Source organism: Thermochaetoides thermophila (genome assembly GCF_000221225.1).
Source record: "Thermochaetoides thermophila DSM 1495 unplaced genomic scaffold scf7180000011815, whole genome shotgun sequence".
Lineage (NCBI taxonomy): Eukaryota > Fungi > Ascomycota > Sordariomycetes > Sordariales > Chaetomiaceae > Thermochaetoides > Thermochaetoides thermophila.
In genome coordinates, this window is record NW_006383031.1 from 172,812 (window position 1) to 239,611 (window position 66,800).

Sequence of the window (66,800 nt, forward strand, 5' to 3'; positions counted from 1 at the left end):
ACACCGAAGAGGACTGACTTAATCCCCACCCTTTTACCAGCCGGCCGCATCCCCCGCGTTCTGGGCTTCGCCGCCCTGACTGGTGTCGTACTGGCCACTGCCGAATATGCGGGCAGCGGCCTGAGGGGAGTCTTCAAGCGCGATGTGGACGAGTACGAGCGGAAGGAGTTCCTGCGCAAGAATAGGAGGAGGCCAATCGAGGAGACGCTGGCCGAGATTGGCGAGGGCAGAGGTGAGTGATTTTGTGATGACTAGGACTTAGGTTGGTACGGATGACTGACCATATTACAGGTATCAAGCCGCCGGGCTACTACGAGCGGAGGGCACAGAGGCTGAAGGAGAAGTATGGCGTCGATATCAACCCCGTCTGCGCTGACCCGGACCAGGCTTAAAGAGACGAGGCCCGAGGAAGGGGTTGGTTGGCTTGCTGCACACGCTGTAGACATACAAGAAGCAGATTGGCTAGCCAGCTTAGAATGGGAGCACTGTACCATAGGGGACCAACTTTGATCTGGCCTGTCGGGTGCTCCTTTGCGTTTTCTTTGCCCAAACGGTATGTCCTTGTAGTTTCGGCAATGTTCTCGCACCTTCCTGGTCATGACGATTCTTTCAAGAGGCTGTTTATGAATAGTTGTCATAATTTATACCCATATTACCTACATTGTTCTATTTCTGATGAGCATCAAACAGCCCTATCTCAACCCCATTCAATACGTTATAAAAACTAATTGTTTAACAGCTTGCCTTGACTTTCTGACGATCAGAATTAAAAAAAAAAGGAAAAAAAAAAAGAGAGAGAGAGAGAGAGAGAGAGCAGTATGTCATCCGCATGGCGTAGCCATCCATCGTCTAACTGGTGAAGTTGTGCATTCAAAATGCCTCACCAACCCTCATCGACAGCCCTCTCTGCAAATACCTGTTTCTGATAGCTGTGCCCGGGCAAATGCTATAGTCTTCATAATGCCCCGAAGACACAAGTTGTGTTTAAGTGGCTCCAATAAAACCTTTCCATACTCCTGCATATCTTCTTTCATGAAATATTGATATACGTCGTATGGTTCATGATCCAACAAACGCCTTTCTTAGTTCCCAGTTAATAAGGCCAGACCATACGACATAGTAGTACACAAGAGTCATGCCGAGCACAACATCTAAATCTCATTTTCACTCATCAATCTGTCTATTACACTAGACAAGTAGGGATGCTAGTACCTATCCCTCCCCAACTACCTTCGATACGCCTAATGGAATCCAAGTCCCGCCATAAACCACGCAAGAACAAAAAAAAAAGAACATTAATCAAAACCAAAACTTATACACAGAAGTAGAAACCTTTCGCCACCCATTTTTTTTGGTTGCTACCCTCAGTCCACTAAAGTTTCATGCCAATCATCTTATGCACGCGCATGCTCTGCCTTATGCTGAGATCCAGCATGATCTCCTCGCTACCACCAGGGATAGCATAGGCGCGCACGTCACGGTACAGGCGCTCAATCTTGCCGCCCTGGCCGCCGCGCGAGTACGACAGACCACCAAAGATCTGCGAGGCCTCGCGGGCGCAGAACTCAAAGGTGACAGTGGCCTGGGCCTTGAGGCCGGCAATGGCACCGCCCAGGCGGAGCATGGCCTCGGTCTCGCCCATCTTCTGGCACTGGTAGATGATGTTCTCCAACCAGTTGTAGCTAGCCTCGATCTGGCGAGCCATGTGAGCGAGCTTGAGGCGGATGACAGGATGGTCGATGAGCTTCTTGCCAAAGGTGCGGCGCTTGTTGGCATACTTGACGGCTTCCTCGAAGCAGACGCGCGAGAAGCGCAGGCACTGGATGATGATGCCGATGCGCTCGTGGTTGAAGTTGGTCATGATGACGCGGAAGCCCTTGTTTTCCTTGCCGATCAGGTTCTCGACAGGGACCTTGACGTCCTCGAAGGTGATGTAGGTGGTACCGGAAGACCAGACACCCTGGCAGTCCATACGCCTGGTGGACACACCACCGAAGTCGCGCTCAATGAGAAGCAACGAGACACCATCCATGCCAGGGCCGCCAGTGCGCACAGCGGTGGTGAAGTAGTCGCACCAGATACCGTTGGTGATCCACTTCTTCTCGCCGTTGACGATGTAGTACTTGCCATCCTCGCTCAGCTTGGCCTCGCAGGTAATGTTGGCGACATCACTGCCGGCGTCAGGCTCGGTGATGGCAAGGCAGATGCGCTTCTCGCCGCTCAGAATGCCGGGGAGGATGCGGTCAACCAGCGACTTCTTGCCGAACTTGACCAACGGCGGGCAGCCAATGCCGAAACCACCAATGACGTTCCAGACGAAACCACCAGAGCCGGTACGGCTGAGCTCATCCGTGAGCACCAGCTCGTGGAAGAGGTCCCACTGCTCCGGCGGGACGGACTTCACGTGGTTCTTCACATAGTCCTTCTGGTACTTGGTGCCCAACAAGCCGGCCAGGTAGCCGCGGCGACCCATCTCCTTGTAGATCTCGGGAGGGACCTGCTTCTTCTCGTCCCATTCGGTGACGAAGGGCTCGATCTCCTTCTCGATCCACTCGCGAACCTCAGCACGAAGAGCGGCATGAGTCTCGTTGTAGTACGGGGAGTGATACTGCGACAGAGGTCAGTGTGCTGCGCATACAAAAGAGTACGTAAATACGACTTACACCCTGGTACCAGCTGGGATCGGAGAAGGGGATGAGGCTACCGAAGGGGTCGAGGGCTTCAGCCTCCTCGCCATGCGCAGGGGCAGCAGCGGCCTTGGGCTTGGGGGCCTCCTTCTTGGGCGCAGGGGCAGGCGCCGGAGGCTCCTCAGCCTTGGGCTTGGTATCTAGGGAGCCGATCTGCAGCTGCTTTTGATACTTCTTGAGGATGGCCTCATTGTGGTACTTCCAGAACTGTTTAGAGGCATCCTTGCCGGCAACCTTCTGGAGGATCTTTTTGCCACCTGTGTGATTGCATCCAGGTCAGTTTATGCTTAAGCAGTTGAAAACGGAATGAAACTCCGGCAGCTGTGAAGCTGCCTGCGCAGCCCGACGCACCTGGATGCTCATCCTGGAACTTGGTGAGGTCATAGACATCGCCGTCAATCACGATCCACAGGGAATCGGGCTTGCTGTGCGCAGCCACATCGCTCTGGGTGAAGATCTTCGACATGGTTGCTATGAAAGATGCCGCCTGATCTCTAATCGGAACTGATTACCAAATGATGTCCGCTCGGTCACTGCAGATCAAGACGAAGCAGGGGACTGGAGGGAGAAGAAGAGGCTGGAGAAACGGGAAATGGGAGCAGCAGACGAGGGGATGGACGCCCCCAATAAAGGGCTGGAATGCTCCAGGGGGTAGCCATGGAGCACGCTGTTGCCGGAATTCCACTTCAATCACATGCGAGAACGGTGCAACCTTAGAGCGCGCCTGCGGAGGCTGCCGCCCACAGCCCGTTTCCCGCTTTTACGGATTCGGCCATTGGCCGCACCTGGAACCTTAAAACCTAGGGTTCGGGGAACATTGGGGCACATGCACGTGGGGAGGATGTGGGAGCTGTGAGAGATTGCTGGTGTTTCTGGTAGTGGTGTAAGACTCCGTCTCACATCCATTGGTTCACTGGTTCACTGGCCGCACATGGAAATCATCGCCGCGGTGAGGTGCTGCGTGCGCCTCGGAGGGTTTGCGACGTCGGAGAGGGAGTTGTAGTCCGAGCACCTTCTCCCCGGACAGCCGGATATCAATTTGAATGGCAACCTGTCAACACCAAAAAATTTTTGAGATCAAGATGAGCTGATGAGAGACGCTCCAAACTGTATACGGATATTCTCGCAATTGTCAACCAGCTCTCAAGGCGAGCAAAGCTTCCAAATCGCGGGGCCAGGCTAGCGCAGAGCATGTGATTGTAACGGCGTTGGTGTCGTCCATTCGCGCTTCACAGTGGTCCTCGGCTGATGTCATGTTGGCACCAGCGCGTCTGGGCATGCTTGGCTCCAGCTTGGGGGGCATGATTGCAGGGGTGTGTGATGAGCCGAGGCAAAAATGGAACCCCCTGGTAGGACGGGACCCGGGGACGTTCCCCCGCGACATTCTTCTGATCCATGTGCGACAAGAATTGCAATGGGAGCAGCCCACGGTATTGATGATCTGCTTGGGATGCTGCCCTATCTCCGGTTGTTGTGCCTGTTAACCAGATCGGTAGTTGGCTGCATCAAAAGATTTTACCAGCTCGGCATTCGATATCCCGACTTTAAACCGTAGCTTCTGCACCTTCCATGAAGGAGAGGAATAATGATAGCAAATCCGGTCCCAACCATAGATGATCATCATCGTATCCTTCCAAAACACCTTCAACGCCGAATCCCACCCCCCGGAATCCGAGATAAGAGATGAAAATCCCCTAGAGAGACAACCAGAGGAACCGGCCCCTTGAGACAGAGACAACGGCCCTTAAGCAGCACCACGAGGCTTCGCCTTCTGCTTCGCCTTTTCCTTCTTCTCCTCCTTGGCCTTCTTCTTCCTCGCCTCAATTTGCTCCTCGATCTTGCGCTTCTGGGCCTGCTTCTCCGCTTCGGTCTTCGGGATGACCTTGAAGAAACCCTCGATGCGCGCCTGCTGCGCTCCTTTCAGATTTTTCTCTAGACGTTGCGCTCCGTTGCGAACACGGTCCTCCGAAAACCCCTTTTCCTTGACCAAGAACTGAACCAGCCCCTCGACATCTGGCTTCTCCCACTTGAAATCACACTCCGGGTCGTCTGCCTGCCGAACGTCGGGATTGAAGAACAGCTCGCGCGCATCCTGGTATGGCCAGTCTTCGGGGATGGTATAGCGCTTCTTGGGGTCGTTCTGGATAAACTCGACCACTTTCTCAAGGGAGCCGTGCTCACGGATCAGCTTGAGAGCGGTCGAAGGGCCGATCTTGGGGATTGGATCGAGGTAGTCGCAACCAAGGAGGATGCAGAGATCAACAAACTGTAAATACAGAAGGGTCAGTGTATCATGCAGAACATCGGCGCAAGGGGCATGTATCACTGTACCTGCTTCCTGTCCATGTTCAACCCTTCCAGCACCTTGTCCGTATGGATTTCCTGGATGGGCTCCTTGCGCTGCTCGGCAAAGGTAAGGTGCCGAAGAAGAATAGGGGTATTGAAGCACAGCGTATCCATATCCTCGCTAGCAGCAGCATAGACCTTGCCAGCACGCGCAAGCACGGCACACTGGGCTTCAGCCTCAGTCGGGGCAATGATGTACGGAATGCCCATCAGCTTCAGGAGTCGCTGGCATTCAGCGTTATGCTCTCTGGTGACACGCACTGTCCGGCGCGAGAACTTCTCAACATCCTCGGCCGTTCCTGTCTCCTTGGCCTCCTCGAGGTCCTCCTGTGCTTCTTGCTTCCGCTGGAAACGCTTGGCCAATTCTCCGGACTTGAGCTTGGGGGGCTTGCCGTCGAAGACGTAGAGTGGCTTGATACCAGCATCGACCATGCGGAGAGTGCGGTAGAACATGCCCATCAGATGTGATGTCGTTTCTCCGGCATCGTTCATGAGCTGTTGGCCGTCTGAGCGAACGGCAATCAGGAAGCTGTAGATGCTCATGGACCTGGTAACTAGTTAGGATGCAGCTCCAAAGAAAAGAGAAAGGGGATCGTACGCATCCTAGTAGCCCCATTGTCAGCTGGATTGTACGGAAAAGGTTGAAGCAACTGACCTACGATTGCGACTTTGCGGCCGAAATGTTGCTTGATCTCACCCTCCCTGATAGAGAGGGGAGCTTCCTCCTTGATAAGCTGGAAGAGATGTTTAATTCCCATTTTGGAAGACTAATTATTGCCCCGGTTTTTGTGTGCCTTGATAGTATGGATCTGACTCCGTTGAGGAACAACAGGAAGAAAAGGAGTCTGCAATGTGACGGCGCAGGTTGGCTTTTTTAGTATGATGTCACAAAAAGGAGGGAGAAGAGGGTTGGGAAACCTTGACGCGTATTAAGACGCGCTCGACCACCATGAAGTGGAGCCTTCAATTAAAGAACCGTGCAATCCGCGCAGGGAAGAAGGAACTTGCCCGGTCAGGCAGCAGCGTCTAGCCACAACGCACAGCCACAGGACCTGAGGTGAACTGTGGCAGGTGCCTATAATCAATCGCAGGCCATTGGATTGGTTTCTCCTCAGCCACGATTACGTCTCCAAAGGTTGGATGATTCATGTGGTCTTGACGGAAGCTGCCTGTTATGTGATTCTATCAGAGGAAAACCAGAGTATCATGCTAGGGAAAGCTATTGATGACTTGTGGCTAGTCGTCTGAGTCTTCACCACTTCCAGTCTTAAATTCAACTCCCGAGATCCCTATGTAATACATGGACGCCATCAATAACTAGATACAATGCAGTATTCAAATCAGATATGTACCGGATCCTCAAGGTGGCTTCTTCAATATTTCGTATGATTCATCCAATCACCCAAAGGTTTCGATATTAACTGGTATCCTCAAGGTGTATCCCCAGACGCCGCAGAAAACAAAATGAGCCAGTTGGGCAAAGATGCAACTTCGACCTGGGAAAAAAAAAAGTGATGTCTAAAAGCTGCCGGTTCGTGGAAGTGTCGCCAGACAAGCCTGCCCACGTGTTGTAATAGGCTCAAGGTGTAATTTTTCAAATGCTCCTGTGAACTCAGCAAAGGCGTCCCGCGCCCTGGACGTTGAAGGGCGAGGGATGCCCGCCCAGACATCGAATGAGATAGGTAAGCCTTGAGAACATTGACTTAGAAGTTTTCCTTGCCCCAAACAAAGGTGAAACTAATACATTCCATTAGTCTGTGATTCAGTCAGATGGGAAAGGATTCAACTTACTCAGGCTCGCTGTATTTGTTACAAAAGACATGCAGTGCGCTACCCAAGCCCTTAGGACCGCAGAAAAACACACCGCACTCGGCCGGGGAATGCAGCTTGCGGATACCCCTGAAGATCATATCCCAGTTGGGACGACCGAAGTTTGTCGGCGACCGCAAGCCAGTGATGGTGTCCTTGTCGGCGTTGGCATCGTTGACCATGATGTTCATAGCATCATCAGCCTTGATCTTCGCTGTCAGGTAGGTGTGGATCTCGATGCGATTGTCCACATCCTGGGCCTCAATAGCCAGCAGCAGCGAGCGGAACCACTCGAAGGAGCCGAAGTCACGGCAAACCCAGAAGAAGTAGACCTTGCTCAGCCGGGTCTTCTTCTGTGGGTAGTTCATCCGGTACCAGATAGATTTGAGAATCGAGGCAAACGGAGTGACACCGATACCGGCACCGACCAGCATGGCGATCTCGTACTTGAACACATCCTCGGACGCCGAGCCGAAGGGCCCGTCGATGTAGACACGCGGAAGGACACGCCGGAGAGCAGGATCCACCTCATCGTTGTCCTTGCTGACACCAACAACCTTGGACTGCTCGTTCTTCTTCTTGTCGAACTCGCAGCCCAGAGTCTCGGCGAGCGCCCTGGTGAAATCACCGACCACACGAATGTGAACAGAGATATAATCCTCCTCCGGGGCGCTCGTCAGGGTAAAAGGGTGGTACTGCCACAGCGAGACGGCAGGGCAACACAAGAAGATGTACTGCCCAGCACGGGTCTTGGTGTTCTCCTTCTTGATCTGGATTTCGACGACATTGCTGGGGTGTTGGATGACCTTAGTGATGTACGTCTTGTGGCGGCCACGGACCTCGCGAGCGACACGCTCGGCCAGATAGACGAAACCACCATACATCCAGTACTGCCAAAAGACACCGACGGCCTGAGTTCCGAAAGAGGTGCAGAAAGGCGCGAAGTCAGGCTGGATCATGCAGAATGCGCCGTGGATCGACCAGAAGAAGAAGAAAATGATGAACATGTGATGGGTATACCAGAATCGCTCGTAGTTCGCACGGCGAGGCTTCTCAATCGAGGTGAACACCATGCCCATCAAAGCAATCAGCATGATGTATCCAGTCCAGCCTGGACCGGACACCAGGTTAGCCACCAAAAACCCATAGAAACCGAGTTTTTGCTTCGCAGCGACCTGCGCCAAATTGTTCCAGTGGGCAATCGTATGAACCCAGGAGAAGAAGACGATCGACCATGCGGTGGTGATATGGAAGGTGATGTTTTTATCGAACTGGATGATACCGTTCAGAGGCGTTTGGCGAGCCAAAGAGATGAATGTGCGGCAAACGGGGAAGAGGATGAGCGCGACATCAACGTGAAGGACAAGGGCTGCAGAACGGGCAATCATGAATGTCGGGCCGAAGGTATCTCGCGCAATCTGTAGGTTATCCTTGAGCGAGTAATTGACGAAACCGAAGGCGAAGACTATAGCATGGAGCAGCATAAAGACGAAGACGAAGCTGTAGTAATGTTAGCATGATCCGTATCCTCTCACCGTTCGAATGCAATACCACAGGCATCACGTACATTCGACGATAACCCTCGTTGACCATCCAAACTTCAAACTTCTCCTTGGGACTCAGCTCTCTCTGCTTTTCCTGAGTCATCTCACCCGATAACAGCATACGAGTGAGAGGAGTCCATCTTGCCCTCTCCGAGTACTTCGTCGACCCGTTGCTCCCAGTGCTGTCCCGGTAGTTGTAGCTACCGTTGTAGCCTCCGTAACTCGCCATTTTCAATAAGCTAATTCCGTCTCTAACTAGAGAGCTTTGTCGGTAGGAACACCCCTCAATGAGTGTCGTCACTCAATCGACGGTGCTTGTCTAAATCCCTCCAATTCAGGGGCACTCAATGCCCGATGACGTCTTCAATCAAGCGATTATTAAACGACCGTAAGAGAAGCGAAGTGAATTAAATCGGAATCAGAACCTGCTGAACCGGCGAAAGAAGCTCATGCAAAAATCAGTCGAAAGTCGTTTCAATCGGGGGAAGTGAAAGTAAGGAACGAATATGGAGCCTGTGTCCGCCACGGGTGGCGAAGCGGGTGATGGTCAGCAACCAAGCTCCTCCAGATGCGAGTACTCGATCCGACGCGACGAAAATGGGAGAAAGGAGAGAAAGGGAAAAGAAGGGGAGGTCAAAGCAATGGACGCGGGGGGTGGTGCTTGGATTATGAGAGGCGCCAAGCACCTGGGACATCCAGAAACGTGGGCTGATTGTGTAGATCATACCTGTCCACGTATGTCACGTTTGTCTCGTCAGTCAACGGCAATTGTTCCGTCTTAGAGGGGTGTTCAAGGAAGAGCACAGATGAAAAAAAGGAGAAAGAAGAGAGCTTGACCACCTTCAGCAAGAGAAACAAGGTATCTGCTACCTTAAGGAAACGAAAAGTGACACTAGAAACGGACCTCGGAGAAAGGAATGATTGGTGAATGACTCGCCCTCGCCAAGGGGTACAAGCGACTGGCGCTACCTTTTGCTGGGGAAAACTGCGAGAACCCGCCCAGGGGTGCGTGCTCTGTGACATAATAACGAAAAAGGGGGGCAAAAGGTTAACAAAAGAGAGATCCAAGAGGCGACAATGGAACAATAAGAGATGCCAAGAACACCAGGATTGTTACAACGGTCGGTCTTCTCCAGAACAAAGGGAGCCGCACTAACGACATCAGGTTAGAGTCTTCCCTTTTACGGTACTTTAAGTGTCTCGACAAGCAGGCTGTCGGGGCCCCTGCGCTACTGTCGAGCTGCGATCCAGATCCTAGGCTATCTTGCCAATGCGCCATCAGTTCCAATGGTGTTAAGGGATGTTCATTTTGAGGCTGGCTCATCATCCTTTGATAACAGCTCTATTACGAATAAAATTTTGAACTCAACCTTTCTAGTTCAAAAAGGCGTTTGAATTGGTTCATATTATGTCTGCAATGCCTCAATATACCAAAACCAAATAGGGATCCCAAGACATCGATAAAAAAACAATATCTCACCACTCTGAAGTCACTCAAGTCCCAGCCCGCATCACTTCTTCCTGACGGCCAATTGAATGCTCATTCGCGAGGTAACCCCCGTTATCCTGGCCTTTCCTGAAGCAGGCGGCAAAGACTGGCTCAATGGCTTGGCCATCTGCCAAGACATCACCCCACTCACCCCACGGCAGATTTCCGGCGTCTTCTAATTGGCTGAACCTCAACAGGGGCCCTGTTGATGCGTTGCGCCTCTTGTTTCGGCCAGGGTTCTGACACACACGCCGCGATTCAAGTTCAGACCCAACCTCCATGGCCGCCGGAACGAGCCTGCACAATGCTGTAATGGCTTCCCGTCTCCATGTCCTGACGGGAGTGCAATGCATCAGTGGGATCAGATCGTATCCATAGGTGCGCTTCCCAATATTCATCCTCAAGGAGACGCAGGCCGTCACGTAGGCCGTCACACGTTCGAGTGAATGGGCTTATGGAGTTTCCGGCAGTTTTCGACCTGACCTGCCCTGCCCTGCCCAGAGTAGCGCAACTACCATTCGACCCGGACTTGGTCTCAACGGGTGCGAGGCAGTCTATGGGTGAACGTTTGCCCGTGTTCGCTTGGCTGGCCGGCCAGTAACGGGAGCGCCCGAGTGCAACATAAGGCGCTTCCCGATGCAGAAGGGGGGATCTTTCTGCAGCCCAAACCAGACCATAGGTCTCTATGCCGTGGTCTTGGGACATGTTCCTGGCAGGACTTCTGTCAAAATTGGCACCAAGTAGGAAGTAGCCAGTATCTGAAGAGACTAATGGCCTGTACTTGATCTACCGTGACAGTTCATGAAATTGGCGTCTGAAGTATGACTTATCACTTTTCCGAGGAATATACTCTATTTTCCTATTCAACTTAAGATGCGATCCGTATCGTCAAAATTTACTTCCTTACTAAACCTCGCCATATCCCTCCGAGCCAACGAGACCAACATCTTAAAAAAATCTAGTTCTTTCTGGCATTCCTACTCTTCAGTGGAATAGCAGCTACGAGCCGCTGCCTACGGAGCCCTATCCTTGAGTGAGCACTTCCAGCTCATACCTTACAGACAGCGTCAAGTACCCCGGCCTTTCCTCGATCTTCAGCCGGGACAAGAAGGGGCCCCATCCCATCCTGCAGATCGATCGCTAATCGTTCGGCTCCGTCGCCCCGGAAGATTACCTAAGGCCCAGATCCAGGTCAGACAATCTAATTCACAAGATCGGGGCGGAGTACGGTCCGGCTCGTGTTAAGAGGGCCCGCTTCGTTGCTGCTATGCCTCGAATTGTGGCCGCGAAGGTGTCCTCGTGGACAGCTTGAGCGACTCTGTCGCTTTAATATTGATCACAGGCGTTTCGAGGACATGACGAGTTCATTGTCACATCTCAGATTGGGTTGAGTGAAACTTTTTGTGCGTACTGCTTCAGGGACTTGTTTTTATCTAGTGTTTACAAGATAACCTCATGCGAGAGGGTCTGCATTTTGAAGGAGCCTCTCGACCTTGCCTGGCCTTCTCCCACTTAGCGCTTAACCTTTCGACCAAGCCAGGCCAGTCACTCTACGAGTTTAGTTCATCGAGCCCCTGTCCATGGCCTTAACGGGTGCCACACGATGCTGGGGCACGACGAGACAGCGTTCTGTCCTACGCCAAACCGAACAGTCACTGGACATTGTGCGGATAACGTATCCAACTTGAGAGTAATGCTCCATGTTCATGATAAGGAAAGGCTAGGTGCAATTTGGTGGGAATACGAAACGCAACACGTAACCGCTGTACTCCAAATGATAGGGATAGTCAGAGATGCATGCAATTCCGCAACCTTTCCGAAGACTTGACTAGGTGATGCAGTGTGATTAGATGCCGGTCGCTCATGATACCTTTACTATCCCCATAACTGCTGCCAATTGACCAACGAACGACAATACGTTCAGGTGTACCTCATGTTCCTCCAAATCAAAGGCTCCCTCCCCAACTGCAGGCCAACAACAGACTGCCCCTAAAATCCCAGTACGGCAGTTGCCCCTACGCAAGGGTCGGTCACGGGCTGGCGCAGGGGATAACAGAACTCAAGTATCGTCGACCATGCAGCCAAATCAACGCACGCACACCTCGTCACCGCTTGGTTAGACCGCGTACTTGCGGGTCCACTCACGAGCCGTCTGCTCGTACTTCGCACGATCCGTCTTGTACACGTGGGCGATCTCAGGGACGAGCGGATCGTCAGGATTCGGGTCCGTAAGCATCGAGCAGATCGACAGCAGGACTGCGAGATGCGTTAAGATACCATTTCGGGAACCTGTCCATGAGGAACACATACCCTTAGATATGGTGAGCGCAGGGCTCCACTGATCACGGAGAATGTCTAGGCAAATGCTGCCATTGGCATTAATGTTGGGATGGTAGATCCTCGTCGTGAAGTGCACTTTTGGCGGCTTGAATGGGTAGTCCGTAGGGAATGTAATCTGAAGGAAGAAGACACCGCCAGCATACGGCGAGTCAGCCTGCGGAAGAGTGTTAGCGTAAGGCCCATTATCAGAATATGCCGTCTCTTGAGGACACTTACAGGACCCATAATTGTGGCCTGCCATTGGAACTACACAAAAATTAGTGTTAGCATGCCGCATCAACTACTGAATCCAACGCGTTTTGCTGCGGAGGACTGCGAAACGAAATATCACAACGGCGGGGTTGCAGGCAGACATACAAGATCATCGCCAGCAGGGCCGGCGGAGCAGGACGACGGCGGGTCACTGGAAAAACTATGTTAGCCCCCAAAATCCATTATTCTGACATCAAAAAAATCATTTCGAGGCGCTCGTAGACGATAATCAGCCTTGGCATTGCTGCTGGGAATCCCTCTCAGTGTGGCCCCACTGCATATGTGTGCAATTGAATGACGGCACCCAAGGCTCCCACCACGTTGATCGGCGTCGACGAGCAAAATGGAATCCAGAATGGCGACATACCGGCCGAGGTCAGCGAGTTCCTTGTTGATGCGCTTCAGAGCCATGTCTGTGTATGTGTGATGGGGATGATGTGGAAAGAAAAGAGGAGTGTCGTCAAGCGGCTGGGTGCTGCTGGATTTGAGGCGTTGTCAGCGTTCCGCTGTAGAAGGGTACAGAATCCGAGTGAACCGGGCACAGAAGTGCGAGCGCAGATAACTGCGAGGAGGCAGAAAATTTCTTTGCAGCGCGCGACGGGATGATTGGAACCGGGGAACTCACCTACAAACAGTGAGTTTTCAGGCACAGTCGAGTTGGATATGGTTGGCAAAAGGGATGATCGAGGAAAGTCAGGAGTGTGTTGGGATCCGAGTTGTCGAAGGTTGCAGGAGGGAAGAGAGCGGGGGAAGAGTGGGCGGGTCGACAAAGGCGGTTTAGGCCCACTCTACGCCCACTCTGCCAAAGGCTGGACAGACCAAGGAATTTTCAGGCAAGCGCGAGCCGCCGGGTCAGGCTTCGATGCCCAATCGCCAATCAGGAAGTGGGATCCTGTTTGCCTGTCCGAGACGCCACCGCAATTCCACCTGATTCACTGCTAACGTGACCGCACTGAGCGCCGGGCTTACAGCTGCTAACGGAGAGGGGCGCAGCAACAGGGCACGGCTGGGCAGCAATGCTGGCTTTGGAATATTATGTACAGCGCTGCGGTTCAGTTAGGATACGAATGTACCATAGTACATGCTGCATGCCTGGATCTTTTTTTTCCAGCCACTCGTTGTGAAGTCTAGGTATTTGTCCCAATCTGCCCGGTTGGTGGTCGGTGAGACCGGAAGCGTGAGGCGCGCGGGTCCGGCGACCTTGGTGATATCAAAGCGGCGGCAGCAAGACTGAAACGGAAGTATAGTCACATGATGACCAGCCAGCCCCCAAAGAAATCAACAGGAACGAGATGGAAAACAATCCGAGAGGATATCTGCACTATCAATAAGAAGCAGCGACATCAATGGACCAGACGGTACGGACTGAGGCACGGAGATGTGCATGCCTGTCTGTCCTCGATCCTACATATGTGTACATGAACCATTACTCCATGTATTTTTTTCTTGACTCTGGTTTGATGCGACCTTGCCGCCATCCGTTGCCGGTGTGTAGATGTCAACGGCCGCCGTTCCATTCATTAAACAATCAACAACGATTGCCCTGAGCCGGCCGAGTCCGACATGCTTTGTCCGAGAGTACAGAGTGTATTTACCTGCATGATCATTGAAACCAAGTTGTTGAGCCATATATACAATGCTGAAGGCATTTGATATCTTAGACAAAAGCCTGAATACCAGTAATGGCTCTGCCCAGGATAAGAGCTTCAAAAAGGGGTATCAAGTCAGCATTCATACCAAAAGTTGTGGCGTTGTGGTACGGGGTACATACTATGGATATCACTCTGCCCCTCATAAGTCTGCGTAACATAAAGGTTGGCCACATGGCGTCCAATATGATACTCATCGCTAACGGCATTGCCGCCAAAGATCTCCTGAAGCACGCGCGCATTCCACAAAGCTCGGTCGCAGTTCTGCCGCTTGATCATGCTAATCATCTCAGGCGTGGCCTTGCCTTCGTCCTTGAGCCGGCCGACCTGGATGGCCGCAAGAACACCGTAAGCAGCATCCGTCGTGGCATCAGCCAATTTCTTCTGCACGAGCTGGTACTTGGCCAGAGGGTTGCCCTTGAACTGCCTGCGCTCGAGGGCGTACGTGCGGGCCCGAGCAATACAGTCCTCGAGAGCGCCCATGACACCGAGGGCGATGCCATATCTGGCACTGTTTAGGCAGGTGAAGGGTCCCTTGAGGCCCTCGACGTCAGGGAACATGTGCTCCTTGGGGACGGGGCAGTCCTCCAGATGAATCATGCCCGTGATTGAGGCGCGCAGGCCAGTCTTGTTCTTGATGGCAGGGGTCTCGAGGGCGCCTGGAGGGCACATGCTCCTGTCAACGAGGAAGCCCCGGATCTTGCCGGTCTCCTGCAGTCTGGCCCAGACGACGAGAACATCCGCGATGGGTGAGTTCGTGATCCAAGTCTTGGATCCCTTGAGGAGGTAGTAGCCCTGCTTGGTGGGATGCTCGCGGGCAGTCGTCTCCATAGAGCCCGGATCACTACCGTGGTTGGGCTCGGTAAGGCCAAAGGCGCCAATGATCTTTCCCTTGGCTAGCTGAGGGAGATACTTCTCCTTCAGCTCCTCAGTGCCAAAGTCATGGATGGCACCCATCACCAGGGAGGACTGAACAGACATGCCGCTGCGGTAGCCGCTGTCCACGCGCTCGACGGCGCGGGTAATCAGGGCACTGGCAACGGTCGATACACCGGCACAACCATATCCCTTGATAGTAGCACCGAGAAGGCCCAGTTCGCCCATCTCTTGCAAAATCTTGGGATCATAGTGCTCATCCCGATAGGCCTCTGTGCCACCAGTGTCAGCTGACTAAGGGTTCGAGAATTCATGACCATGAGTGAATGGACAATATCCTACGCAGGACTCGCGGTGCCAGATGCTCCTGACAGTAGCGCTCAGCCATCTCAGAGATGGCCAGTTCCTCCTCCGTGAGCAAATTCTTTGCATTCAATGGGTCTTCCCAGTTGAACTGGGGAGCCGCCGAAGCAGAGGAAGCATAGCTCCGAGCGCTGTAAGCCGGGCGGGCAAGAAGGGCCCGGCGAGGGAAGTGTCTGCAGAGAAGCCTCGACATGATGATTGCTTGTGAATTGAATCACTTCGAGGAGAGCAGTGGCATTGAGGAGAGACAGGAGGGAGATCCCGGCCTTTCGCCGGAACCACCGATGGACTGAAGTCTATCGGCGTTGGTCCGCGGCAACCCGTGGAGTAACACCCCGCCGCTGCTAGCCGGTTCGGCTGTTCGGGACCGATTAACGCGAGGTCGTGGGTTAGGGTTGATCAAGAGGCTGGTCTCTCTCAACGTCAACACTCACCGTCTTTTTCTTGGGCAGGAACTGCGATACCCGATATTAAAACTCCTGTCAGGTTTTGTGGCCGTTAGAGAGAGATCATTCTTCAAACCGCAGCGTATTACTCGGAAGACAGGCTGCTAAATGAGAACAAGCCATATGCTTTCCACGCAAGCCCCAGGAAACCGTATGGATCTCAATCCAACATGATGAATGCCGTGAAGCCAAACTCTATCCAAATAACAATATTTCTCGTACATTAAAAACACAAAACGGCAAACCGAACCCTTCCCAAATCACCTCCCCGTATCATTCATAGCCACCATCTCATATTCACCGGCGCCATCTCTCCCTCTCCCTCTCCCCCTTCCCCTCGAAAACCCCTGTTCCTCATCACCTCCCATACCCCCATCCCCAACACCATCTCCTCCATCTCCATTCCCTCCAGCCGCTGTTGACGATGCTGCAATGCCGCCACCGCCAAAAGAGAAAGTAGGTTTCAATTCGCGATGGCGGCATCCCCAGGTAGCTATAGCAACGGACACTGCGCTTGCCGCAGCCATGGCCACCCACCACGCTGTATTGCGTGGCAGTTGACCAGAATATATTGTCACGACAACCAGATGGATGGCATGCATGGATAGCGCGAAGTCAAGCACGAGCTTGGAGCGCCCGATTAGGACTACGATGGCGGCGGCCCTGTTGATATGTCAGCCTTAGTTCCGCGACATGTTGGAAAGAGAAACTCGATAAAGTAGGTAGAGTTTACATCAACAAACCCCCATCTAATACCCAAATAAACCCCATCAGCCAGCCCTGCGTTGTATCTCCGCGGACAGCATCCCATCCAAAGATGAGATCTAGACTGAACTTGGTGCCCGCGACCAGCGCGGTGAAGAGGAAGAGGATTAGGGCGGCGAAGTAATAGAGTGATTGGAGGGCGACAATTTGGCTGAAGATGCGCAGCGGCGGGAGCTCGCTAAGGGCGCCGGCGCGCGGGGGCCGCCGGCGACGGGCCATTATGTTGACTTTTCTTGGGTCAGGTGGTTTTGGTTGATAGGGAGTAAGTTGTGTGCGGCTAGTCGCAATGAAGACGGGATGCGCAGAGCCGTGCGAAGGTAAGTAGGTATTGTAGCGTGGTCAAAGATAGCTCGCCCGGAAAGAAGCAGAAGAGGCGGCGTTGTTAATATCCCTGATGTAGAGTTCGTCTTGTTCTGTTCGGGATTTGCGTCAACGGTTAAGGGGCTTCGTCTTCGGTAGTGAGTCGTGAAGTCAAGGTAGGTAACTTGGCGCTTTGTGGTTTGTGTCCAGGTCCGCTGTCGCCTGTGCGGTCGCAAGCGATTTTGCCGTTGTGCGATAAGGACGCCACGTCTAATTGTCGATCTTGAGATACGTTACTGTTGTTGATGTCTCCTGGTTTCACAAGCTCTGTCCAGTCCCGTAAGACAACACCCATCCCCATCTCGAAGCCTCTGACCGTTGCAAGCCTCTAATTACGTAATCTCAGAGAACCCAGGGTCAGCCTATTCGGTGCCCCACTTAGTTGGCTTGGCATTCGCAGATTACGGTGGGGCCGGCTGAAGGTTGCTGCGGAAGATCCCGCATGAGCTTCAACACCAAGCTTCGAAGTTCAAGACAGGCGTCAACGCTCTCAACAGCAGTTTTAAGAAGGGACTCCATATCAATCTCCTACTCAATCACCATTCCATCTAGATCAATTTCAACCCAATCACCATCTCGATTCCAAGAGTCCAGTCCAAACTGCTCAACATGGGCTTATTCGGCCTGTTCCAATCCGAAGAAGACAAGCGGGCGGAAGAGATCCGCAAGGGCACCGTTGCGCCAACGCGTGCTGAGAGACAAAAATGCTGGGCCTCGAGGGACCTCTTCTACGCCTGTCTCGACAAGCATAACATTATTGATCCTATAAAGGATGAGAAGGCTGCTACGAAGAAGTGCTCTTCAGAAAATGCTGCGTTCGAGAGGGATTGCGCGGCTCAATGGGTATGTTACCTGCCAACATCTTGAAGTTTATATTTTCTTTTTTTTTGTTGTGTGTGTGTGTGTGCGCGCGTGTGTTAGAAGATGGAAATGCTGACTTTCATTTTGCGGCCAGGTCACATACTTCAAGAAGTGGAGGGTGCAAGATATCCAGAAGAAGGCCAGGTTGAAGGAACTCGAGGCTCAGGGAGCGTACAAGATGGATGTCCAGACAGAGTTTGCGCCCAAGAAGGATTGAGAGACCATATCATTAGGGGTTGATCTTGAGGCTTGAAATGCGTGATCCTCATGTACAATATAGGACAGCCTGTGTAATGATTCTGTAAAATTAAGGGAATAGGCTTGGGAGTTGTCGGCATGTATGTGGGCATGTATGTGTATTCATCAAATACTACTTGTGTAAACGTCTTGTTTGAGTTACGCACATGCTTGATGCCTTGGGGTCTCGAGACTCACGGTTAAGAGCAATGATATCAGAGGAAATATGCAACTTTTTTCAGTCAACGTCTACAAGGTATCACCATAGCTACATACCCCGCAGGCATAACGACCTATCCGTTTTGCCCAGAGCTGCCCGTCTTGTCTTCCCATCATTCCATTCTTCAACAACCTTCACCAACTTTACCAACTTAACTTCACTCATCCCTGCACCGCGACTCCAACTTAACATGATAGACAATGAAAACACGAAGCGAAATGAAGTCTTCAAAAACGAACGACTCTGCCAACGAATGAATGAATCAAGAAAACGGAGGAGGCACAGTAATGGACATAGAAGTCCAGGTTTTCACAGCATATACCAATTGGCATGTCTGTCTGTCTGTCCATGAGGAAAATCTGATCTAATTTCTAGCTCGCAATCCTGCCACTTCAGTAATCCCTTGCCGGCCTATGTAATGATTATGACAAGGAAACAGGGGGAAAGGTTTCAATCCAAACAACCAAAAAGCGGGAGAGGGAAAAAACGAAAAAAAAAGAATACTGCAGTGTGTGACCACAAAAAATAATAAACAATCGAAAAAAGGAAAAAAAAAAGCGAACAAACCCAACAATAATAACAAAAGAACTTTGCGAGGTGTGGTATGCCATTGAATGTCGCATGGTATCTTCATGTTTCAGGAGACAATGCAGGGTGGAAAAACGCCAGATTTCGTCTTGTACAATCCTCGCCCATAACTCCTTCTTTTCTCTTCTCTCAGTTCTTCTCTATCCTTCTCTCCTTCCTCCCGTCTAGGCCCTGACGCCGGTTCGTGTCGGAGTCTTCTCGTTAGAAATGCCCTGCTTACTCCGGCGACGGCTGTGCAAGGCTCGTCGGCTCGGCACGACCATCTCCAAGAACTTTTCTCTCGTGGACTCCCACGCCTCTCGAGCAAACTTTTCCCGGAGCGCGGCAAGTTTCACGGTTCGTGTTGGTGTTGTAGGAGAGGTATCCCGCGACGAGACCTCATCGTCACCATCACCATCACCACCGACCGGCGTGTCATCTCCTCCCTACGAAACATTCTGCATCCGAGCCGGGGTATCTTGGTGCGGGAGAGGGGGAAGAGCCTTGCCCAAACCATCATTGCCAGAGTAATCGTGCATCTTCAGGGACTTCTCCGATCTCGCGGGCCCTTCACTACCGCTGCCGTTGTTGCCCTCCGCATATCCACTATCGGCGCTTTCAGGCTTTGCCAGCAGCCCGTTGCTGGCATCATTTTTCGGGGGAGTTGGAGGAGGGCGTGACTTGCTGCGCAGGCGAGAAAGCGAAAAGCCAAAGCCGCGTGGTCGGTCATCCCCATCTTTAGCGGAGGTCGACGGTCGACTGTCGCCCTGCTGGCTCGGGTTTCCGGTTGAGGGACCCTCGGCAGCTTCTTCGACTACTGGAAGTATGGTCGGCTCCCGGCCAGAAACGGTAATCGTAGGTGTTGAGGAAACTGTCCTTGCCGTCCGATCCGGCGTGGCGTCGGTCTGTCCTGAGGCCGGAGGAGGAGGAGGAGGAGGAGGAGGAGGATGATAGCTAGGAGCGGGAGGGATGTTCGAAGAAGACTTGCGGCCTAGGCTGCCCCAGCTGGCAGTGCGCTGACGCTCTTTGGCTGCGGCCTCAGCAGCTTGTTGCTCTTCTTGTTGTTGAGCAAGCCTGGCTGCTTCCTCGCGCGACATGGTCACTTTTTCAATAAAGTTGATGAACCGCTCGCCATATTCATATGGCGGAAGAGCGGAAATCTGACTGCGATCACTCGAAAGGCCTTTCCAGAAGTGCTCGAGCTTCTTGACAATGCCGTACTGCAACATATGTAAGTCCGCAATCCAGGCAGGAGCTTCCGGTAGTTCAACTTACATGAGTGAGGCAGTCGATAACACCCAGGTAGTAGATCTCATCTGCGGGGCTGTTGTCCTCGTGCGTCGCGCGGAAACCTCCGTCATCTTGGTTGAAAATGAAACCAGGCCGGCTGTGTCCTTCGTCAAGCTCATCGGGCATCCTGCTGTCCGTTTCGTTCATCGGAACTGGCTTCTCGGACTGAATCATTTGCCGCAACTCTCTCGCCTTGCGCTGATTCTCCAGCTTGGAAGGGGTCCGCATAAGGACGGCATTCGGATCATTATCCTCGGCACTGTTTCCTCCTGGGTTGAAGACACGCAGAGTCTTGTCCCTCAGGTTTTCCTCGTTGCCCCGTTGGAGATCATGAATGCCTATCAGCAAAGAGTAATCCATAATTTGCAATCTTTGCAATAGGCGCACGTCCTTATGGAGCTGTTCAAGAAACAGCTTCTTCTTCTGTATGCCGAGTTCGAGAGTCCTCTTCCGACGCATCCAGTTGATATCCTTCAGCGTCGCCCTCGGATTATTCTCCAAGTCCTCTTCCTTGTACTCCCGACCAACTGTTGACCCTTTCAGATCGAAAGTCTGGTGGATATCCCGATGTGGAGGGAACAGGTTGTTCATGACGACGAAGTGAATCTTCTTGCCGTAGGGCATCTTGACCCGATGAAGGCCGTAGAATTGTGAGAGTAAGGTGTTGGGGTTTTCCTTGACGTGCTGGTAGTAGTCTCTGAGTATCTTGCGGAGGAACTTATGTTCCGCATGATGGATGGTCTTGATGATGTATTTGTAGTCACGGGAAAAATAGAAAAAGCTCCCACTCTTGCCGGGGGATCCCAACTCGGATAAGATGTACTTGCCCGTCAGAGACATGAGGTAGTCCGCGGGATCCAAACGGAAAAGGGCGCGCAGGTGGCGGAAAACCCAGGGAGCGTAGTCCTTAAACTTGAAGTCGTATTTGGCTGACGGGACCAGCTCGTTTCCGGCGATGTCGAATGTCGACTTCTGCTTGACTTCGAAATCTTCGTCGGTAAGGGGGCGATCGACTTTGGCATTGGTTCTTGACACGGCGACGCGGATGCCAGTGAGCATGTTGTACGCTGTCACCCAGTTGGCGTGCGACTCGTCGACCTTGGTGCCGACCAGCACCCTGTCGTCATCCTCGAGCTCTCTTCGCCTCCTCTTGCTGGCCCGCTTCTGCCTCAACGCCTCCGCCCACCGCATGGCATCCTCGTCCGGAATTATCTCATCGCGCGGCCCTTCCGAGTGTAGCGACCGTGTGTTCCTCCTTCCCAGGCTCAATGATGCACGACGAGGGGCAGGGGGAATAGTCGGGGAGAATCGCCCACTGGCATAAGCAGCATCGGCACTGTCCCGTGATGAACGGGATTGAGACACCTTTGGAACCTCCAACGTATGGCGCTGTCTGATCCCTGGTGTCGGAGCAGATTGTAGAGTGCTTGTTGAGCTCGGACCCGGCTCGTAAATAGGGGGTGACGAATAACGATGAGGGGATGTCTTCTGCAGATTTTGGACTTGAGCCGAGCTCGGAGCTTCTAGTCGCGACGTCGAAGGAGTCTCGGCGGGTGCGGTTTCATTTTCGACTGGGCGGCTATCGGCCTTGGTCTCGGGCTGTTGGGGTTGATCTGGCTTGGAATCTGATGAGAGATCGTGGCGTTCATGTTCCATTGACAAGCCGTTCTCCTTTCCTTTGGTCGCCAATCTGGGGATGGTTCGGTCAACCAATGTGTGCATGCTCTTGCCGAGCAGCTGTGACGAAGCCCCGTTGACTCTCGCCCCGTTCACAACCTCATCTTCTCCTCCCTGGACGCAACCATTCGGCTGCGGAATCATGCTCGGCAGATGCAAGCAGTCGTCGGTCGGCCGGCGCTCAAGTTCGACAGACGTGCGCGACGTGTTGGTAGATTTTGTGGAATTAGTAGAGCTCTCACCGAAACTTTCGTGCGATGTGTGCGAGTGCGGCTGGCGAGCATTGGGCCCGTTGAGGCTGAGCTTCCCCTCGTCCAGGCCAAACCGAGCTGGGCTGTCGAGATGGACGACACCAGAAGACTGCGAATCGATTGTCGAGAGGGTGTCCTGCACGAAGGCGGGCATCTCGTGCAGACAAAGATCAACGATAGTTCACTAGGGGCTCTCCGTAGCGACGGTTCGTTTTGGCGGCTATCGGTGTCGGACGCGGTCAGATTTGGAGTGAAGCCGCATGCTCTGGTCGCCCGACAGCACAGTTGCGAATGGTTTGGCCTTGCGACGACAGCAGTGCAGCGGATTGGGAAGAACGGGGTCTGTCAAGGACGTGTTTTGGGTGGTGCCGGTGTCGGTGTCGAGGCCGTTGAGAGGAAGGTTGCCTTTGTTTTGCTATGATCCGTAGGTGGGCGGACGTTCAGCTGATTCTGGAGACGACGGGGATCTTTAGGGGATCCGGACTGCAGCGGACTGGCAAGCAAAAGTGCGTACAGAGAGCAGCCCAGCAGCCAGCAGCCAGCAGCCTGCCCGGGGCGGACTTGGCGATTGGCGCTAGCGTGGCTTGGGTAAGGTGCGTCCCAAGCGCTTCCAATGGCGTCAGTACCTGGGAAAGCTGGGTTGGCGCGCAGTCATCCGCTTGCGCCGATCAAGAAAGGTCGGCATCGCTCTGCAGTTTGCTCGTCCGCAGATGTTTTTCGAGCCTACAAAAAGGCTTCACAACGACACAACGACCCAACGGCGGCAGGACGTGGTAAATGGGGATTGGGCTGGAAACGGGAAAGCTGGAGGCCTGCCTGGTGGATTCGTCGTCGGCTCGTGGTTGGCGAGCAACGAGTTGGAAGGGAGAGAAATTGCATGGAGCAGGGAGCAGCGGCCAGCGGGCGGGCTAGAAGAGGAAGGCCAAGCATGACGGAAGCTCAGACCACCCGCTCCCGCTAACGCAGGGTACATTATGACGGACGGATTGCACGGCGGGAGCGTCTCACAAGCTGAGGTGTGGCGATGCGGATGCGACCCGCATGCGATGATGACAAACACGTGCGGCAGCAACACGCTCACCAGGACAAAACAAGAGCCGGCATTTGACGACATCCTTCTGCATGCTTCTGGATTTGCTGGCCAATCTCCAATTGCGCACATTGTTGCAATACAAGGCGCAGTGTTGACACGACAGAACAGATCTGATCCAATCTGACAGCACAGCTCCGCTCCACACACTTCCAAGAATTTTTCCCCCGCCTCAAAGTATTTTTGTTAGCGGCTGGCAGTACTTGGCCTGTAATAAACCTCATGCTGAGCTGATTTTGGAAGCCCTGTAACGGGCCTGACTGCATCGCTCCTCCATGCTATCCATGCAATCCGGATGGAAAATCAACAGTTTTGACCGGATCACATGTGTTGTACCTGCACATGGAACACTCACTGATAGCTGTACTCTGCCGCTTTGACATCTGACTTTCTTGCTCCCCTCTCTGTGTCCGAGCTTGTTTCCTGTCAATTTGCAATCGAGCTTCGATGCATCGAAGCCGGATTCTACGGAAACCATTTTTGGTTTTCTGGAATGACCAAGGCCAGCAAAAAAAGAAGAAAAAAAAAGCCACTTCTGTTTTGCTGCCGATGGCCTTTCATTTCGCGCCTCTCCTGCATCCCCTGGCTCAAAAAGGGTTTGGACACCGAGATGCTCCACAGCCAAGACGGACCAACGTTGTCCACCCCGAAGCCCCGTCTATCCTCACTTCGACTTTCCCAGATCGAGCAAACACAATGTTTTCCAAAGACATGGAACAGACGTTGGGCACACAAGAAGTCCCTAACGGCTGCCAATTTGAGGCTAAGTTTCTACCTATTTATCTCAACGGTTGATACACGCTGCCTAACTGACAATTGCAGCGACGTAGGTTGGCCTCTACTCTCCAGGATCGCACGAAGCACTAGCAGACTCCGGTCCCCGTCACCCCCATTGATCGGTTGTCCCAAACCCCCGAACCTGAGATTCCTCCATCGCAAAGACTGCCATGATTAAGTTCGCTTGCAAATGAAAACATGGCCAAGTGAAATGCGCATTATGTGAAATAAAACCCTGGGTATTAGACTAAGCAGGTACATTAGGTAGAAAACATGGGGAAAAAAACGCAACCGTGCTTCACTAAAGCACCCAAGACGCCGCGGGCTGCCATGCCATGCCATGCCATTTAATCAAAGTCAACGACACTTCTCAAAGTGTCTAATATCTATCCGTACTCCTTCTGCCACTCATTCACTTCATCCTCTTCTCCGTAATCGCCCTCCCTATAGGCTTGCCCCCAACAAACCCATCATTCGGTCCCCCAAGCTCAAAGATCTTCTGGCCCCTGAGCCACGTCTCGTGCACCCTTCCGCGGAAAGTGTGTCCCTCCCACGGCGAGCAGCGGTTCTTCCAACGCATGTCGGCAGCCCGCAGCGTCCACACATCGGCATCGTCAAAGATGGCAAAGTCGGCATCCATACCGGCCCGGATGCCGCCCTTGCAGTGGGCCAACCCGACCTGCTGGGCCGTCGCTTGGCTGCACATGCGCACGATGTCGACGATGGACGGGGTGATGTCGCCGCGGGCCTCGCGCTCCGCAGCAAACGTGTAAAGGATGGGTAGGCCAAGACCGACGGACGAGACGCCTCCCCAGGCGGCGAAAAAGTCACCCTGGATCTCAACAGGGCCGTCAAGTCTGGCCTTCTCTGCCTCTTCCGCAGCCAGCCTCTCTTCCTCCGGTAGCGTCATGTCAATGCCGGAGTCGCATTGGTGCATGGTTGGCCGGTGACCTGACTGTAAGTGTGGCGGCAGGAGTTTGAGCTCTGGAGTGCATGGCGAATGGTCGGAGACGATGGTCTTGATGCAGCCCTCAGGGTCCGAGATTTCCTCCCACAACCGGTCTTGGTTGACCTGATTGCGAATTGGCGGGCAGCATTTGTGCCTGGTATCGCCGTCCTCGATCTCGTCGGATGAGAACCCGAGGTAGTGGAAGCACGTCTCAGCCGTAATCTTGATACCCTTCTTGCGCGCCTCTCTCAAGATGGGGATGCATTCCATCGCAGAGAGATGGACGATGTGCAGGTGGAGATCAGGAGCGACGTGTGCTATTGAGAGGATTTCTTCGATCGCATATGTTTCGAAGGCCGGTGGGCGCGATAACAGCCATGTGGTGTAGCTGTTCAGCTCTCCACGAGGCCGCAACGGGGGATCCGAAACCTGAACAGAGTCGCCAACTGAGTCGGCGATCGGAGGAATGATCTCGGCATGAAACATGAGTGTGGTAGGTGCGTCCTTGAGCGTCTTCATGGCAAGCTCAATATCGGTTGATGATACTGCAGGAAATTCCGGTACCTATCCCTCCATTAGTGCCTAATCTTTCAACATCTACATTGAGTTGTCTTACCCCTGAGTCGATCAAGAAGCCTTTGAAGCCCCGGACGCCGGCCTCGACAAGTGGAAGCAGCTGGTCTGCGTTCCCCGGGATAACACCACCATAGAAGCCAACATCAACCCAGCATTGCCCCTGACTAGCAGCAAGCTTCGCCTTGAAACCTTCTAGAGTGGTTGTCGGGGGGACAGCATTCAAGGGCATATCAACAACCGTCGTCACACCGCCAGAAGCGGCTGCCCTGGTGCCTGTATAAAAGCCCTCCCATTCTGTCCGGCCAGGCTCGTTAAGATGTACGTGGGCATCAACAAGACCTGGAAGAAGCAGCTTGGGGCTGTAGTCATGATAAACCGTATCCGAAGGGAATGAACTCCGGGGAATAATCTCAGGAATAGCTGAGATAATCTTGCCGGTAGCAGGCGAGACAATAACAGTTGCAGGTGTCAGAAGCAACGAGTCGTCGGGGAGTGTCAAGACAGTTCTGGTCGACACGAGGACTACATGGGGACCCTCTTGGGGAATATCTGGCACAGTCATGGTGAAGAAGGTATAGATATGTAATAATGAGCGAGTTATAAAAGGTAGGCGATGACCACCAAGTTCGAAGGAGAAGCGGTTCCTTTTGTATATGGCGGAGGATAATTGCTTATCTCGGTAGAGCACCGCCGCCTTTCCGAGTCAAGCAAGTTTCCGAGGAGTGAATCCACAGAAATCTGAAAGAACGTCGAAATATTCGAGAAGATAAAGAATCGAATTCTGGAAGCGGTCTTTCTACGCTTTCTATACAGAAGCAACCGAAGCAGGGTCAAAGGCTTCAACGAGAGTTTTACTGTTGGTGGGGAGGGCTGACCCTGAATGTTCCAACACAGAAGCTAACATGCCGAACCTCCCCGCGTCCTCCCCATTCCTTCAAATTGATCCTTTCCATAGACGTCTTTTGGTTGCCATGCCGAGCGCGAGCCGATGCATGATACGGATAGGGGAAATGGGGTTCCGCACCACAAAAGCTGCGGAATACAAAGAACCGCACACCTAGGAGGGTACCTTACATACAGCACGACTGACCTTTACACGAGTTCAGGCGGGATGTTGTGCGTCTATGACCGCCGGTGTAAGTCTCTCGTTCCTGGACAGGTGGGCTTTATCGCATCGCTTTGATTGGCCGCGATAACCCAAATCGGACACAGCCCGGCGCTCTCCGATGAGGGCTGGACCCACAGATAAGCGAAAAAAAAGACCGCCAGCGGAGCCCAGGTCCGGCGCCGTCCAATCACCACATTGGACAGCACAGCCGAAGGCTTCCTCGACACTTCCCTGGCCTTGCACGCCAGATGCCCCGCTACTGCCCTTTCGGACTGCCATCTAAGGATAGTATTGAGCGGCTTGGGAGTTTTGATCGAGTAAGATCTCGATTGTCCAACCATTCCGATTCGCCACGGTGCGCTCGGTGATGCAAAATCGACCTTCACCCGAAGGTCTGGGCTCCAGGCCTCATGTGACGCAGCTTCGACTAGCAGGAAGTCTTTATCCTGGAGCTGACTCATGGTGAGGGCAAATTGAGGCAGAATCTTCCGCGGAAACCGCAGCAAAAAAGATTGGACGTAATGTGTGGTGTGTGTCAGGTAGGAACGCTTCATGCAGATATCTACAGCGCGATCATCTGGCCTAGAATGCCATAGAATATGTCTGCAAGCGGGGATTCTGAGAAGGATACCCTCAGTTTTTTGTCCATCCTCGAGGTCAACGGCCACATATAGGAATGACATTCCGATAAAGTTTGACATGCTGGTGCTATGTGGGATAGGTTCGTCCTAAACCCCGGGGCAGCGGGCCCATCATATGACATCCGCAGCATCGGGGAGGCCGGAGGACATTGTGGGGTGCAGAGTCTTCGCTCTTCATGCGGAACCCGCCCGGTCGTCGGTGGCCGAATCCAACGCCCCACTTCGCTGGCCGATGTCTTCCGGGTGATTGTGGATCTCATGGCTCTTCATGTCACGGAGTCTCCGGGTTCTATCTCAGGGTGGGTGCTCTAGTTGGTTCACTGTTCGTTTAAATTCCGCGAAGGTCCAGCCGCTGATAGTATGCAGATTCTTAACCCGTGATTTGCCGGTGAGCATCGAGCGGGAAGAATCTTGATTGAACAGTTAAAGAGCGTCGAGTGTCATAGGGGTTGACTGGTACACGGCAACCAAACAAGATTTTGTGTGGTGTCAATCATTTAACATGGGTGGAGAGAGTCGTGATCCCATGCCTATACACTAGACAAGTGTATCAACTATGTACCAAATAGCTTGGACAACCAGCCACCCCATAGAAACTGACATCCAGTGAATGAAGGGGTGACGCACGTCGACTATTCCGGCGTTGGTATCAAGTAACAACTGTCATCATCGCGGCCCATTACCATCCATACGTTTGTATGTCCTGACCTTGAGACTCGAACTATCAATCATTGGCCATAATGTGAATGGAGTGTGGCATGCCATAAGGTGCAGATTGAAACCAGAACATGTACAAAGAACCATCCAGGTTGTGTAGGTATCCGCATAAAATTCCAAACCAACCTGTTGGCCTAGTTGAGTTGAATTTGAACCATGACACCTCGCCATCCTCAAGCGCCAGTTAATGCATAAAATACATAACCATCGTACATATCGCAGCCCTCTCCAAGATAAAGTGTTGCCCAGGATGTGAAATGAAATGTACACCAGCCAACATTCTCTGGCTGTCCCGCTCTATATGTACCACTCCCATGACATGAGCTGTAACCCGCTTTGTACGCCCAATGATCGTTGCGTCAACATAGTGCAAAAATCGGATGGGTGATATTGAGTTAGGCTTTTCATTTCTTTCGGTTCAAGGTCTTAACAGCCATCTCGATGAGGCCATCTTTGGCCTCGCTGGCCGGGAAGTCCTTAATAGCATCAATGGCTTTCTCGGCATAATCTTGGGCAAGAGCACGTGTTTGCTCAATGCCATCGCTCTTCATCACCAATTCCCGCGCCTGCAATTAACTTCGTCAGCATCTACGGTTTAGCCACATTTTGAAGGGAAACGTACCAGTTCCACATCACCAGGCTGAGAGAACTTTCTCCCGACCAGAGCACCAAGCTCTGGGTTGGTCTTCCAAGCAAACAATAACGGAGCCGTCGCCAGACCCAACTCAAGGTCCGCACCCGCAGGCTTGCCCAACTCCTTTTCACTCCGAGTGTAGTCGAGCATATCGTCAACAAGCTGGAACGCTAACCCAAGGTTCCGGCCATAGTTGTATGCTGCATCAACTGTCGCGGCGTCGGCACCGCCCAGGAGAGCCGCCGCACGACAGCTCTTGCTGATGAGAGATGCCGTCTTGAGGTACGTCTTCTTGAGGTAATAGGTGAGAGCCTCCTCCGACCACTGGGGGTTCGCCTCATCCCGCGCTGTGTTCTTGAGCTGCATGAACTCGCCTTCGACAAGGTTCGCGATGACAGTTGCCAGCAGCTCAATGACCTCGGCATGCCTCAGGCGAGCGAGCGCAACAGAGGCCCTGCCAAGAAGGAAATCGCCGGCCAGAACAGCCATCTTGTTTCCAAACTCAAGGTTTGCAGACGGCGCTCCACGCCTTGACTCTGAATGGTCAATCACATCATCGTGAAGCAGGGAAGCTGTGTGGATCAACTCGGTGATCTCAGCTAGCCTGCGCTGGGAGGGCAAGATGTCGGGATAAGCGCTGACAGGCTCATTCTCAGCGCCGGCTGATGGGTTGTAGTCCGACAGGACCGAGACTGGAGAGATAGAAGTGTTGATGGCAGAAGAAGCCTGGATAGTCGCTTGTTGGCGCTCCGGAGCCTTGGGGCAGAGGGATGTTGCGCGCGACATCAACAGTACTATTAACGGCCGGATGTGCTTTCCTTCAGCTTGTGTGTAGTATTTCGCGGCGCGGTCTAACGAAGGGTGGCCAGAGCCGAGAAGCTTTCTGATATTGCCGGTCAGGAACTTCATCTCCTTGGCCACAATTCGGAGGGGATCAATGGTGGGCATGTCGCCCTTGGTCGCTCGAGTGATCGCATTAGAGACGATGTTGCCGGCGACAGACACAGCAGCCGCCCATGCCGATGGTCTTGGTCTCCCATCGTGGAAGAGAGCTCTAGGCTGTCGTATCCGAAGGCATGCTGAACATGAGGAAAGATCTGATAACCGAGGGAATCGTGTGACTCGTCTGGCCCCGCGAAGCGCAACGGCGCCTGTTCCTAGCGGCATCTCTTCACACGTTCTCCTCGGGAAGAGCCAATTGAGTGCCAAGCGTCCCAGTTGGTCGTCTACCGCATCTGCGACGGTGTTGAGAAGTGATTTCGTCGGTGGCGCGCAAATCCGGGGTCCTGACACACGGGTTCCTCCCCTCCAGAGCGGGTCCCGAAAACTTCCTTTGCCGACAATTTTTTGGATAAGTAGCGCAACTGTGGCTGAGAAATGTGGCTCAGGGACCGTATTTTCCCCACACTTCTCTCTGAAGCGGAGCCGCCCCGCTCTCTTGGCGTGTGGTTGTGGGACCAGTCCAGGCCCTAAACCGGTGCTCTGGAATTTGGGCTGGCCTTGGGCCTGAGGTTGGATTGATGGGTCCAGCATCTGCCTGCATGATGCGACAACCAACAATCCGATCCCCAACATCACGACTTGGTCCGAGATGGTCTTGCTGACGATGACCCCTTCCATTGTGGAAGGATTGCAACTGCTGGCCCAAGGTATCCCAGAAGCAGAGCTGCTTCTATTATGTCAGCAAGAACCCTCATTAGAGCAGCCAGCTGTTGGCAATCCCATTTCGCATACCCAGGTCTCCGATATTTGGAGAGCCCTGAAGGCGGCGGGCCATGAGGGCTACACTCTCGAAAGTCTTCTTAAGGGATCACAGGTTTACGTACCACCGCCACCGCCGAAGCCAGAGCCGGTCAGTGAATATTAGCCCTGTCTCCCAGTTCCTGTCTTTGCGTCGCGCCGTCATTGTCTCGTGCTGACATGGTGCAGTCGGAAGAATACAAGGCACTTATGGCCCGTCTGCGCCGCGAACAAGAGGAACGAGAGTACCAACAGATGATCAACCCACAACCTCGTCTCGAGTCGTTTTCTCAGCGTTTCCCGAATGCCCCAGCTCTCCAACAAAGCTTTGCGGCAGTCAACAAGCCCACTCGAGCGGATGACGTCGGCGATGATGATGTCACCTTCAATGACGTCCACCGCCAACTGATGCTCATCCTCAACTTCATAGTTAGCATCTTCGGTGTCGCTGCGAGTCTCTGGATCTTGGCCAGGTGGTGGAGCACCCCTGCCAGGCTTTTCCTGACGCTTGGAGGGAGCATTCTGGTTGGTATCGCAGAAGTTGCCTTATATTTAGGTTATATCTGGCATCTTGGCCAAGAGAAGAAGAAAGAAGCAAAGGAAAAAGAAGTGAAAGAAGTCGTCCAGACCTGGACGGTCGGCCCTCATGATGCAGACAAACTTGTCGAAGTCAGCAGCTCGACCAAAGAACCAACAGAGACTTCAGCTCTCCGTAGACGCAAGAGCAAAGTTAACGAATAATAAGTCCGGTATTACGATCTTTGATACCTGACATGGGAAAGTCATTGGACACAGGATGAAACTTCGGTAAGAGACATGCTGTGGAACCGAACGAAGGATAAATGCCGATGTGAAATTTCGGATAGATTGAGAGCTGCGAACAAACCAGTTGTTAGAAGGCAGCGCTCATGACAAGGGTGGGAATTGGTTGCAGCATAGCCGGTGGGGGTTGCTTGCTTGTGCGACGTCATCGCGCGGACCCTTGTGTTCGACTGCGGGCCCGCCGCGTCTGCGACGCGCGACACGAAAAACGCGTCTTCTGTCCCTCGTGCTTCTAGGCAATTTGCTGCGCACCCTGATCTTCTATCCCATTTTTGAATTGGCGTTATATGCTTATCTGGTCCCTGCGATTGTGATCTATCCATCCTTCGGAATAATACGTTCCTCGATTGTTTTTTTTCCCATCAGCCACCATCAACTACCATCGGCTTACGTTCTGCGTCTTCTGGCATTGTTTTGTTTTCCCTACCGATTTTCTTCGAGTCAACTTTTGTGCTTAACAATACCCGCAAACCTTCGCAACCATGTCTCTAAACACATCGACGCTCTCGGAGATTTCCGCAGTCACAGAGAGCTCAACGCCTCAAGTGCGCAAACGGCCGCTGCGGACTTATAGTCGACGATCTGCGGAGACCTTTAACCCAAAGTCCAAAGTGCAGAACGATGCGCCACGCGTTGACACTAAGGCCAACCCTCGTGCCAAATCAGAAACGACGTCAACACCGTCTCCCAAGAAGGAAGACCAAGAGAAGCAGAGTCGAGGCTCCATTTTAGCATACTTCAAACCCGTCCCTCTTCGAACCGAGAAGATAACCTCCAAGAGGCAATCAGAGGGAATAGAACGTCTAGATACACCGCCATCTTCACCACCGTCACTTCCCAGTACGAGGAAGCGAAGGAGACTGACTACACGACCTCAATACCTATATGACGATCAATTCGCGAAAGATACCTACGAGCAAGATACCGAGGAGAATAATAAAGAGGCCAAAACTTTCACACCCACATGCAAACGCAGTCCGTCAGTAGAATCCACAATCGTCGTCGCCTTGGACGAAGTGCCGGCGAACGTGGTCTCAGCCTCTCGTCTATCAGCCGCAACGAGCACAAAATCTGGAAGTGGGGGGTCTCGACCACCTCAACGAAAACGTTCGGCACGTGAGATGACACAAACGACGCTTAATCTCTCCATACACAAGGAGCCTGGGTTTACGATTTGTAGCGTTTGCGACCTGCTCTACAATCCGTTGAACGAGAAGGATAGGAAGGAACATAAACGACTGCATGCGGCGTTTCTAAGGAATAAACCGCAATCTTCTTCGGTTGAGTTGCCTTGACGGAAATGTCATTAATGGAATCGATATCAAGTACATATGGGACGTGTTGTAGACAAGTCGTGGAGACGTTGAACGACCAGGACGGTGTCCCGCTTGGCGCTCCTCAAAGAGTGATTTGCTCACATCCCCGCGACCCCAGGGCAACCATGACATCATACCTGCCATCCTCGGGCACTAAATGTACCAAACCCTGAAGAGTTGGTCTTCATGGAGCCATCTTTTCTCCAATAATTACTGATTCCTGGCGTCTCCATGGTTCATCAACATAGCGATCATTGCGAGCTTCCGGAGCATCACCGGGTCAACAGGTAGAATCAATGAATACCCTTCGCTCAAACTGTTCCCTAACATTCCGTGTAGACCGGGTGCATGGTTACCAGCGGACAGCCGGGTCCATCATGAGTGGCTTCGTCGCTGCATTGAGCAAGCTGACCGCTCCGGTGAAAAGGAGTTAGCTCCTCCATTGCAGGAGTTCAAGACGCTGATCGAAACCAACCCCCGGATCTACATGTATTTCACTGCCATGTGGGACGAAGTCCCTCATGATGTTGAATACTCGCGCGATCCAGCGGGTCGTCCTCAGGTCAGAGACTATCGCCACATGCTTCAAGTATTGAACCATGTTTATGGGGGTGCGCCTGAATGGTCAGTGGTTATCATGGGCCTTGTTGGAAGTGATAGTGCTGACTTACGTGTGTAGGACGGATGCTGCAGCGAGCGTTGGTGTCGTCGGTGTTCCCATGGTTGTCATCTTTGACTATGCCATGGGAACTCCAAGTGGGCATGCGGCCTTTTTGGATCCTGATGTTAACATGTTCCTGAAGAAACTCCTCAACCAGTGGGGTGAGCACCTCAAGGTTGGTGACATATTGATAAGACCCGGCCTGCAAGGCTAATATACGGCCAGAGTCCCGAGTCCGCAAAGGTCCTCGGCGATCATCACACAGGATGGTTCGGAAAAGTGGGTTATAGCGATCTCATGGAGGTTGCTAATGCTCCTCTCCAGACAACCATGAAGTTCGAGGATATGTACGTCTGTGATCCAACAAAACAATACTACGGCTTCAAATCCTGGGATGGTAGGAGCAGCCCACTTCAGCCATAATCACCCCTTGATGAACTAATTCTCCCTCAAGACTTCTTCACCCGCAAAGTCCATGACTCTGCTCGCCCTGTTGCCTACCCAGATGACCACAGCATCATCGTCAACGCATGCGAATCCCGCCCTTACAACCTCACCCACGACGCCAAGCTCCGCGACAAATTCTGGATCAAAGGCCAGCCCTACTCCATTAGCGACATGCTCGGCCATGACGCCCTAGCCCAGCACTTCACCGGCGGAGCGACAGTCTACCAAGCTTTCCTCTCCGCCCTATCCTACCACCGCTGGCATGCCCCGGTATCCGGGACCGTCAAGCGCTGTTTCGTGCGCGACGGGACGTACTTCAGCAAACCACTTTTTCAGTGGTCGGCCGAGAGGCCCGGGGCGGGGGCGATGATCAATAAGGTTAGTAAGGAGGGACTGGGTCCGGCGCAGGGGTATATCTCTGCCATGGCGACACGTGCTGTTATCTTTCTTGAGGCTGAGAATCCGGGTATTGGGTTGATCGCGTTTATTGGGATCGGGATGGATGAGGTTAGTTCGTGTGAGATTACGGTAAGGGAGGGGCAAAAGGTGAGGAAGGGGGATGAGATTGGGATGTTTCATTATGGGGGGTCGTCGTGGTGTTTGGTATTGCGGAAGGGGGTTAGGGTAGAAGGGTTTCCGGATGTGGAGAGGACGGTGAATGTGCCGGTTAGGGGACGGCTCGCAGTTGTGAAGGCTGAGGAAGGGGAGTTCTGAATCGAGATGTCGGAATTTTGTGTTTTCATCCCGGTCCTGATCCTTGGTGCGACGACGATTATTTGTCTATCTATCAATAGTATTAAGAATAATTACCGTTATGTCTCTGCTCGGCCGAAGGCTGACAATCTGGGAGCTGTGTTACACGAGGTTTACCAAGATTCTTTCCCGTTACCCGTGGACGCCTGTAACGATCACACTCAACCTTCCTTCCAGACGTTGTCCCCGTGCTGTCCACAATATATTCAGCTCTCCACCGCGTAAAACCAGGATGTGAGTCAAAACAACCATCATAGATAGCGCCATCAGTGATACAATCTCTAACCAAGTTCTCCTCAGCCCTAATGCACGTAAGACAGCCTATGTCCCTCGACTTAATGGAACTTTACAGGGGTTACAGATGATCAAAGATTTAAGCTTTATTTATTTCCCCTACCGACTCAAAGCTCAAATCTTCGAAGTCGGTGTGACAGGACCTCACTGGCTCATCTTTCTGCACTTCACTCTTTTTGGAGAAAAACCATCAAAACTGATTGGTGATGACCCCGCCCAGTGGCGGTAGTGAGACCATTCAGCCAGTTAGGCGTCAGGTAGTTAACACAAAGATTGGGCAGTGTCAAGCTGACGGGATTGACGAGCGGGTATGTGGGCGGGTTAATCTACTCCCGAAGCAGTCCCAAGTATGAGTGTGACTTTGACAAATCCTATCTTGCTTGGCTCAGGCACTGGGAGGAACTTCCATGTTTTTATAGAATAAGGGCTATCAGCTGACTTCACCACGGACAAAAAATTGGAGAAGACAAGGCTATCGCTTCTGCTTCTACAGCTTTCTCTCAAGAAAAGGCAATCTTAACCCCCACGTATCGATGACAGGATGACGAGCCCACCAAGCTGAGGGGAGCTATTACCACTGCCCCGGTTTGCGGGAAAGGGACAAGTGACAAGCACGCGGTAGGGCAGGATTTGAACCAGGGTTATGCAATGTCGTACACCTCGAGGCTTGCTTGGTGTAACAGCACGATAAATCCTGAGTGACAGAAGCTACATCGGGAGGTGGAAAGAGCGTTGCACCGCAGGCTGTCGGGGGAATAGCATTTCGGAGAACTCATGCCTTGGTTGAGTCTTATTCTATAACGAGCCGGTTTCTTTGGCATGACAGGTCGCAAGGTATGATGAGGAGTGCGACTCTCCTGCCAGGACAACATCTGCATACATCGGCCGTTGAAGTTGGGGTCTAGGAGGATTCAACTACCGGTAGAGCGTTGACAAACAGGGCAATCTCGTCCTGTATAGGTTGTCCTGAGTCGTCCTTGTGCAGAAATCGCCACACTACGATTCAGTTCACCACCGATATCGCGCCATAGTATTTCCTCCGACATGGCCCTCGAGGAAGGGGCGGGGTAAGGCATCAATTGCTAATTGGCCTCTTAGAGCAAGGAGGCAATCGCAGGTCGCGGTTGGAGGTAAATGTGTGGTGAGCTGGCGAGTTTCGATTTACCTACGGACAGCTACATGCGTTATGTAGATGCATGCATGAAAGCTGCAACGGCATCTGTTATGGATCTGAAGGCTGGCAAGTAACTGGCGCAACGGGCTGCTTGGCTTGCCAGTCAAACGTTAGGGCTCAAAGGCTTTGAGCATAGGAGATTGTGCCAGTTGCAACTCTGTTTACATAGGTGTGTAAAGCATGAGGATGTCGTCATGATCTCAACCGCTACATGGCACATGAGCTCGGCAAGATTATAAAGCCTAGTGCGTGAATTGTCATTTCTCTCCTGCCTATCATTGATTGCCAGCGTTATCTTGTCGTTTGTGGCTCTGTGGCTACGCTTCGGTCTGGCAACGGGAGCTCCGGCTGGCATGGGTTTATCCGAAGCAAACTGGGAGAGATATTTTGTACTCGTCTTCATACATTTTGCACGAGCCTCTTACATCCGTAACGGTTAAGGCTCTGTATCTGTGATATCGTAATGTTGCATTGGGCAGCCTAGGTCCAGCTGCTCTCCGCTCGCCAAATATCTCTCTCTCTGCCGTGAATTGGGTCGTAGCTGCGAACGGGAAAAGTTGGAAGCGAGCACAAACTATAGTCTCTACGATTTGGCAATTAAAAGGTGAGGTGGGAATGTTGCGACATGGAGTATCAATGAGGAGTTTGGGAAAACGGCCTGGTATATACCTACCTCTCGGTACGGTACCTAAGGGCTTAAAGTATCAATCTGAAGGGAAGATTCCTGGAGGAGAAGTAAGGGTTGGCGCTTCATCTCACCGTTTGCATAATCGAGACATCTCTACTGCAGTGTGGGGGTTTATCGAGACTGCCTAATCCCCGACAGTATGTCTCTGACGTGCGAGATGTAGCAATCTTGTTGAACTTGTCATACGAGACCCCAGGAGATACAGCCTTCTTGAGAAACTTGGGACATAATAGTCCAGATTGTTTGCCTAGAAGTTCAACCACGAAATAATGAAAGTCAAGGAAATGAATACCTGATCCAGCAATGGGTGCTCACGGCTCCTGAAAATGGTGCTGTGCTCAAGTGCGGCCAGCCAACTTGCCCCGGAAGGCAGCGATATCCAATATGGACAGCTGCGTGCCGCTGTCCGAGCGGAATCTCGGTAGACATGCATAGTTTCCCTGCCGTATCTCACCATCTTGGAGGAGGACGCTCGACGGTTGGGCAGGCATGCACCCCACACAATCGGTCACAGACGTCGATTGGAGGGCGTGGGTTGAGCCATGGAAGGCCCACAGTAGCTGGTTTTCCAAGCCTTCCCTGTGAGCAAATTGGGTTCGAAAGCTTTCTTGCAGCTTTGCACTTTTCGGGGACATGGCACGGCCTATACGGATCTCCCCGCGCTCTAGTGTCATTGGTCTAAAACAAAGAAGCTGGCCGGGTTTCAGGTGTGACACAGCAGTGCAGCTCCCTATCACATCAAGCCATTCATGAAGGCCTACTTCCCGAAACTTGACAAGGCTGAAGGACACTAGCCTGGGCTCAACATGCTAGCGGTGCCTATTGTGAGCGTCCTTCGTTAATCATCAATGTCAACCAAATGGGGAATAGGATGTTCATCCGGGAGAGACACTTCGTCCATTCCAAGTGACCTGAACCGAGGCCATAAAAGATGTCGGGATAATGTCCGTAAGCCGGCAATTTTGCGAGGAAAACCTCTTTGTTGATGTAGTACTGTACCTAGATGACATTGATTAACTGTAATCTAGAACTCTGCAGAAGACCCGCTCAGCTAGCAACGCAGTTCCTGGCGTTGGTTGCAGCGGGCGGGGTAGTCCTTGGTCCTATCGAGGCCCATCGCGACAGCTGATGAAAACACTGGTCGACGAGGCAGCCCGGCAGCCGGAGTCTCTCAGTTGAGCCAAGCCCGTGCGGGGCTAGCAGCTGCAAGCCCCGCCTAGCTGTGTGCTGTGTGCTGCAGTGTGCTATGAGGTTCAGCGGATAGGCCTCCACTATGACCGTTTCGTCCAGAACACTACAGATCCCCACCGAGGAATGCGCCAGGCCTCAACCTGGATTATCCAGATGTTGAGTGGGATCTTGTTCCCTCTGCCCCGCCCTTCCTCGAGATCCCCCTCCAGACTCTGTGGGTGACCTCGTGCCTATGAATCACAACGATAAGAATAGGGATCTCGAGGCGTCCGTCTCCTTTCTGTTCCTGCTATCAAGTCATAGTATATCCCCTCATCTTCCATCCCTATATTCCCACCTTACCTGTAGCAAAAGCTACCCCTCCACGTCAACGTGGAAAGAGAAATAGTCGCCCTCCCGACCAAGGGCCTCTCTGTTGGTCCAGATCTGGCCAGCTCTCAGGACTGTCGAGTGACGACCTCGGGAGCTTGTGGGGTTCCTGCGAGACCTGTGCGGATTAGGATCGGTACGTTCAGTGCAGGTTGCAGTAGTGCCGTTCTGCAAGAGACCCCAGGCTGTAATCTTTGCCAGTGCCTTCTAGGGATGGTTTGCCCAGCTCAGCTCAGAGTACGTACCATGGTGCCTACACAATCAGCAGAAACGATGGGTTCGCTCGAACCCATCCATCCATTTCAGCTTCAGGCTTTTGTTTCTTGTTTCCAGTCCGATCACAGTCAACGCAAACTTCTCATCAAGAGTCTGGGCCTGACCTTAATTACATTGATTATGGAATCCTTCAGTCACTTCGGCCACCAGGACGCTCTGGCTTACTGACGCCGAGTGGCATGGTCTGAAGACGCGGAGAGCAGAGATCTGCTATATCTTAGCTTTTTAGCGGGGTTTGATTTCCCAGCACCTCCAGTCTTCTGTGTCGCTTCTGGCTTCTTTCCATCGCTTCCTCACCTTTGCATATCTACGACCTGCAACAGTGATTTATCTGATCGACATTTCCAGCCAACCACCTTGGCAGAAGGCAGAGTTACGCAAAGCCTCTTAAGGAACCCTGACGAGGCACTTGCGCTCCAGTTTAAAGTTTACAGAGCCCCATTTCTTAAACTTTCAGCCCATCAAGCCCCTTCACGCCCACCCTGTAATCATCTTTCGCCAGCAAGATTCGAGAGAGGAACTAAGCGTTCGTTCCTTGATCGACTTCTCCACCTAGACGAGCTCAGATTGGTATGGTCACGACATTAACAAACCATGGACTTTCATCTTCCCCTCGTAACAAGCGACGGGGAGCTGCGGTGGCCAGGAGGTAGCCGGAGAACGAACTCAGGCGGCGCTCAGTCACTTTCACTTTCTCTGCCAACTCCCTGGCTGCCTTCCTTTTCGTCTGGCTCCAGGTCTTTGTCGATATCAACAGGCTCAGCCTTCGTACAGGCTGGTCAGCTTTCACCTATCAGCAATGGAGTCGGCACTGAGATACCATGCTCAGCCAGAAGCTCGACTTCTCATATCACTTCCTCGTCGCAGTCTCCTTCCTCAGCCAAAGCAGACCCATTACCGTCGGCCAATCGTACCAGGTCTTGGACAATTGAGTGCTCCAGCTCTGAGGCCGACACATCGGATCATCAACCTGAGACCCAGACCCACAGCATACATGACGATCAGCGGGATATCTCTCGTCGTGCCGGCTGGGTGCAGTCCTCATCTTATCAGTCGCTAGCAGTTCCAAAGGCTGAGCCATCAGATGAAGATGACATTATGAGTGACCTCCAACAAGCTCCTGCGAGGCGTATTTCAGAAACATCCTCTGCCGACAGCCAAGTGGGACAGGAGCAGCAACAGTCAAAGCGGCCGCGTGGGCGTCCAAGAAAACATCCACTTGCGCCGACGCTCCCCCCGACTAATAAAGTGACCAAGGGACGGTCAAAGACAGGGTGTCTGACTTGCCGCAAACGCAAAAAGAAGTGTGACGAGGCAAAGCCGAGATGTAAGCTTATCAGTTGCTGCGATCTGACCTTTCTCTGACTTCTGTACCAGGCATGAACTGCGAGAAGAACGCGGTTGTCTGCGAAGGATATCCAGAAAAACAACTATGGAAGAGTGGAAAAGAAAGGGCCGAAGAAGGTACGATTGTGTTCTGTTCTCTCAGCCGCGTTGTATGGCAGGGGGTGTTGACTCTTCAATCAGAACGTATGAGGTCTCGCAATCTTCCGCCCATCACAATGCAGCCCTTATTCCCAGGATTAGAGACCGTTGAAGACATGATCTTCTGGAGACATTACAATGAACACCTCAGCACGGTTTTAACGGTTGAGGGAGAGCACAGAAACGCCTTCAAGGACATTATGGTACCAATCGCCGTCAGACACCAGGGCTTGATGCATTCAATCCTTTCCCTGGCCAGTAAACATCTCGATTTTGACACACCGTATGGTATCAACTTGCTCAAAAACAACCCAACAACATCCCGAGAAGCCTTGAGAGAACGGTCGATCTACCACCACGAACAAGCAAGGCAAAAGTTTTACGAGGATATTGAGTCTACCAACGGGAAACCGTCAATCGACGACAAAACTCTCATTTCTGCCCGCTATGGCCAAATGCTCTGTTTCTTGCTCGAGGCCCTCGCAGAAGGCAGCCCTCGCGGCGAGCACAGACTACACTTAAATGCGTATCGCAGCCTGATATCTACATCTCCTCCAGAGGACCCAGCATTCCTCTCGTTCATATCAGAATTCTTCCAGTATCACATCTACGCCGATGAGCTCATCCATACTGCCCTGGCCGGGGATAATAACTGGCCGCCGAAGCGCCCGCCACCTGTCTTGGACATCCATCCCCCAAGACTCCTTGGTGTTGCAGACGGCATGTTGGAGTGCCTTTCCGAAATTACTGCTATCCGAAATTCGATCCGTGCCAACATGCTCGCAGAAGAAGATCCAGTCGTTGACTACGAAAAGCTGTACAGAGCCACACAAATCGACGCCAAAATCCGTGAATGGGTCAGCGATTGGCCTTCGGGCGACAATCGCAACCGTGTCACAGCGATCTACCAACAAATGCTGTGGATCTACCTCGTCCGCACAGTCTACCCGCCCTCTTCGTCCCCTCCCCCATCCCTCCCATCCTCCACAACATCCTCAGCTATGAGATATGGCTCCCCTTCCCACAGCCGGCCGACCTCTTCCGTCGTCAACACCCCGCCCCAGTCGGCCTCCACAAGCTGTGCCTCTTCCCCGAGACTCGCTGCCTCCAACCCCATGCATGACGATAAAGAACCCACGCCTGCTCGCACTTACTCGCAACATCCTGGGGGAAGAACAGCCGACTCTCCGCCCCCCACCCGCCACCCCGTCCACCACGACCCGCGCATCACCCAAGCCGTGGATGAAGCCCTCTCCCTGTTGGAAGAATTTAAGCCCAGCGACCCCTGCCAGACCCTGCTCTTACTGCCCTGCTTCCTGATCGGAACAGCGGCTTTTTCCACGACCCAGCAGAGGCGCATACGCGGAGTGATTCGCAATGTGCGTGGGTACACAGGGCTGAGGAACGCGGACAGGGTGATGGAGGTGTTGGAGGAGATCTGGAGGTTGATGGAGATGGGGCAGTGGGCGGCTGTGTGGGATTGGCCGGGCGTGGCGAGGAGGTTGGGGTTGGATTTCATCCCTGCGTGAGCAGGAAGTGAGAGGGGGAGGGGGCGGGGAGTTTTAAGCTGGGCTGTAGTGTCGATTCGAGCATTCCTTAACGCGCAGCGCTGTGATGAGTGTGGACTTTCGCTACCCTGTTTTGGATGGGGTATAGCGATTAGTTCACTGTGACGGATTGCCGTTCGCTTGTAACATTAGACAGTCTTTTGGGTATATCTAGCATTCACTTTACAGGCACTGTTTCATGGGTCTTGGTGGAGTCGAGGAAGAAATGGTATGCTTTGAATACGGGAGCAAGCAAACTTCAACTTGCCTGCTCATGGCATTGTCGAGAAGGGAGTAGAGATCGGGAACGGCGCGTTCAGGTTTTTACAAAAAAAAAAAAAAAAAAAAAAAAAAGAAAGAGAGAGAGAAACTCGATTGGGTTTGTATGTACAAGTCACACGGGTGTGTTCATGTCTCACGCAATCGCTACCAAAGGAGGAAGTTTAGGAGATAAGAGTGCGTTTGGTTGAGAGCTTTTGGGTTATGTAATGAGTGTTGTTCCAGGATTGAATACAAATCCCGGTGTTTTTTTTTAAAGCCATCTCTGCTCTCCGCCTATTCTGTTCAAATACCTAGGTGCTTGACGAAACTTCTCTATCAATATGATCAGTATGCCAATCCCTGATCACGCAAGAGCCGGGAAGAAGGTTGGATTCAACAAATTCCTAAAGAGCCAACATAAACATGCTATGAACATTACCCGTACATATTTACAAAACCATATTTTGTCAAGTTGACGAGGTAGATGGCAAACCAAAAAAAAAGAAAAGAAAAAAAGAAAAAAACATCAAACTTTCCAAGATAACAACAGCAAAACTAAGAACAAACGCAAGAAATCAATCATCCTTCTCATCCTCCTCCTTCCTAATAGAAACATCTACACCCCCAGGAACCTTCCTAATCTCATACTTCGCCCCATGCACCAGATCCTTCGCTACCAGCTCCCTCGTGCGTCCCAGACTCTCGATCGCGGCAATCCGATCGATCGTCGCCTGAAGGTGCTCACGGAAGCCAGGCTGCGCGACGATTTCCCTGAACGCGTGGTGCATCGGTACCGAGCTGGCACGCACCTGCGCATCGCTGGTGATGCTAAATAGGTTCAGCCGGTCCAGCGCGCGCACGAAGTCGGCGCGGGTCATGATCTCTTGGGCTTTGTGCAGCGGGAAGGAGGGGAGCACATGCCCAGTTTCGGGGTCGTAGGTCTTTTCCATTTCGGCTTCTTTGTCTACGAGGGCAGTGGCCAGGACTACGGCGGCGGCCTGTGAGGGGGGATTAGTGGATTAGTACAGGATCAAATAAGGGTAGAGTAAGTATGTAAGGGAGTTGTGTGGGGGAGGAGGGGCCCGGGGGGGGGGGAGGAAGGAAGGAAGGGTAAACATACCGCCCACTTCTGCTGATCCATCACATCATCATCCATCTCCTCACCCAGGATCCAGCACTGGTTCAAGAACCACGTCTTCTCCGCCTCTTTGATCTTGTCACAAGTGGCGAGCATGTCCTCGCTCTTGGCCACCCGGTTCAAGAAGTTCAGCCGCCCGCCAACCCGGTCATAAACTTGCTCCAGCAGGTGGTGAGACGGCGTCTCGCCAAAGTATCGCTCTCGATAGTTCTTCAGCGCGGCAATGGCCTGGGCCTTGGGCAGGTCCATGATGGTATGTACTTCCATTCGCGTGGCCAGCTGCTTCAGCCGCTCATAGATCCAGTAATCGTCGCTGTTGAAGATCATGGTGACCAAATTTGCGGCTGCCCACTGCTCAGCCCGCTGTTGGAGCAGCTCAATCAGGTCTTTGCCGTCCTCATCATCCCGGATCAAGTGCATCTGGTTGATGATGAGCACGAGTGGCCTGCCGACCTTAGCCCTCCGCTTCAGCGCGACCTTCTCCAGCTTGTTGAGCGCTCTCTCGATATCCAGCAGCGCGGTGGTATCCCTCGGCCCACGCTCGCTGAAGTAGCTGCCCATATAATCCTCGTGGTACTCATAATCCAACGCCTTGCCCAACCGAATCCGGAAAATCTCCAGATCGGCATGCGCCTCAAACATAGCCACTCCCTCTCCATTGATCTTACGCATCGCTTCCAGCAGCATACTACTCTTCCCCGTACCCTTCTCACCAATAAACAGATGGTAATGACCCCCCGTGCGCCCAGCCACAACATCATCGACCAGGCTTTGCTCAGGCCTATGAACCCAGTGGGTAGCCGCCGCAGTCTTGGAAAGGGGGATGTCTTTGCCGATGGCGGCGAGGTCGAGGACGGGATCGCCGGGTGCGAAAGCATTTTCCATCTTCTTGAGGACCATCCATTTGTAGCCCTTGTGGTAGCAGTAGGCGGCAATGGCGAAGCCTGCACCTAGGACGAGGATTGAGGCGAAGGAGGTCGCTGCTGCCTCTAACATCTTGTACAGGATGGAGGGGTTGGCATCTTGGTTTGGGGGAGGAGGGGGAGGGGGGGAGGAGGGGGTGGTGGATAGAAGGAGGAGGACGACTTAGAAGGGGCATCGAAGGCCTCAGAAGCTTTGGGCTTGATATCTGGAGCTGTGTTAGCAGTTGATATCCTTTCGAAGGAGGAAATTTATATGACGGATTCAGGACTTCAGCCCAGCTATTCACTCACCCCATTACAGAGAGTGAGCATGCTTATTATCATGGAGGCAACGAGATGAGCTGTATGGTTATGAATCTGCCAATTCTGGCAGTTTCTCATCATAAGTGTGAGAGCGTTTACATTACCCTCACCTGCATGCTGCCAGACTTATACAAATTACCAATAGTAGCAAAATGTCCCTATTGGGTTGTGTAACTGATATGAGGGGTAGTGAGGTCCATAGTAATGAGAATAGAAAATCATCTTATGCTTGGCTCACCATTGCTTCGAGAAAACCAAGTCAAAAAGGACCTTTCATACTTCCTCTGCACCAACGGAGGAGCTCGACCTCTCACCCCCCCGGGAAAAAGTGAGGCTATATACCCGACTGGTGATAGGGAGTGTGGTAACTAGCGGCCCGGCCCGTGCCAGAAACATGGTTTCCACTGTCCTAAAGGGGGGCTGATAAATCGGGAGAAAAAAAAAAGTTGTGACGAATGAGAGACAAGTGAATATAAGAAAGATAAGAGAACGACTAGTGAAGGACAGGAAGGTAAGGAAAAAGAAGAGAGACACAAACGAGTGACTGACAGGTCTGATCGGGCGCCGTTGTCGGTCGGGAGTGCCTTGAGACAAAAGCGGTGTCGTTGGTTACAGGCCTAATCCAAGGAGGTGTTCTTGGCTGTCCCGTTCTACAGCTGGTGTTATCACTATCGTTGACAGCTGCTGACAGCTGGTGCTAGTCGCCTTGGCAACCGAATGTGTGCGATCAGGTGAAGCATTCACACCACCCCTGAACGGTCCAGGATTACAAGACTAAATTAATGCTTGCCATTAAAAAGCACACATATCTGTTGTTTTGTAAGTCAATAAGTTAGTATTATAGCACTCACAACAATTGGGATAATTGCGTAGCCCAGGCTAATGTGGTGAAACCTAATGGCTTTTACTGCTTGTGCCCCTTTGTTTCATGGATGTCTTCTCTACCTGGACCTGAAGTTTGATGGCTCTGCGTTCTGTTTAATTCCATTTTAAAAAATGATAGATTTTGGGAAACTAAATCAAGGATTTATTAGGTGAACAATGATGTTCATGTGTTAAACCCTTGATTAATTTTCAGAGACGAGAAAGAGACCGAGAACTAAGGTGAGCAACCACGGAGACTCCCGATAAACATGAATTCTCAAGGGGACATGAACAAGAAACTTGGGTAAAATAGTCCTACTAAGAAATTAACTACTGAGTGCATTTTTGTTGCAATGTTATTCATGACACTGTAACTGACATGACAAAGCAGATTAGCCACTCTCAAGCCGTTGGTGGGGGTTTGAGGTAAAGCTTAATGTGTGTAATCACACAGGCAACTCTAATTTTCTTTAAAAAAAATAGAATAACAAGGGTATTGACATTGAATGTATCAAATGAGGGAGACTTAGGGAAGTGCCATGAAGGGCGAGACAGGCAAGCTGTAAAAGCTGAGTGTCTCCCCAAGCTGCACTGTATGCGGAGCCAGAAGGCCTCGATGAAGGCCGGTGTTGTGTATTGTTGCCTTAAGCAAAGATGGGATGGAAGCAAAACAGTGGTAGAGAGTGCTGCTACAATTCTATACAAATGCTGGTTGTGTGCTTTCTTACTCCGAAATTCTTTCTCCAAACTTCACTATAACTTGTTTTTGCCATCCAATCTACCATCCCTCCATTACTTTCACAACACGGCTCCATCCTAATGGGAGCCGGGGCTTTTAGATATCATCGTCGGTCTGATTATCTCGGCGCGTATAACAAAGCCAGCATGATCGATCACCAATACTGGTGAAGGCTGCTACTTGAGATCGCAGGAAGAATGGAGTCGCAATCCGAAAGACTTCCGCAGCTTTCCCCCGAGGAGCTGCGGAACCCGCACACAAAGCTTAAGGTCAATGGTATGGTGATGGAGCTATGGCAGGTTGCGCACTTATACGGCATCGATGTCTCGACTCCTGACTGGGAGCATCGTACTGGTGCTACAGCGATGGACGTCCAGAGAGCATTTCATGGGCCAATTTCTCACAAGTCTGTCGAGAACACTCGGGCGGCTAGTGATTCCCACAATGAGTCCAATTCACACATCCAGGAACAACCGTGTCCCGACTCGCCTACACTGGCATTGAACACCAAAGAAAATCATTCTCCCAAGAACGTTAACAAGTGTGCAGGCGCCACATCTCCTCCTCCTGCTCGGCCAGTCCTCGACTTAGTCGATGAGCTGATTGATGAGTCTTGGGATTGCGCCGATAATGAGACCCAAGCTACGGAAGGAAATGAACAGTGTCAGCAACGTATTGCGGTTATTGGGATCAAGCGCAGTGTTAAGGTCAAACATAGACCTGATCATGGATCTGCGTCTATCTCAAGGTCAACGACAACCAGACTCGATTGCAATCCCAAGCCAATGCCAGCTCGGGCATTGCCATCTATTCCACGTCCTCCAAAGCCGATGAGATCTCCTCCAGCTCCTCCTACACAGGGATACTTAGCCAAGGAAGAGATCTTGGCATCATCTTCTAAGAATTCTCTCACAATTACGCCCCCTTCTGTGGTTGAGGGACATATACCTCAACAATTGTCTTTCCGCAATCGGCTGGAGAGAAAGCACAGCCATGAAGCCACCAGATCCATTCACAACGAGCCCATTTCCTCCAAGCATACCCGCAATGAGTCGGAATCCTCGATGGAGCAAGTCCCATTCCCAGAACTGATTCCACCACCACTCTTCACCCGAAAGGTCAGGCCTCAAGCCTCCATGGGTGTTATTCAACAACCCAGACGACAAGTCAGGCCGCATGCATCAATGGGAGTGCTTAACAGCTCCAGAAGGCTGGTTTCAGAGCAGGTCCAGATGCTGAGGGCTACTAGCCCACACGAGCAGTGCGATCGCGTCGTGCCATCGCAGAAGGTTGGTCATGGTACCTGGCCACGACGCGCAACTCTCCCGGTTCGTGGCTCAACGCAAGACAACACCGATCCAACTCCGACGAGTCCATATGACAACGGTTGCGCTACTCAAGCTTCCCGGTCGACAACCTCAATTCCCCAATCGGGGGGGAACAAAACCGCTACGGCTCCGACTGCTCCATATACCACTCCTTCCTCTTCTCAAGCCTCCAAGTCGACTACCTCGCTCACAACTTCATCGTCTGAAACTAACATCCAAATCAGTGATTTTGCCTCGATTCAGAATCCTCGGCTTCGACGGCGCTCACGCAGCGTTGGCGTGGGGGAGTGGCTGCAGCAATTCGAGACCGACATCCCGCCGGTGCCACCGATACCAAAGATCTTGCCAACAGGTCCTCGGCAGGCTCAAGCGTCGTTTCTCAGCCCGAATGAAATCGCAGTGTCCTCTCGAAATAATCAACAGAAAGCACATCAGCAAGAGTACCGTTTCGTCTCCTCCCCTATTTCACTTCCCTCTTTCAGCAAGAGGCACGAGCAAAGCGGTAGTTCGATGACCACCGCGACAGCTGACGACGTTAACCCCCCACAAACTCCGAGGAAGACTTCGACCAAACAAGAGTCTCTAAGAGGAATGCCATTAATTCTCAGCCCGGAGTCTCGAACTAGGTCCGTAACGCCGCCTCCGATTCAAGAGGTCGACCCAGGGTTGCAGTCGCGGTAGAGCCCCGATAGTTCCCCTGAGACGACGATGAAGAGGGTGAAGAAGGTTTTGAGTCTTGCTCGACTGAGGAAGAGAGACTAGATGTTTGCTATGGTCGGGGAGTGAGGAATATTGATGTCCAGAGGATTAACGTGGAACAGCGGACATTTGTCCTCCTGCTAGTATAAACGGCACATCACCTGAGACCTCTTTGAGTCTTTGACTAATGACGAATGATCATGTATATATATATATATATATATATATAGATAGATAGATATTTGTATATATTTATCTGTACATTGGACCTCAGTAGCCTCTGGTGGATGACGGTCAGGAAGTTTTGTAAGGAGGCGAAGGCGAGGGACGGTGACATCACAGCCGACCCCACAAACAATCAGGTACAGGTCATTCCCAAATGGGCTAGGCTGCCTGGGTGATCGCCAAAGCTCAGCCAAACAGCTTCCAGCCTTCCCCGTCGAAGGCCCACCTTTCTTCCCACACCCCCCCCCCACGAAAAGTTGCTTCCCGACGCGTCAAGCTTCATCAAGCCCGCCGAAAATAAAAAAAAAAAAGAAAAAAAATCCACAAAACAACACCTCCATCTCGCGTTGCAACGCTCATTCTCCCCGCCATCTCCACCCCTTGCGACACAAGCTGTTGCCGCCGCAGTATCACCAACGCCCAGCCACACGGCATGAACAACCCAGCGATTTGATCCCCGATTTAGCCCGTTGATAATGGGCAACGAACAGAGCAGACTGGAGGAGGGCGGGAGCGTCTCTGGAGGAAGGGCTCGCTCCATCTCCCCGCTTCCCCGCGACGACGAGTACCTCGGGGATGGGACCGATGACCTACGGCAGTATCCGTCGACAATGCCTGCTGGTTTGACAATGGGACGAGAGCCGACACGATCTCCTTCGCCTTCGCGATTATCTGGGTCTCCCGAAGCTCGCCGCGGCAAACACCGACCGAGAGACCATTCTCCCGGGACACCCCCGCAACGGTTTGCGGCAAGCCAGCCAGCCTGGAGCGCGCATTCGCCGGTTGATATGGAGATGTCGGCGTCACAACCTGAGCTGCGGAAGAAGAAAAAGAAGTCACGTCGTTCGAAGGGGCAGTCGCCTGTCAGGAAACACGAGAGCAGAGTGGAAGACGAGCAAGATCACGCGCCAGTAGATATCGACGATGGTCGTCACTACGAAGAAGCCGAGAGTCACATTTCCCCCCGCCCGAAGAAGAAGCACAAGCGCGCTTCCATCCATGTCGAAGAACCTGAACACGAACACGAGCCTGAACCGATTCGTGATGCGGTTGATCCTCCGGAATCAGAAGAGGAGCGTTCCAGCGGCAACAACAACAACAACAAGAAGAAGAAGAAGAAGAAGAAGCAAAAGAGAAAATCTGTGTCGTCACTTATGGATGAGTCTGTTGCAGATCAAGAGGATGAGTTGCTTGAAACTCAAAAAAACAAGAGGACTTCGAGAAGACAAGATGAAGTGACAGCAGAGTCGCCCAAGCATTCATCGAATCACAGCGATGTAGACATACCGGACGCAGATCTCTCAATGGTCCACACCGCAGGCGATGAACCCGCTAGCCAAGCTCCGCCGCCCAGCGCCCAACCATTGGAGAAGCGTAGTCGCAGGGATAGCGTGTCCAAGGCGCTCAAAAAGCGCAAACTCTCATCGCTTGACGATGCGCTGGAAGAAGATACCAGCCATCTTCATGAAGAAGAGTTGTCCGTGGCACTTGAACCACCAGAATACCGACCGACTACGCGACCGGCCACTTCTGCAGCAATGCAGCAAAAGTCGAAGAGAGTGAGGAGCGGGCCGACAGCGGAGCAGAATATCGATGTGAAGCAGGAGATTAATGAAAATGGGGATGAGTTGCATAGCATCCCGCAGTCGGAGCAGCCTGAGGAAGAGGAGTTGCTGGTAGCCAAGGAGCCTCCTTCGAGCCCCGAAAGCCACCGTGCTGATTTGGAAGAGGACATCAATGGCATTGTTGGTAAAGAGCCGTCGCCTGAGCTGGATGATATGTCTGTGGCTGGTAGTGTCGTTGAGCAGGCACATCATTCAGATCGTGAGGCGAGCGTCCGCAAGGAGGAGGAGGAGGAGGAGGAGGGGGAGGAGGATGCGGGCTCTAATCGGTCGGAAGACGAGGACGCAGGCATTGGGAATGATGGGGATGATGCTGCATCAGACCAGTCTGAAGAGCGCGAAGCAAGCGTCGATCGCGAGGAAGAGGATGATGCTCTCTCGCAGTCTGCTGATCGCGAGGCGAGCGCTGCTCGTGAGGAGGAGGACACGGCTTCAAATCAGTCGGGCGGCGAGGCGATCGTCAAGCAACAAGATGATGATGACTCTTCACAGTCGGCAGACGGTGAGGAGCAGGCTGATGAGGATGCTGATGAGGCGGCCTCCAACCAGTCGGAAGAGCTTGTTTCTGCCGCGGTCGCCCTCCTTGACGATACCGACAATGCTCTACCTGTTTCGACCCCGGCTGCGCGTCCTGCTCGAAGCCCTGCGCCGCGATCCTCGACTAAGAGGAAGCCAAAGCAACCTTTCTTCGTCGGCCAGGACGACCAAGAAGAACGGGAGGACGTCGTTATGGAGAGCGAGCCAGAGCGTGAGGAGGAACGGCAAGAGCGTCAAGAAAGCGAGCCGCAACGTGAGGAGGAACAGGAAGAGGAGCGTCAGGAGCCCCAACAAGAGGAAAACACCCGAGCGTTCGCCGAATTGCCGGTCAATGTCGTCGAGCATCCCCGGCAGAGAAAGCGGAAAGCTCTCCAAGAAACGAATGATTCTCCTGTCTCAACTGAACAGCCAAAGAAAAAACGGAAGAGGGCCTTTCAGAAGACGGAAGATGGCACAGGAAACGATGAATCCGGCCGATCGCAGTACCGATATGGCCCTCTGTCGGAGCAGGAACAAAACCAGGTTACTCGCGCGCTTCAACGGTTCCGCGAAGACGAGCAGATGGAAGAGGAACAGCTCATCAAGCTCATTCACGAGAACCCGCTCACAGGAGGGCCACTCCATCGCGAGCTATGGGCCTCCGTCCAAGAAGCCTGCCCGTCCCGCCCCCGGCAGAAGCTCATCAATTGGTGCCGACAAAAATTCCACAACTACACGGCCCGCGGCACGTGGACTAAGGAGCAAGACGAGGAATTGTCGCAGCTCGTTGACAAGCACGGCCGCAAATGGAGCTACATAGCCGGCCTGATTAACCGACACCCCAGCGATGTCCGCGACCGCTGGCGAAATTACCTCGTCTGCCGCGACCGCAAAAGGTCAGATTACTGGTCCGAGGACGAAGAGGAACGCTTCCGCAAGATCGTCGAAGACGCCATCGAGGCTATCAAAGCATCCCAGGATCCAGCTCAAAGCGATAAGTCCCCCGAGGAGCTCATCAACTGGCTCAAGATCAGCGAGGCAATGGGCTTCACACGCTCTAGGCTACAGTGCATTGACAAGTGGAAGCGGCTGCGTGCGAACGAGGTTGCGGAGACCAAAGCTCCCACCGTCCTGCCGCAGGGCAAGTCCTGGCGGTTGGAGAAGGCGCGTAAGGACCTGCGCAGGATGACGGTGCAGGACAAGTATAGGCTTATGTGCGCCATCCGCGACTCGGGCGTGGGGAGAGAGACGAAGATCAATTGGAAGGATATTGTTGATCGCGTGTTTGACGGCCAGTACGAGCGGCAGGCATTGATTGTGGCGTGGGGACGTCTCAGGCAGGCGGTGCCAGAGTGGGAGTGGAAGACCACGCGGGATTGTGCGAAGTATATGTGTGAAATGTATGAGAGGGAGGGGAATTTTGGCCCGGCGGATCTAGATTGGCCTGAGGCGAAGGAGGATGATGCGGCGTCGCAGGCTTCGCGGCGTGCGGCTAAGCGCCGGAAGCGGGCGAAGAGTAAGGCCGTTGCGAGGGATTCGCCTGAGCCGGAGGGGGGGGATGCTGAGGCGGAGGAACAGGCTCGTGCGGAGGGTGAAGATGGTGCTTCGGGGTCTCAGGAGCATGATGGTGAAAGCATTGAGGTAGCAGCGACGCGAGAACAGCAGGCCGAACCCGAAACCGAACCCGAACCCGAGCTCGGTTCTGCCCAACCCTCTCCCAGTATCGACGCCAACGCTGCTCGCCTCAAGCGCCGTGCGAATAACAAAGTCTACGACCGGAGGTCCAGCCTCGGGGGGCAAGCTATCTCCGACACAACTCCTAGTAGGGGTTCCGAGCGCACCCGGCGGGAGTCTCTAGCCAATGGTCACGCCGGAGAAGTGCCCTCGGCGAAGAAGGCGAAGACTGTTGTGGCTTCTGTTGTAGCTCAACAACAAGCTGATGACGGTGAGATTTCGAGTGACATGGATGACATGGAGGATATCCCGGCACAGTTGCCGAAGGCTGGTCAGGAAATGTTGTGAGGACGGAGTCGAAAGTTGACCAAACACATTAATCTTGTGTATTCCAATTACGCTACACGGTTTTGTGGCATTGCCTGAGGAGTAGGCTGCTTTTTTGCTATGGGTAATGAGCATAGTCTTTGGCGGCGAGATAGCTTGTTGCTGATCGGTGAGGATAGGGGACCTGGTGGTTCGGAGGTTTTGTTGACCTGGAGTCCGTCAGGGGCCTTGATTCTGGCAGGTTGAGGCTTGCTAGCGTGTAATAGCCAATATTGATACCCACGAGAAACAGAATTAGGTAATTAGTACTCTTCCAAGTGTTTCGAACGATGGACTTTTGAGGAGACATTCGTGGCATATCCAAGTCAGAGTGGCTCTTGATGTTGCCTTCAGGACTGAACCCTACCAACTCCTATTCCAATCCGACTCTGTGCTCCGTAAGTGAACTTATATGCCAAAGGTACCGGAAACTCAGACTGATACCGAGCTCCCGAAATTTACTAGCGATCTCCTTTCTTCTTCAATCTCCCCCGCAACACCTTCGCGTCCGTTCTGTCATTACATCAGCCCTCCCCGGTTCTCTACCACCACCACGCTCTGCGCCAGTGCTAATTTCTTCAAGCTCGATCCCCCCAATGACCCTTGCCATCGTCGGTGAGCTTGTCGTCGCTGCAACATTCTCCCCCTGCTCTTCCTGTTTGTCACCCTCCACCGGCACAGGCCCCCTCAAACTGGTATCCACAAATTCACCATCATCCACCAGCGGCGAGACTCCGTGGCTGTGGCTTCTTGATGAGGAAGAGCGAGAGCCATGTGAGTGAGTTCCGCTTTCGACTGCGATGCCGTCGACCATTAGGGCGGAGTGTCTTTCGCGGAGGATGGGGTCACTCGCGGACTCTAGGGTGCCGTGTTCCCTGTCTGATCCTCGCTGGACGGATCCAATCTCCCTCCCTGATGATGTGCTTGGGTGCTGAGGAGACTCGCTCGCAGCATCACCACTGCGCAGTCCGGCCCTCTCTGCCCAAGCCCTAGCCGCATCCGCAGCCGTCCCCGGATACCTCATCCCCTCTTGGTATTGCTGACCTTGTTGCTGCACATGCCGGTTACACACCGGCCCCGACAGGGTGCTCCCCGCGCCTTCACCAACCTCAACCAAGTCATCATTATCTCCATCCCCTTCCTCAGTCCCAGCTCCGCTAGCACTGACAGCGATACTCCCCCTCCCACCAACACCCGTATCTGCGCTTGCACTGACGCTATGGGAGTCTGTCGATGCGAGGATATCTTCCCCGTCGTCATCGTCTGCAAGGGATTGCGATTTCCCGCTGCGGTCGGTCTCCGTCTCGCTTGCTGTTCCAATTGTGCTAACCTGTGTAACAGCGCGGGGTTGACCGAGGGAGTCGAAGTAGTAGTAATGCCCCGGCTGGTACCCCTGCCCGGTGAACCCTGCTGCAACCCCTGAAGTCGTCGGGCTCGCAGGGATGTGGCTCGAAGATGTGGGAGTCGACGCTTCAGAGGAGGTGCGGGCATGTTTCTGCTGTCCAGCGGCACCAGCACTAGTATTCGCAGTTCGGCGTAAGCCTGGTCCCGAAAAGGCGTCTAAGCTTTCCAGCCAGCCGAGGCGGATGGCGCGCTCGTTGTCTCTGTGTAGAATTGTGCCGTGATGGCCTTCTTTGATAGCCGTGGTGGATATGGCAGAGGCGAGGGAGGGGGTTGTGCTTAGGGGGGTACCGCTAGCGGGGTGTTAGCGATGGAATTGTTAAAGGGAGGGAGTGGCTTTGATGGTTCTAGAAAGCTTGGACAGGTGACCGAGACGTTTGGAATTGGGATACTCACGGGACTTCTGAGGGTGTCCCGGGGCCTGATCCAGGGCCGGTGATGGTGCTGGTCATGGTCGTCTGAGAGGATGGTTGTTGGGGCGCAAGAAGAGGGGAGAAAGTCTCGTGATGGCTTGGTGTAGAGCTGCTAGATGGGAGGTTTTCGTGAGCTGGCTCCATGTTTCTAGATAGGTATATTTCCGAGAACTTTGCTAGTATACTGAGGAAGCGGCCTAAGAGGGAACAAAGACGAATCACGATAGCTACGAGGAGGAAAATAAAAATAATTGGGAGAAATGGTAGAGTTCAAGAGGAGGGACCGGGCTGCTTTTAAGAAGACACATGCGAGATGAGTTCGAGGGGATGGCGGCAATGCATCCAGGAGTGTCAATTACAGGAATGCTTACAACCACCAACGCATCTGATGATGACAAAGAAGAGCTTGTCGCGGCAAGCATCTGTGATTGCGAACTGGCATCAAACATATGTGGGAGATTTCCTAAAACGGCGAGAGGATGACGTCGATTGCAAGCAGTCCCAGCAGCGGGTTACAGTGCAGACAGTACCGAGACGTCGTTAACTGCACTGTATCCCTTGAGCTTATGTAAAGATATACCAGAGTAGGGCCTTTACTTTTTGCCCTTCTCCTTCAATGACAAAAAAAAAAAAAGTCAACCATCCTCCAGATGAAAAACCTGGCTCTTGAACCAGAAACAAGCCGAAGACATTCTAAGCATAGAGGCAGTAACATGCTAACTAGCTCAGAAATGTTGAACCTTCTAATCTTCACCCACTCACCCACTCTTATCGCAACAACCCTTCTTCTCTTCTCCCTCCCGGACGTCTAACCTTTGCATTCCCCCCTCCAATCCCGTCCTCTCGCTTGTCCCATTCAACTGCACACTACAATTAACCTCCTGCCTGCCCGGCGGCACATCCAGCGCCGGGTTCCTCTCAAAAAAGTTGACAGGCCTCATCACCACGCGGATCGTTTCCGCCGGCATGACGGGGAAGTCCTCCACCCTCGGGATATGATTGATCCCAAACTGCACCCACACCACCGGATCCTTCCCCTCTTCCAAGCTTTCCCTCCTTTCAGCCCAACTCCTCACCCCCTGCCCGCCACGACTTTGGTTCGTGTACCAACCGCCCGGGTAGAGCTCCCGCTCGCGGTAACGGGTCACGTAAACACTGTGATCAGCAAACTCGGCGCGTTTGTAGTGGAAGGAGTCCTTGTCGGCTAGGATGGGCTGCATGGGCGGGATCTGGAGTTTGTATCCCACCGCAGCACCGTTCACAGGGTTGGTGACGGAGGGGTTCACGATCTTGAAGGTGCGATTCTTGGACGGGTCAAGGTCGAACCCTCCCGTTGTTGTGATTTTTGTTTGGGTGACGGTATACCCTACCCCGTGGGGGTTTAGTTTCTCGTCACGCGGCAGGGGATGAGCCTCGTCGTAGACGACGGTGTTGCCATGCCCCGCGATCATGGGGTCGATGCGCAGGCTGAAGAAGTGCTGGTGGTGACCGGCCAGCACGCCGGGGTGGACAACCGTGCCGAAGGGGTGTGGGGTGTGGGAGAGGTCGACGTCGACGGGTTGGGTAGAGAGGATCCCCGTTGCGCGGGCTTCGTAGGTCAGGTCGCCGGCGGTGTTGAAGATGAAGGCGAGGATGTACTCGTAGTTGCTGACGGTGATGATCATTTGTACGACGAGCTCGCGGTTTCGGACGACGACGGCGCGGTTGGTGCGGTAGTTGGTGTGTTTCCACAGTATACCAGCATCCTGCTCATGGATGCAGATAACGTTGGGTTGATGGACGGGCTTACCATCGCTGTCTGCAAGCACTGCGTCGAGGTAGTAGATGCTCCCTAAGCAGTCGCAGCCGAGCTGGAGGTTATTGGCCATGATGCCGGCTCCCGCATCGCCCAGGTCGAAGGCGGCTTTGCGGTGGAAGGGATGGCGTGGGTCGGCGTAGGGGATGGACATCTCGGAGAGGCTGAGGCGGTAGAAGAGGGGACGATTGTCGTAGTGCACGTCGTAGAGCACAACGCCTTCGCGCTGGTTAAAGCCGACTTTGAAGTCCCATTTTTGCCAGCGGATCGTGCGACCCAGTTCGGAGAAGGGCTCGACAGTGAAAGAGGCACCTTCGGGCTGGACCACTCGCAAAGGCTTGAGATCGGTGCGTAGGGTTTGAGCCTCGGGGATGTACTCGTTGGGTGGTACGGGCTGCCAGGGGGAAAGGGGCTTGATGGTCTCGTCGAGGCCAGTGGGCAGCATGTCGATGCGGATGACTTCCAGGGTAACCGGGTCAACGACGGGGCAGATGGGCAGGGGGAAGGCGTAGTGGCAGCTGTCTGGCTCGTTGGGGTTCTGGGGGTCGCGCATGTAGAGGAAGCAATGCATGAGGCGTTTGTCGTCGTAGAATTTGCCTTCCTTTATGCCATCCGAGCCTGAGAGGGATGTCAGCAACATGACAGGGGAATTTTTGGAGAGAGCAGCTCACCATAGATCCAGGGATCAGATACTACAACTGTCCCCGGCGGCAGCTTCAGCTTGGCAATGTACTGTTGAACCTCGGGATGAGATAAGGCCGCTTTCTCAACGGCAATAATCTCCTCGGCATCGCCATTGGGATGGGTAAAAGGCCCAAGCTTCACATTAGACTCGACCTTGCGTTGTGTCAAGTTCACGATGGCTTCGTGAACATCGTGCTGTGCATCTTGTCAGCCAATGTTCGTTTGTAAGAGACTTCGGCCCTGACTGACTGTTCCCTTGAAGTAATACACAACCAGCGCCCGTCGATCAATGGGTGTTGGCCTCTTCCCTTCCCGCTCAGCAATGAGATATGGGGCAAGCTCTGCTTTTGCTGGCTCGAAGAGCGTGATGACCTTGAAGCGGAGAGTGACATTGGATGGCCAACATCCCCGTACGAGGTTTGCGCTGTCGATAATTTCTTGGACGGAGAGCGGGCCTAGGGGGTGCGTTCTTGGGAAAGAGGACTCATGTGAAGGGGTGCTGGAAGGCGCTGCAGCCGCGATGCTTTCTGATGATTCTGACATCGTGAACTTTGATGCTCTTGATCTTTCTGCCAGAGGTAAAAACTTCTGAGGGATCGCACGACCGATACTCCTAAAGTCAGCACCCAACCGGGGATGTATGTGGATGCGTTGCTCTTTAAAATACCCGTGTCGAGTTGTCAACACACCAGATATAACCCAGACTTCCCAACAAACTTCGCAGGTCTGCTCTCCAAAAGCAGTTTACTTCTACTTTTATCTCTCCATTCCCCTCACCAGATGTATCTATTCTTGCAGTCCCGTGATCGGGCTGAGGTTCAACAGCAGCAGTAAGCCCCCGCGCTGTACCCCGCATCCCAACGTGGCTCCAAGCAGAACTGTCCCTCACTGGGTACTACACTTGTACTACTACTCTAGCGTCCTGTGACATTCCACGCTCCCGTCACCATCCACAATCTCGCATACCACCGATGCATCAACTCCATCCACCATGGCATTGGCCCCTTCTCGCCCTCAAGCTTCCTCCTGCTATTAAAAAAGCAGCTCTTCAACCCCAGGATCACCTCCCTCCGGGTCTTGTCAACCTCAGCGGATATGACAAACAGTCCGTCCGAGTCTCGGGGGCCAGGGTTGCGCGGGGTGTCGCCGCAGCGGAAGGTTATTGAGGTTGGGGTTTTGTCAACCACTTCGAAGTGGTCAGTGACAAGAGTGCCTATGTCGTAGGGCGATGTTTGGAGATCAGGGACGGTCCAGAGGTGAGAGGAAGTTTGGGGGGTGTGGTATTTGTGGGAGAGGTAGGCGCGTTGGGGGCGGTAGCCTTGGTTATAGGGAAACGAGGTGTTAGTAGTAGTAGTTGGAGGTGATGGTTTAACTTTCTTTCCCTTCCATCTTCAACAGCGTGCTTTGGCGATTGGGCAAACAGCACCCGGAACTTGAAATCATGCTGCTGGGATCTTACCCAATCCACCCCAAACCCCGCGACAAAATTCTACAACCAGATCGCCCTCGCCATGCAAGAGCTCTGGCTTAACCTTTCTCAGAGGGATCCTCTTGATGCACACGTCCTGTGTGGCAGCGTTCCGGTGTGGGTTGTACAAGGAATAGCTCTGTGACCGCCACAGAGGATCATCCTCAGCCAGGGGGGTGATGATAGTGGTTGTTGTGCCAAGATAGGCTAGTATTCCAGAACTTAGCCCCCCGACTGCTACAACAGATTGCTTTAATTGCTTTCCAATGGGCATTTTGGAGGCGTGCTAGCTGACGTCCAAAGAGATGGAGAGATACGCCGGGTATTGTCGGTGTTTGGGGAGGTTTCTTATCTTACCGTGCCCTCGTATCGAGAGATACGGGAACGACGTCATCGAAATGCCAAGAGATGTACCCCACCCTGCCCCTCCAAGTCTCACGTCTAGTCATTGCTTAATATCTCGGGTCTCTTTCTTAAACCTAATGGCTGGATGGAATGGTCAAAAATTTGGAAAAAAAATTATTAGTTTATTATAGCCAGAATAGTTGATATTAAGGACCTTCTTTCTTAGGGTTCAAGCTCACCACTGCGCGCAGTTGCCTGCTATTGTTGAAACATGTTGTTAAGTTGTCAAGTACCCCGCCAAATTCCACCCGAACTTCACATCAACGCAAAAAAACTCACCGATCATAACAGGGATGATCATGGACCTGTCTGTTATGCTCATGAAATACGATCGTCGCATTAATCTCGGCACTACGTAAGTAATCGGTATAAGGATAACGCATCTCATCCCGTTTCCTGCTTCCTCATCTACCGGATGACCAATGCTCATGTGAACCGGATTATGCTCTTAATATGCTCCCAGCCCTAATTTTTAAACTTCTCCGTGACCATAACTCATAGAGCACATCATCATGACTTAAAAGCAGGGGAGGCTCAGCCAACCGAAGGCAGAACACGAGAATGCTAAATGAAGGACGATGACGACCTAGACTCAACGCAACTTCCAAACTCCAACCGACCGACCGAAATCAGTTAAGATCAGGACATGGCCATCCCCGCAGCCGCACGACTATGGCGGCGGAGCAGCTCGGGCATCCGGCCCTTGAGCAGCTCCTGAAGACACTCGTCGATGACTCTGCCGTCTGTGATGTTCTGGGCGCGGGTCTTGCGCAGCCAGTACTCGAACGGACCGCCTGAAACAATCCAAGCGTCAGCCAATGACTCAACATCACCAAACTCACACCGCTGGGCAAGCAAGACTCCAGGAGCCAAAACTTACGATTTTGCCTCAACGCAGCCCCCAATTCAGCACACCTCTCCGCCGGCGTATGCTCGCCATGCATCTCAGTAAAGTGCGTAATCATCTTCGATATGTCCTTCAGCGGCCACTTGCACGGCGCCGCTGGAGACCGCGGGTTGCCCGCCAGCAAGTACTTGGGCGCCGAGCAAAGCCGGCACTTCCAGAAACCGAGACGCTGCAACGCCGTGTTGACACCCTCCTGCGAGCTGCCCCGCCTAAGATATCGCTCTGGCTCGGGAGAGGGCGATGATTTCATGCGTTTAGTACTAGTCTCGCTAGCATCGTCTTCTGAGGAGCGTTTGCCGGTCGATATAGTGGTAGGCTGGGCCGCAGAGTCTATGACAGCCGGTCTGGTCGGTAGGACAGCTGTTGTGCCTGCGGCGGGCTTGCGGCCAGGCTTGCTGGTGCCGTTGAGGCCGTAGTTGATCGAGGAAGAGGGAAAAGCTGCATAGCCACCCGGTCGCCAGACAGAGCGGCGCGCTTGCGCTTGGATGGTCTCGATGCGGTGCTTACAGTGGCGAATTTGATGACCCAGGTCGAGGATGCGCAGCTGCAGGGTGCGCATCTCTTGCGGAGTGAGATCGTCCTCGTGAAGCTGGGACTTGCAGTAGTCGAGATCGTACTCGTAGGCGAGGATATCTTCCTTCAGCTGGCGGATGGTGATTTCATCGAGGTCAGAGAACTGGTAGTCGTAAGCGTCCACCACACGGCCGTCCACGATGACTGTTTGGCCGTTGCTCTTTGCGATCTCGGTAGAGCTGGAAACACTGGAGGGCCTTGCCCCGTGCTCTTCGACACCATCCATCTCGGCAGGTGTGCTGCGGGAAGAATCAACATCACTGTGTGCTGGTGCAACGGGGCCAGGGGCCACGGTGATGCTGTTGTTTGGCGATGTGTCTTTTGGACCAGCCTGAATGAGTCGGTTGGTTAGCATGTCTTGAGCTGGGATACGTCTTGTTCCATTAACATCACAGTCAGGTAGCTCTTGGCATCATTTGATTGTTGTTGATAGTAGCGAATTACTCTTCGCATTTTTTTTAAATGAAAGATGCTGCTAGCCTGATTGAAAACAGACAAACAACTGGATTAAGATGCGCGCAGAGTATGGAAACCTACCATTCCAACAGAGAATCTCACAGATGATGTCACGGGGATCAATTGAGAAGGATGTGGTGAGGTGAGTGAGTGAGGCCTCAGTATGCAAATCGCGGGCGGTTGTTCGCGTGGTGAGAGGGGAAGAAAAAAAAACAAGTTATGGAATGTGGATAAAGTGAAAGGATTCAAGGAAAACGGTAAAAATGGTTGGTCCCCCGGGAGGAAAAAAGGTTGAAGTAGGCTTGTCGTGGTGCGTGGGAAAGAACCTTCTGGTTTGCAATGCGCTGGTTGATGATAAATGCGAAGGTGCGATCACAAAGAAAACGGATGAGATGAAGCTAGCCTTTGTTCTTTTTTTCTTTCCATCCCTTTTGTCCTTTTTTCTTCCATTTGAACCCTTGCTCCCCCTTGATTGGTTTACCCGGCGGCCCACACCCCCACTCTGGTGCTTTCTTATTGGTTATTTCTAGCATCACGTTCCACCTTCCATCCAGAAAAAGCAGCAAAGAAAAGACAGAAAAAATGATCCTGATACACCAGGTTCCATTTTTTTTTGTGCAATGGTTAGCAGCTTTCGCCATGACTGCTGTGGCCATTGATTTTTTTTCTTCGATCGGCCACATGACTATGAGGAACTCTGACCACGGCGATAAGTTGCCGACGTTGCTTAGTAAATTTTCCGTCGAGGCATCTGATGTGGTGTTTCCTGAAGCATTGATTTACTGAAATTGCACTAGTGCAGGCAGCAGCACTGCTCCTCACTCAGTGTTTTTCAAACTCATAATCTCACATCTATTAGGACATGAAATGAGATCCTCAATATCCGTTGAAGTGCTTGAAAGAGAAGCTTGCTAGGCTTTTTCTCTTCTTGAAATCTTTTGACTGACTCTGCTGCCATCTGTTATTCGAGGAGTGAGGATTATATCTATTGTCGTTTTTTCAGTTGATCTCTTATCATGGTGAAGAAACTTAACGTAATCTGAACTACGGCACTCTGTCAACCAGAAAGGCTCATAGAAGCCTAGCAGGGGAACCAGTTTGTCGGTCACCAAGGGAAATTGACATTACCCGGATAAAGTCAACGGCTATGGCTGAGCCATCCTATGTCACCTATACAGAGCAGCCTCTTTTCCGACTGGCCGGTTCTTATTGATATGTGGCCTGTCTTTCTGTCTAAGAAGGAATCCATTCTGATATTCAAGTTTTTGTTCCTAATAACTGAAATTATGTTCACTTCTCACTTTCTCACCAACACCCTGCATTCATCCTGCTCACCAGATTTCAGTTTCAACTTTCGATTTGCTTAAAGCTCTCAGTCACAACATGAAAGGCAGGTCCCGTCATGGCCGGCATAACAAACTACTCACTGGATTGCTCATTCTGGCCAGACTCATTCAAAACGCATCACCTTTCCCTCCACCAAAGGACTGGACGATTTGCTCAACTCCAAGCCCTGAGCTGACCTCTTGGAAAACCTCACTTTTGGAAGGCACATGTCCACTAGCAGATGATTTCTCGCCGTGGTCACAACCCCCATTATGTCTGGACCCTGCAAACGATAGTGGCTACATTGGTAGTGACGCTGACTGTGTGTTTACCCTCGCTTCGTTCCGAGGAAACCAAGGCATTAGTTTGATTACCACGCCACAACTTGCAGCCAGTCTTGTCACATCCCTTGACGATTCTCGAGTTCATCCATCTTTACGATCGAGAATATTGGAAAATAGCCAACATCAGGAGTCGAAAAGAGGATATGAAGTTCGCGACCTCCCCGGACGAGGAAAAGGCATGCTCGCAACCCAGAAGCTCCACAAGCACAATGTCATTCTGGTTGAGTTTCCAGTTTTGATAGTACGACTAGACTTTATCAACCGGGATATCTTCACTGAGCGGCAGAAGAGGGCCATGCTGCGAAAAGCAGTGAAGCAGCTCCCGCCGGGACGGAGGGATGCGTTCATGGCTCTTGCACGGAGCACGGGCGGAGAGCCAGTACTGGATGTCATACGCACGAATGGGTTTGGGATTGAGATTCAGGGGGAGCAACATCTAGCAATTGTTATCAACGGTTCGGTATGTTTCATTCCCACTCGCCTATGGCTAGCGATCGTATATCTTGTGCGAGAGAGTTTGCTGATGGAAGCATGTCGTTTGTTAAAGAGAATCAATCACAACTGTCGTCCAAAGTAAGTCTTTCGTCAGTGTTGCCATAAGAAGTCCGGTGTAGTGGCAGAACTGAGAGTTGACTGACGACTGAAAGTGTCTTCTGGCGATATAGTCCCAGCAACATGGCCATGGAGGTCGTCACCCTTCGAGACATCCAAGCAGGGGAAGAGGTCACCTACAGCTGTAAGCTTTGACCACACCTCCATGTCGCAACCTTTCCACTGACAAACATCAGACGTCCCCCTCGGATACACCTCCGAAGAACGACAAGCCGTCCTTCAAGCATGGGGCTTCCGCTGCCGTTGTGATTTATGCTCAGCATCACGAAAGGAGAAAGAGATCTCCGATAGTCGTCGAGTCCGGCTCCTCTACATTCACCACACGCTTAGACAGGCATCTGAACTGAACTCTCGACGCATTGGAGAACTTGTTAGTGAAGCACTGTGGCTCATTGACCAAGAACAACTGCATCCTCAGTTGGTGGAGTACTATGAAACCTTTACGCGGGCATATCTCGATATAGGAGACTTCGACATGGCGTGGAGGTTTGCGAACCTGACGGATAAGACTTGGATGTTTTATGGGGGTGAGGAGCATGAGAATTTAGAGGGCATGAAAAAGCTGCGGGAAGATATCCTCCAACGGGCATTGGTTGAGAGGGATGATGATTGAGTGAGGTTAAACTGTTGATGGGCTGATATAGAACACGATTTCCTCGTTCAACTGCTCATAAACAAGCTGTCCCGGTCTGGTATCTACAAGCTACTTCTATTTTGACCCCTTAGAACCTACTCAGGCTTGCGGGCATACACAATCCGACGCCTACAGAACGTGTGAAGCGACTTGTCACTTGTCTGGATTCGCAGTTGACGGAGGTACGACGCGATTTCTTCCTGGCTCCAGCCCAATACCACACCATAGATATAGGTGACATAGCCTGCACGAGAAGATCACTGTTAATCTCCTTTTCACGCCACTCGAAACTCACATCGAACTTAAATAATGGACCCAACGATCTGCATCGTGGACTACATCCGGACTTACCTTCCAAGTCACTATGCACAGCCAGATTCAACAGCTTTCCGACCTCCTGCATCTTGGGATCCGTCGTGTGATCATCAAGTGGACCCACGAAGTCCTTGACAACCATGTCTACAAACCCAGCAGCCTTGATTCCCTCGATCTGGATATCATCCTCGATAACGGTAAACGAACGGCCCAACTTCTTCCCCCCTTCCGTGAACATCTTGCCCCACAAACTCAGGGGACTGTCTTCAGGGACAGGAGTGGTAGATGTCCAGATTGCGGAAATCTCGTAGTGCTCGATCCAGCCGCCCGGTTTGCACACGCGGAAGGCCTCCCGGTAGAATTTGTTCCAGTCCGAGATCGTGCCGACCATGTAGCGCAGGTAGATGAAGTCGAATGTGTTGTCTTGCCAAGTCCAGTCTAGGTTGGCGTCGTCGATTTGGAACTTGACATTGGGTGGTGACCAAGTTGGTTGGATGGGGGCTATATCGGTGGCGATTACTTCGGTGTTGGGGTGGGCCTCGGCGAAGTCTCTGTGGAAGTAGATGAGTAGTTGCGTCTTGTGCCCCGCCGGGCTTCATGTTCACTTACATAGCCCAAAGACCCGTTCCTGTGCCAATCTCTAGGACTTTCTAATCATGGGATCAGCACATATGTCCCTAGCATGCAGCTATCACGAACAATATTACCTTAGCATCAGGCTTGATCGGCGCAAGGTATAACTTTCCATCTGTCAATAAGATCGAGGCATAATGACTGTGCCATCAGCCCTTTGGAACCCATAAACACAATGACGAGAACTCATGCACTTACTTCAACTCCAAGGTGTCTGCATGTGCGTTGTCAACAGGGGCCCAATGCTCTGCTTGTCCAATCTCATGATGGTAGGACCGGCCAAAAAGGGTGCGGTAGTGATAGAGACTGCTAGCAATTGATGTCTTGCTGCTAGCAATACTATCATCCGAATCATCGTCAAATGACACAGGCTAAGAATTAAGAATATTATTAGCCTTGGACTTGTGGGGCTTGTCATTGCTGACACAAAGTTTACCTCCTCTCGTTTGCTCATGTTGGGGTCTTGAAGGGGCGTTTTGTGTCACTCAGAAATGGAGATTTCAAAATACTGCTAGAACCGCCCAGTTCCCAAGGTCAACAACTTTCAAGCACTAAGAAGAGAGGTCTAGTAATTTGCAGGCCGCAGAGCAGCTAATGCGCTTTGTACACGTCTTGCCCAAAGGTCAGGGCGTTGACTATTTATCGTCTGAGGAAACAGCTGGTGCATATCTAAGTTCCATGTTTTTGTTCACGGGTCGCACTGTGTGATGAAGGGACGACGTGATAACTTATACTTGCACAACGACCTACATACATGGCCCCTAGCCTGAATTGGTTCAAGCGGTGACAACTCAGGCTTGCCGTGACACGTTCTGCAGTGGCATCACATTGCATAGCCAAGGGCTTGGCACTGCACCATTGGTGATAGCTATAACACATTCTTGGAATTGATTATTATACCGCTGTTTATCGGTTTACTCTAGACGGAATGTCGATTTGGAAAAAGGCTTGTGGACCAAGTTCTGTGCTGAGTTTATCAACCCCACAAAGGTTTCATGTTAGGACAGTAATTAGGAGTGGAAGGCCACCTAAACTTTACCTGCCATGCCTGGTGCAAAATGATATTCGCCATCAGCATGTCGAACCTTTCTTCAACAAGTCTTGTATGCGATATAATGTTCTAACATTACGTAACAACACCTGAATGGTAAGCTATCACCGACGGCTGTGTCCTGTTCGAGGCTGACATGCATGACCAACCGCGGTGGCAACGGTTCGTGCCGTCTGTCATTGATCGATATGTATATATAGCAAATCTTTCTCGAACTGACTAATGCACTTCGACATATCTAGCATCCATAATCTGCTGCTACACGTGATTGGGTTAAGTAATTGGACAGTGAGCTAGTCATAAGGCCTAGCACACAACATCGCAGGAGAATATTGGGGGCATAAAGTCAGTCAAAGGATTTATTTCCAAAAAGCTTCCTCGACAGTATACAGGCATAAAACTGATTCGTAGACAGAAATGCATCCCTAATGCAGAAAGTTGTGAACGCAGCACTTAGCCACACAGCAGCGGAACAGCATCTCCAACACGGAAGCGTCCTTGTCGAAGTCACAACGTCGCGAATATCTCCTGAGAAAACACTAATAGCTGGATGTGCTTGTGCCGCGAGAGAGTATGTGGATCAAACAACTACTGAGGTTTGCGGCCGTAGACCGCCCAACGAGCGCACCGATAGCGCACAGACTCGTCATCGGCTTGTTCTCATAGTTCAGTAACGAACTTTGCAATATCTTTTGACAACCCTAATACAACTCCGAACGCGTGTGTAACATAGCCTAATCGATCGATTTTCAGCGTAAGTATCGACAAATCCAAAGTCGCGTCACGGTGATATAAGCAGCAAACACACCGCAAAGCCTTGGAGCCTTTCATACCTTCCAAGTCCGTGTGGATGGCTAGATGAAGCATATTTTCTATCATCTCCTTTTCCTTAGAACTGTCAACTTGGTCGTCAAAATGAGTTTTTAGGTCCTTGACGACTATGTCAACAAAGCCGGCCGCTTGTATGCCTTTGACTTGGATGTCATCTTCGATAATGGTAAAGGAGCGGTTCGTTCTCCGTCCAAAGTCTGCAAATAGCGCATTCCACCGGGCCATCGCACTGCCCTCGGGAATCCCCTTAGCACTCTTCCATGTAAGTGTGACTTCCCGGTGTTCAAACCATCCTCCTGGCTTGGTGCAGCAGAAGGCCTGGCGATAGAAATTATCCCAGTCGGTAGTAGTACCAAGCATATAACGCACATAAACAGAATCGAACATATTGCCTGGTCAGGTCCAGAGTTCATTCGCATCATCAATCTGAAACTTTATATTTAGAGGTGCCCAGGTCGACTGATCTGGTGGAAGGTCGGTGGCAATCACCTCAGCATTCCGAAGGTCATCTGCAAATTCTCTGTTTGAGGCTATGTAGGTATGTGTTTATGAGATCTAAGCGAAGAGATTCCACACACATTGCACAGATTTCTGTTCCTGTGCCAATTCAAGCACTTTCAATCAATGGCATTAGATGGATTTAACAATGGGTTTCAGGAGGTGGTCTCTCAACGCGCAATCCAACGAATTCACTTACCTGCACATCAGGCTTGATGGGGGCTAAGAACAGCTTTCCACCCTGCAACAGAACTGACCCATAGTGACTGAAGCAATTAGATCACGGCTGTCCTGAGTAGGCATTTCATATGCTCATCTAAAGAGCTCACACACTTTAGCTCCAGGGTCTGCGCGTGTAGATCGTCTACAGGCAACCAACGCTGTGCTTGTCCAAGTTCTCTGTGGTATGGCTGGCCATACAGAGTGCGGCAGTGATAGAGACTGCTAGCCACAAATGTTTCGATACTAGCAATGCTATCCTCCTTATCAGTAACAGTAACCTTGAGAAAAGA

At 52.3% G+C, this 66,800-nt stretch overlaps 21 protein-coding genes across 21 annotated transcripts in view; 8 read left to right on the plus strand and 13 right to left on the minus strand.

Annotated features, from left to right (window-relative positions):
* CTHT_0016630 (NADH-ubiquinone oxidoreductase-like protein) overlaps positions 1 to 392 on the plus strand; it is a gene marked incomplete at both ends in the record, with an annotated part of 813 nt that extends 421 nt beyond the window's left edge. The window contains 2 exons of the mRNA XM_006692102.1: positions 41 to 232; positions 292 to 392. Coding sequence (XP_006692165.1) covers positions 41 to 232; positions 292 to 392 — 293 coding nt within the window. The remainder of the gene's footprint in view (positions 1 to 40; positions 233 to 291) is intronic.
* A 980-nt stretch (positions 393 to 1,372) lies between these two features.
* CTHT_0016640 (acyl-CoA dehydrogenase-like protein) lies at positions 1,373 to 3,153 on the minus strand (the record flags this gene model as incomplete). Its single annotated transcript, XM_006692103.1, has 3 exons — positions 1,373 to 2,608; positions 2,664 to 2,944; positions 3,039 to 3,153. The coding sequence occupies 3 exons, from the start codon at positions 3,151 to 3,153 to the stop codon at positions 1,373 to 1,375; spliced, it is 1,632 nt and encodes a 543-aa protein (XP_006692166.1).
* Positions 3,154 to 4,431: 1,278 nt separating this feature from the next.
* CTHT_0016650 (uncharacterized protein) lies at positions 4,432 to 5,791 on the minus strand (the record flags this gene model as incomplete). The annotated part of the gene is made up of 4 exons (XM_006692104.1): positions 4,432 to 4,953; positions 5,019 to 5,580; positions 5,632 to 5,636; positions 5,693 to 5,791. 4 exons carry the CDS (start codon positions 5,789 to 5,791, stop codon positions 4,432 to 4,434), a joined length of 1,188 nt encoding a protein of 395 aa, XP_006692167.1.
* Positions 5,792 to 6,736: 945 nt separating this feature from the next.
* CTHT_0016660 (uncharacterized protein) lies at positions 6,737 to 8,615 on the minus strand (the record flags this gene model as incomplete). Its single annotated transcript, XM_006692105.1, has 3 exons — positions 6,737 to 6,770; positions 6,825 to 8,342; positions 8,410 to 8,615. 3 exons carry the CDS (start codon positions 8,613 to 8,615, stop codon positions 6,737 to 6,739), a joined length of 1,758 nt encoding a protein of 585 aa, XP_006692168.1.
* A 3,376-nt stretch (positions 8,616 to 11,991) lies between these two features.
* CTHT_0016670 (putative ubiquitin protein) lies at positions 11,992 to 12,878 on the minus strand (the record flags this gene model as incomplete). Its single annotated transcript, XM_006692106.1, has 5 exons — positions 11,992 to 12,131; positions 12,186 to 12,369; positions 12,432 to 12,461; positions 12,573 to 12,618; positions 12,835 to 12,878. The coding sequence occupies 5 exons, from the start codon at positions 12,876 to 12,878 to the stop codon at positions 11,992 to 11,994; spliced, it is 444 nt and encodes a 147-aa protein (XP_006692169.1).
* Positions 12,879 to 14,124: 1,246 nt separating this feature from the next.
* CTHT_0016680 (mitochondrial glutaryl-CoA dehydrogenase-like protein) lies at positions 14,125 to 15,548 on the minus strand (the record flags this gene model as incomplete). The annotated part of the gene is made up of 3 exons (XM_006692107.1): positions 14,125 to 14,171; positions 14,239 to 15,264; positions 15,335 to 15,548. The coding sequence occupies 3 exons, from the start codon at positions 15,546 to 15,548 to the stop codon at positions 14,125 to 14,127; spliced, it is 1,287 nt and encodes a 428-aa protein (XP_006692170.1).
* A 513-nt stretch (positions 15,549 to 16,061) lies between these two features.
* Positions 16,062 to 16,785, minus strand: CTHT_0016690 (putative integral membrane protein; the record flags this gene model as incomplete). The annotated part of the gene is made up of 2 exons (XM_006692108.1): positions 16,062 to 16,464; positions 16,568 to 16,785. The coding sequence occupies 2 exons, from the start codon at positions 16,783 to 16,785 to the stop codon at positions 16,062 to 16,064; spliced, it is 621 nt and encodes a 206-aa protein (XP_006692171.1).
* Positions 16,786 to 17,535: 750 nt separating this feature from the next.
* On the plus strand, positions 17,536 to 18,004 carry CTHT_0016700 (oxidoreductase-like protein; the record flags this gene model as incomplete). Its single annotated transcript, XM_006692109.1, has 2 exons — positions 17,536 to 17,769; positions 17,882 to 18,004. The coding sequence occupies 2 exons, from the start codon at positions 17,536 to 17,538 to the stop codon at positions 18,002 to 18,004; spliced, it is 357 nt and encodes a 118-aa protein (XP_006692172.1).
* A 1,253-nt stretch (positions 18,005 to 19,257) lies between these two features.
* CTHT_0016710 (phosphatidylinositol-4-phosphate 5-kinase-like protein) lies at positions 19,258 to 22,183 on the minus strand (the record flags this gene model as incomplete). Its single annotated transcript, XM_006692110.1, has 2 exons — positions 19,258 to 20,031; positions 20,087 to 22,183. The coding sequence occupies 2 exons, from the start codon at positions 22,181 to 22,183 to the stop codon at positions 19,258 to 19,260; spliced, it is 2,871 nt and encodes a 956-aa protein (XP_006692173.1).
* Positions 22,184 to 24,308: 2,125 nt separating this feature from the next.
* Positions 24,309 to 25,983, minus strand: CTHT_0016720 (allantoinase-like protein; the record flags this gene model as incomplete). Its single annotated transcript, XM_006692111.1, has 2 exons — positions 24,309 to 25,409; positions 25,462 to 25,983. The coding sequence occupies 2 exons, from the start codon at positions 25,981 to 25,983 to the stop codon at positions 24,309 to 24,311; spliced, it is 1,623 nt and encodes a 540-aa protein (XP_006692174.1).
* Positions 25,984 to 28,291: 2,308 nt separating this feature from the next.
* On the minus strand, positions 28,292 to 29,469 carry CTHT_0016730 (hexaprenyl pyrophosphate synthetase-like protein; the record flags this gene model as incomplete). The annotated part of the gene is made up of 2 exons (XM_006692112.1): positions 28,292 to 28,453; positions 28,510 to 29,469. The coding sequence occupies 2 exons, from the start codon at positions 29,467 to 29,469 to the stop codon at positions 28,292 to 28,294; spliced, it is 1,122 nt and encodes a 373-aa protein (XP_006692175.1).
* Positions 29,470 to 30,112: 643 nt separating this feature from the next.
* Positions 30,113 to 31,002, plus strand: CTHT_0016740 (uncharacterized protein; the record flags this gene model as incomplete). Its single annotated transcript, XM_006692113.1, has 2 exons — positions 30,113 to 30,373; positions 30,451 to 31,002. The coding sequence occupies 2 exons, from the start codon at positions 30,113 to 30,115 to the stop codon at positions 31,000 to 31,002; spliced, it is 813 nt and encodes a 270-aa protein (XP_006692176.1).
* A 563-nt stretch (positions 31,003 to 31,565) lies between these two features.
* CTHT_0016750 (phosphatidylserine decarboxylase-like protein) lies at positions 31,566 to 34,221 on the plus strand (the record flags this gene model as incomplete). Its single annotated transcript, XM_006692114.1, has 5 exons — positions 31,566 to 32,248; positions 32,739 to 33,023; positions 33,079 to 33,235; positions 33,286 to 33,457; positions 33,515 to 34,221. 5 exons carry the CDS (start codon positions 31,566 to 31,568, stop codon positions 34,219 to 34,221), a joined length of 2,004 nt encoding a protein of 667 aa, XP_006692177.1.
* Positions 34,222 to 39,814: 5,593 nt separating this feature from the next.
* Positions 39,815 to 41,266, plus strand: CTHT_0016760 (uncharacterized protein; the record flags this gene model as incomplete). Its single annotated transcript, XM_006692115.1, has 1 exon — positions 39,815 to 41,266. One exon carries the CDS (start codon positions 39,815 to 39,817, stop codon positions 41,264 to 41,266), a length of 1,452 nt encoding a protein of 483 aa, XP_006692178.1.
* An 854-nt stretch (positions 41,267 to 42,120) lies between these two features.
* On the minus strand, positions 42,121 to 43,679 carry CTHT_0016770 (uncharacterized protein; the record flags this gene model as incomplete). Its single annotated transcript, XM_006692116.1, has 2 exons — positions 42,121 to 42,543; positions 42,666 to 43,679. The coding sequence occupies 2 exons, from the start codon at positions 43,677 to 43,679 to the stop codon at positions 42,121 to 42,123; spliced, it is 1,437 nt and encodes a 478-aa protein (XP_006692179.1).
* Positions 43,680 to 45,709: 2,030 nt separating this feature from the next.
* CTHT_0016780 (uncharacterized protein) lies at positions 45,710 to 47,521 on the plus strand (the record flags this gene model as incomplete). The annotated part of the gene is made up of 1 exon (XM_006692117.1): positions 45,710 to 47,521. One exon carries the CDS (start codon positions 45,710 to 45,712, stop codon positions 47,519 to 47,521), a length of 1,812 nt encoding a protein of 603 aa, XP_006692180.1.
* Positions 47,522 to 48,240: 719 nt separating this feature from the next.
* Positions 48,241 to 51,924, plus strand: CTHT_0016790 (putative DNA-binding protein; the record flags this gene model as incomplete). The annotated part of the gene is made up of 1 exon (XM_006692118.1): positions 48,241 to 51,924. The coding sequence occupies one exon, from the start codon at positions 48,241 to 48,243 to the stop codon at positions 51,922 to 51,924; it is 3,684 nt and encodes a 1,227-aa protein (XP_006692181.1).
* Positions 51,925 to 52,423: 499 nt separating this feature from the next.
* CTHT_0016800 (amine oxidase-like protein) lies at positions 52,424 to 56,778 on the minus strand (the record flags this gene model as incomplete). The annotated part of the gene is made up of 5 exons (XM_006692119.1): positions 52,424 to 53,636; positions 53,740 to 53,868; positions 54,519 to 56,169; positions 56,223 to 56,430; positions 56,485 to 56,778. 5 exons carry the CDS (start codon positions 56,776 to 56,778, stop codon positions 52,424 to 52,426), a joined length of 3,495 nt encoding a protein of 1,164 aa, XP_006692182.1.
* Positions 56,779 to 58,747: 1,969 nt separating this feature from the next.
* On the minus strand, positions 58,748 to 59,943 carry CTHT_0016810 (uncharacterized protein; the record flags this gene model as incomplete). The annotated part of the gene is made up of 2 exons (XM_006692120.1): positions 58,748 to 58,902; positions 58,989 to 59,943. The coding sequence occupies 2 exons, from the start codon at positions 59,941 to 59,943 to the stop codon at positions 58,748 to 58,750; spliced, it is 1,110 nt and encodes a 369-aa protein (XP_006692183.1).
* A 1,949-nt stretch (positions 59,944 to 61,892) lies between these two features.
* CTHT_0016820 (uncharacterized protein) lies at positions 61,893 to 62,939 on the plus strand (the record flags this gene model as incomplete). The annotated part of the gene is made up of 4 exons (XM_006692121.1): positions 61,893 to 62,174; positions 62,262 to 62,287; positions 62,380 to 62,450; positions 62,503 to 62,939. 4 exons carry the CDS (start codon positions 61,893 to 61,895, stop codon positions 62,937 to 62,939), a joined length of 816 nt encoding a protein of 271 aa, XP_006692184.1.
* A 116-nt stretch (positions 62,940 to 63,055) lies between these two features.
* Positions 63,056 to 64,362, minus strand: CTHT_0016830 (uncharacterized protein; the record flags this gene model as incomplete). Its single annotated transcript, XM_006692122.1, has 6 exons — positions 63,056 to 63,204; positions 63,312 to 63,826; positions 63,885 to 63,925; positions 63,983 to 64,049; positions 64,107 to 64,279; positions 64,345 to 64,362. The coding sequence occupies 6 exons, from the start codon at positions 64,360 to 64,362 to the stop codon at positions 63,056 to 63,058; spliced, it is 963 nt and encodes a 320-aa protein (XP_006692185.1).
* Positions 64,363 to 66,800: the final 2,438 nt, after the last annotated feature.